At 37.3% G+C, this 72,089-nt stretch overlaps 1 protein-coding gene across 2 annotated transcripts; it reads left to right on the top strand.

Moving 5' to 3' along the window:
- The first annotated feature begins 18,701 nt into the window (after positions 1-18,701).
- LOC149808001 (low-density lipoprotein receptor-like) lies at positions 18,702-47,248 on the top strand. 2 transcript variants are annotated; one of them, XM_089972322.1, is made up of 21 exons: positions 18,702-18,908; positions 19,635-19,757; positions 22,565-22,687; positions 23,612-23,728; positions 24,998-25,117; positions 25,651-25,902; positions 26,958-27,074; positions 27,638-27,775; positions 29,885-30,016; positions 31,137-31,262; positions 31,797-31,968; positions 32,344-32,571; positions 34,682-34,815; positions 35,382-35,521; positions 35,953-36,100; positions 36,494-36,628; positions 37,408-37,446; positions 37,754-37,792; positions 38,295-38,470; positions 40,163-40,297; positions 40,881-47,248. In XM_089972322.1, exons 1-21 carry the CDS (start codon positions 18,848-18,850, stop codon positions 40,920-40,922), a joined length of 2,697 nt encoding a protein of 898 aa, XP_089828448.1. In that variant the 5' UTR covers positions 18,702-18,847; the 3' UTR covers positions 40,923-47,248. The 2 variants fall into 2 exon arrangements, with proteins under 2 accessions (XP_089828448.1, XP_089828455.1); XM_089972329.1 differs by having other exon boundaries at positions 18,703-18,908; positions 38,322-38,470.
- Positions 47,249-72,089: the final 24,841 nt, after the last annotated feature.

Genomic DNA, 72,089 nt, shown 5'->3' on the forward strand with positions numbered 1-72,089 from the left:
TGTGGCAGGCATTAGGTTTTTGTTTAGGGTCCTTTGTGGAGTTTGTTGTGACATTTTGTGTTTGCCTGTAATTTCAGTGTTGTTTCCTTTGCGTTGAACTGTAGCGGGCCCTGTTGATGTATCACAAGGTCCCTTTGTGGTTTTTGTTATTTGTTGAGAAATAGGTGGTGGGCTTGTTTTCCTAATGTCCATATTCTCTGCTTGAGTCGGTTTGCAGCTCCTAATCATGTTCTTTGCTTGGTTATTGAATAGTTGGTACTCATCCATACTTTTATATTCTGCTGTAGTATGTGAGGATTCCTGTGAGTAGGGAGTGTGACTTCCTCGGCAATTGGCGCATTTTTGGATTTTGGCTGTGCATTTATTTTTGTGTCACCCACCCACCCACCCCCATTTGTGGCATCTAGAATGATAGCGGCAACGTGAGGTAAAATGGCCCCATCGTTTGCAATTGCCGCAGTATCTAGGCTGATTGATATATTTTTCCAAATTGATGGTTTTGTCATAGGGACCGAGTTTCATTGATTGGGGTGGGGGTGCTGGGAATTCGAGGAGCACAGTGGAGGTTTCCTTTTCCTGGCCGTTTTTGAGTCTTATATCTCTTTTGTATTAAACTCCGTAAAATTCCAAGTCGTATTCGATGTATATCGTACTTTGCCAAAGATCTGAACCTTTTAGTTTTAGGATGGCTTCGAATCTATTCTTGGGGGTTCCGATAATTTGTTTTTTGTTTTTCAATAGTTGTATCTGATGTTTTGTTTGGGTCCTTGCTCGTTCTTGGTGTGTTATTACGTGTTTTGTTAACGGCTTGGTGCCTTGTGACAGTTACTGGTATTCCCGCAATGGTGCTGATCTGCATGTATTCTGCAAGTTGGCGTTTAGTATTGCACTAAATGACTATACATCCAGCTTGTGGTCGTATGATTCTGAAAGTGCTCCGTGTTCTTGTGTTAGTGCTGCTGCTAGGCTATTATTGCTGATTTGTAGGAATTTTGGGTTTTTGCTGTCGATGTACAATGTTAATTCGATTGGGTGATATTGATATTTTTGGGGTTTGTGTCTTTCACTGTTAGGGCTCCCTTGAGTTGATGTGGTTGTGCCCCTTGTTGAGTCTGGCTCAGATTGAGGATTGGTGTCTTTATTTTCTTTGTTTGTTGTGTTTGCGTTGTTTTTGTGGTTGACTTGGTTACCTGTAATAGTATTGTGTCCCTTACCTGATTTCATTTCCTCGTGTGGCTGCTTTTCTTTTGAATCATTATGTATTACGGCTGTGCCCCGAGCTGAGTCTGATTCCGATTGAGGATAGGCGTGCAGTTTTTCTTTGTGTATTATGCACGTGTTAGATTTTTTGACGCCTTGCTAGCCTTTAATTGTGTTTTCCCTTAGCTAATATTATTTCCTCGCTCGTTCCTCTTTCATTGCAGTCCTTATTTGTTGTATCCTGTTCTATTTGATCTTCTTTGAGTGACGTTTCTATTTCCGCCAGTTCCCTTAATGATATGTGTGTAGGAGGGCCTACCTGTTGACTATTATGAATTGTGTATTTGGTTGTTTGTGTTGTTTTGTTGCTTGTCTACCAACAGGCACCTGTTTGGTGCTTAAGCCGACATTGTCAGCATCCACAGGGGTTTTGTTGGTAGTTCCAGTATTGCGTTTTGTGGATGTTGTTATTGTTGGTGATGTGGGTGTTGGGTGTTATTAATGTTGTTGGTGATGTTGAGGATGCTTCTATTGCTGTTTTGTCGTTTTTTGTTTTTACACAGTTGTTGTTATCCATGTTGAGTGTTGTGTGTGTGGTGATTAAGGTTGTTGCTGTTCTGTCATCCATCTCTTGACAGGGACACACCCCTACAACAACGCTGTTATTCGCTGTGTTATTGTTACTTTCCATATCAGGTTGGTCCACTTGTGTTGTTAGGGGTGTGTTGTCATGGTTGAGCTCCTCGCGACTTATAGTTTGTTCCTGATTTGTCTCCGTTTCTAGCTGGATTTTAATGGGCTTTTTTTTCCTTTCCTTTGCTGATTTTGCTTTCATAGCATTCTCAACGGTCGTTATTTTGAGGGTTTTTTGTTGTTGATGGATGCTCTTGTAGTTCTGGTTCAATTTCCTTGTGGGTTGTTTTTATGAGTATATGGCTGAACGTCTAATTCCCGTACCATGATTTCCTGTGTTGTTGGGGAGTTGAGATTATGTTCCCAGGTTTGGACCGTTGGTGGTTTCTGTCCATGATGTACTTGGTGTCCCATTCTCTGTTCTGGTTTTTGTTTCTTTATCCTTTTCCATCTTGTTTTTAAGTCTAATTAGTTTGACGATTTCTTGCCTGTTTTTGTTGATAATAGCTACTTTGCTCCTGGTACTTTGTGAGAAACTTAATCTACTATCTTGTCTCTAATATAATCAGCATTTTTAAAATCTAAACTAATTATAAATAATGTAAATATTCATTTAATTAGTTTGCATAAACACAAATGCCTGTTGTTCTCACTTACTACATAGACCATAGCGCTAGACCTGCTAAACCAACTGATTAATGTCCATAAGGTCATGGGGTGAGTGTGCTGTAAAGATTCTGCTTGTATTGTTTTGGACTGCAGAAGCAGAACATTTCTTAAAATGTGGATTCTATTCAACATGACTATGTACAAGACTGGAAAATTGGAAAACAGTTAAATCATATCAAAAGTCCCTACTACACATGTATTGGCTTGTTATATACTGATAAGATCTTATATGCTGATACGATGTGACATACTGATACAATATTATACACCGGATGTGACATACTGATACAGTATTATACGCCGGATGTGACATACTGATACAGTATTATGCACCGATACGATGATGTATACTGTAAGTAAATTCTTCACATGAATAAAGGACGGAAAATGTAGGTGAGTTATATATAATGCCTTACCGTAAGTACTGGGCAACACTACCCACCACCGGCACCACCTCTTCAATAAAAGATTGTTACACCCTTCCAGTTTTCTGAAGAAAAAATAATTCCTCAATAAATTAAAACTTATAGCTACAAACACTGAAAACACGTGAGTTCACTTAATTTGGATCAGGTAAATGGATGTTAATTTTAGCAAAGAAGCTTGATTTACAGCAAACGACGGTAGTCACGAATTCGTGTACACATCTGCCACTTTAGCAAGTCATTGTGGATCATTTTCTGAAAGGTACTATGTGTATGACTGACAGAGGTGTTTGGTATCAGATTTCATTTTTGCAAAGGGTATCATGGCCATAGGGGTTGAACTAGTAAAAATATTATGTTGTACCAGTTTTGATGCACAGTAACTTGCAAAATGGCAGATTGGTGCAGGAAATAAGTGGTTGAACATCGATCATCTTGTCTGTATCTTTTCCTCGTCCTGAACATGGTACCTACAAATACTAACAGATCTCAGTCAAACATAGTAAATATTTAACATATCTCACATACAAAAGCAAAGCTTCAATAACATCTTTAACAGTAAAAGTGGCGTTCAGTCATCTAGGTGTGTACTCTTTAGTGTATGAAAATAGAAAAGCACCCATTATCCAGTTTTATTACCACGTACAAGTATTTTCAACGCCATCCAAATTCTTCAGGCTACTGAATGATAAAAATGGTACTAACAGCTGCCTCGCTTGGCGCTCATCATTAAGAGGTTAGTGTTAAGACCGTTTGGCCTGGTGTCAGGTTATTGTGACTGGGTGGGACATCATGCTATATGTCTGCAGTATGTTGCCCCGGTGCTAGACATCGCTATAAACTGCCCTACTACATGCATCGTTGCGACAGGGCTGAAAAATTGTTAAAGCTACGTTAAAAATCCAAATCACAATGCACACACGGTACATAATGCAGCGCTAAAAGCATGTTCGACACGTTCCCATCCAGAGAGAAAGGCCGAAAGTATTCCGAATGTTCCATACGCTAAGTACACTCTTATCATTATCTCGATCTTGATTAGTACATCAGTCAAATTTTATAGTCAGCCTCTCTGTGCAGAAAAAAAAAACATTTGGTTTGATTCAGTTTTGTTTGGATTTAACACCATATTTTTAGTATATGATAGGCTATACAAAGTGACCAGTACAGTTAGTGCAACAGTACTCTGGGATGAACCACGGGTAGCTAATGGCAATAATTTTCACATACTTTTGTTGGTCCAGTCGACACTCGAAAAAGGCGAGCGCTTTATACCACTCGGCCACCCGTGGAACCCCAGTTCAGTAAGGATGTACTCTTTAAAGAAATAAAATTAGCCCCTAAATACCCTTTAAAGAAATAAAAACAGCCCCTAAATATATAATATACCCAGTTTTAGAAGTACGAGAATGAAATTAGTACCTTAGAAAAGAGGACGCGAGTGAAATGTGGCATGAAAGACGTTTTATTGTATTCCCATGTTTGAGACCAGTCCAATATTTTCTCTCTTTTTTTGAGACTTAGAACTGAATACCATTTCGGAAGGTCAGTGCTAAGAATGAATCAAAAGGAAAATTTTAGGAAATTATCTTCAATGATTTCTGGCCTTGACAGTACATAATTCGAAGATAGACATAGCCCCTTTTGCAAGAAATATATGTCATTACAGCCTAAATCTACCTTTTATGGGTGTTAATAAATGTGAATGTTGTATTGCATCAAGGATATCAGGACATCGATCGGCTATTTCCAAAAGCAAGGAAATAACCGCAGATGTGGCTATAGGAATGCATATAAATTTGGTGGCTTTGGTGATTCGTTTCCGGTGGAGTACACCACGTATCTGATGACAAAAAGGTAGATGATGTTCCAGTTGTGACTTTGTCTCTTTGTGCCATGTGAACAAAGTAGTTCCGAATATTGTTCTTAATGACGGTGACTTATATCCGATGTTTCTTTCTCTGCTTGGTAGAAAAAGTCGAAGATGTTCCGAAATCAAGGTAGGAAACATTCGAAACCTTGATGCCAATCCTACAGGACATACCAGGACTGCATGCAGATAGTTGCCATTCGGATTTTCTCCATTTGTCGACCAATCCTGCAGAAGTAGTCGAGGTAGTCGGGGGTGGTTGGAGGGGGTCTTTCTGCAAATGTATGATTTTTTTCCGTAAATTATCTGAGACATATTTTTGTTTTGCAAAAACAGCAGAGGTGGACCGAACGGGCATGGAGGACGAAGAAAATGTTGTCGGGTATATCGTACTGCATGTACACCATTTTTCTTATTGTGAACTTTTGTTTATACCGACGAGAAAGACAATCCAACAAGGAAGTACGTTTTCACTTCAAGAAATAAAAACGAACCCAAAATACCCGTTTTGATGTACTCTAATTAGATTAAATCTTGTCATTTTTAATGAATAAATTGATCACCAGATTGAAACCCACTGATGTAATGGTCAATACTTTGTTTGTTACTTAAGACGGTTTATGGAGAATTCATAATTATACATGTTTTCTTTTTTCAATTTCGTCATGTCCTATAAAAATACTTTAATGGTAACTTACTTAAGCCAGTAACAAAATATATCAGCGTTTTAATGATTAGTTGCCAGAGAGAGAATCGAGCAAGTTCTAGAGAACGAAGCCATATAACCTAATACAAATAAGGCGGGGGGGGGGGGGGGGGGGGCGCCAAAACGTACAAGTTCTAGACTATGCTGCCGATTTTTTACATTTAAATTGAGAAAGATAAAGCAGGGAACAAGTTATAACAGACAATGATTATACATTTAAGCTGTCAAATGTCTATGTAATTCAAATTAAATTAATTAGGGCGGCTGAACATTTTAGATGTCTCAAAAAATAATATTAAAAGCGTATCAGTTCTTCTTACAATGAGTAGAGGTTACTATGGTAACGGTTTCAGATGGTATGGGTATAGCAGTGCTAGTTAATGCTTTGCACGAATAGCAACAAGAGTTAGCTTCAAGGATCTGAAGCAGTTGTAATATGTGTTGCTAAAGCTTTTAAGGAAACTGCAGTAACACGATGCAATTCGAAACTGTGGAATAACGAATTTAAACTTTATTGATGAAATGGTTAGAAATGCAAGACGCGATAATGATATAGTAATGCAATAAGCAATAACGATATAGTAATGCAATAAGCAATAACGATATAGTAATGCAATAAGCGATAATGACATAATAATGAATGCAATAAGCGATAACGATATAGTAATGCAAAAAGCGATAATGATATAGAAATGTAACAGGCAATAATGATGCAGCTCGTCAGTAGTTTCATTTCATCTTTGCAGAGTATAACATGCCCCTTGAGATGAAAAACGTCATAAAGAAAAAGTAAACAATATTGAAATCCAATCCAAACGGTTTCTGTTGAGAGTAAATAGACTAAAGACAAGAATCTATTAGAAAAGAATCTTCAGGAAATTGGAAGTTTCTTATGTTAGCGGACTTCTAAAGGGTATGCCGATGCGGCCATGTAGGCGCATTCACTCATCTTAAATTAAATATGAATTGTTTTTCTTAAATTTGATACTAATTTAGTTTAACCAATAGTCTATTCAGTACGGATTATCGAACGCTTTACACATTAACTGTCATCAAGAAACTTGCAGACTAAAAGTTTTGATCGAAATCCTTTTGTATTTAATTGTTATTAAAAGTTGGCTTTTGTTCGTGGTTATATGATATGTATTTTTAATTTGTATCCTGTATTTAATTTGTATCCTGTAATGGACTTTTGTCCATAACTGATGGTAGGAGCTGGGCCTACCTGAGAAATGTATTTTTTATAAACAACTATTACTAATACTAATATCTGATTTTCGATTATATTTCATGATTATTATTACTTGGAGGTAAACATATTTATAAATGTTGAGTACAATGTCTGATTTTTAAAAATTAAGAATGTTGTACAAGTAAGTTGTTTGCGAGTTTGATGGCAAAATGACCATCATCCTGGTTCTGTTATATTACCTTAGCTTTTTAGATAAATGTTTACTTCAGAATTACTCATTCCATATCTTAAGATCAGGCTTAGTATAATCAGTTTTTCAATTATTTTGATAGGATTTATTTATTTAAATTTTTCATGGCAATTACGAAGTGCTCATTAATACCTTCCGACTAAATCCTTATTTTGGAATTATTGTGAACTAATTCGATAACATTTTGGATTATATCATTGTGACACATCAAGACTGTTTCCTATCATAACATCTGTAGGGGAATCAGTCTTTATGTATTCAAATTATTCATTGCCATTACAAAGTGATCACTGAGTTTTAGGGTGATAGGCAGAAATGTAAATTTTTGGATGCCTAATACATGTATAACCAGTTGGAAAATTCTATACATAAAATTTGACCTTTAATCAGATATAACGGTTTTAGTTTCATATTTCTCAAAAGAACTGCCTCTTGAAATCTTTTGGACGCACATTATTAAGGTCAACAAGTACTGATTTCCTGATTTAGTCATATATAAGAGACCGACACTGTGTACCATTATTCTGCTAAATGGTTCTTCAATTGTAGGGAAACGGTCCAGAAGAGCCTAAGGTATATTTTGATAGGGTTTACATCACATGCGACAAGATTTGCAGTATTTAGGAACATCATCTTTAATTTTCGGCCAATAAAAATCCTTTAAGATCTTGTGGTAAGTCTTATTTATTCCTAAATGGTCTATCAAGGGAGTTTCTTGGGTTAGACTAAATCTCTCCTGTCGATATGGCTTTGGAAAAATTATATGATAGCTCACTGACTACATGTCACCAGCGGGTACCTATGGTGTTTCTAATAAGGACCTCGTTTTCACAAAATAACAGATTGGTACTTGTGTGGCGTCAGTTTTACCAATAGCCCTGCGAAACAAACAGGAGATCTCAGGATCTTGTTCCTGTTCGAAAAAGAGTGGTTGTCTGTTGTCACCCTGATTAGAATCAGGAGAATGAGTTGTAAAAAGAGGATCACTGCGATCAATATTTTTTTTATTGATCAATACCAGGAGGAAACTTAACCACACGAAAAGACTGACCAATAATGTTTCAGCTAAAGGAATATAAGCGGTTTAACCACAACCTTATCTCCAGCAGGGACATTACCTAGTAATAAATAAATACCCTCAATAGTCAAATAATCCATGTTCCGACTGTCAAAGGCCCTGAAACTTGGTCTGATGAAAAATGTACACAACGGAGCAGAACATTAACAAAACCATACTCTACTCCCTGAATTTCACTAGACGAAGACTTCTCAGACAAGGGATATAGAACCTTTCGACATTAATCGTTCACCATTCTCCATAAAAGAATCAGATCTGGGTTTCTTTGACCCAATAAATGTATTATGTTCAATACTATATCGTGACCTTGACCTCTTAGAAATAAGAGCGTTTGGAATCGCTGTCGCTTAATTTTTTAACCTGCATCAATCAGAAATAGTACGCCCTTTCTTCTTACAATAAATGTAGAGATAGGGAGTTGTGATCAGTCTAATCAGAAGTTTGATTCCTAAATGTTGTACCAGCTTGAGATTTGGAAGTACTCGAGGAGAATGAGATGATTTTTTTTTTTACCAAACAATGCTGAGAGGAAGACTTATTGACAAATGAAACTGCGTGAATCAAAGAATAATCATCGATTAGCAGGTTCTAAAATAACGACTTTTGGCTCATAAAGGTAGGTTTTGACGTCACTATGGACGCAATTCTTGAAATCTTCAACCAATATGAACTCCCTAAGGTTATCATAATTTTGATCGACCTTCTTGTCTGAGCACTACCTATTAAATAGTTGTCCTTTTCCCTTGGAGTTTCGACAATGGTCTGTCCTGTTTTATTTTTACAGTTCATAAACTTATGTCGATATGCCTCAGGTAAAGACTGATATCATTTCAAGATGCATTCCTAAACCACAACATAATCAGCACTTTCTTGTATTGACAGCGAAATGTAGAATCCACGAGCTCTACCAATAAGTACACCTTGAAACAGCAAAGTCCCGTGCTCTCTTGGCCTTCACAAGTTGTCATCACTGTTGAGATAAGGTGGAATATATTGATCCACTTCGTTTCCATTTAAGACCGTTCCGGTGACCTAGTGGTTAGAGCATCCAACAAAGATGAGAGAGGTCGTGGATTCGATCCCCGGCCGTGTCATATCAAAGACTTATTTAAAAAAATGGTGCTAACAGATGCCTCACTTGGCACTCAGCATTAAAAGGTTAGTGATAGGACTGGTCGGCCTGATGTCAGGATGATGTGACTGGGTGGGACATCATGCTACATGTCTGTTAGGACTGGTCAGCCTGGTGTCAGGATAATGTGACTGGATGGAACATCATGCTACAAGTCTGCGGCATGATGCCCTAGTGCTAGACATCACTATAAGCTGCCATACTGCAGACATCGTAGCGATATGACAGAAACATTGTTAAAGCTACCTTAAAAATCCAAATATCTCTCTCTCTCTTTCTCTCTCTCTCTCTCACACACACACACACACACACACACACATTTCCTTTTAAAGAGGTACTACTTGAATATTTCTGGTCGCATCAAAAACTTAACTTGTGTGTAATGGGGGTGGGTTGCTTTAGGCTAACCAGTTCTAATTCTTTTAATTTCATTTGCATTTCTCTTTCTTCTCTCTGCACCTGGATTCACCTCTTTTCTTTTCTCTTTGAATTTACAATTATATTTTTTCTCTATTTTGTCTCTCTATCCCATCCGCTTTCTGATTTTGGATTTTCATCATTTATTTCTGAAGCTAAAGTATTCTCAACTTTATTTTCATCAGTTTTGTGTGTGTTTTTTTCTTCAGTTCTTTTAATTTCATTCCATAAGCAGATAGAGGCTTACTAACAAACCCAACGGACTATGATCAAACAATTTCTTTTCCACCAATGAATAGATTAAAACGTTTTTTCTTTCTTGTTTTACCAAAGATGCCTTTTCTTCCGAAATAGAATAATATCTTGCAAACTCAAGCCACTCGTCCTTTTTCAAAGACTCTAACCTTTTCTGGGTAGGATTTGACACAAGGTTCTCCACTTTGGATGAAATTGTAAAAGCTTGATAGTTTCACTGAAGATTTCTACCGAAAAATGTGAAATTAAAATACCAAGAACTAAGAAAATTCCGTAACAAATTGAATTTCAATTTCAAATGCAAATTGAAGTTTTCTGAAATATTTTAAAGAAACTCGTATTCCGGACGATTGCCCCCAAGTTTCTGTTACGACTCTATGGTCTTAAACAAAGTAATACGAAAGAGCGAAAATCAGCAAGTTTAGTAAAATGAACAAATAATTTATTTCCATAGAATACTAAGTGGAATTTAACAACAACTTAAAGTATTTTCAACTAAATCCCAAACAGTCCTAAAAGATCTACCACAAGTCCAAGAGTGTAGTGTTCTGATTGGATTCCAGTGGTGTTCCGAAAGAGTTCCACTCTTGAAAGTACTGATGTTCCGATAGCTTGGAATGTGCCAAAGTGCTAACAAGTTTGATGTATCACAACGATAACAATTCAGTTTCAATGAATTCACAATTATCCCGCAATAGTGATGTAGCTCTAAAGTCAAGGAGCACTCTGTAATTCCAATTAATAATTTAAATAAATAAATCCTCCCTAACCATAACCGAACACCAAGAGATCAATTCCACTAAAATAGAAATAAATAAATAAATATGATGTAAGCAACTTTAATATATAAGCTTGAGACACAAGAAGACAACAAGGATGAGGGCCAAAAGTTTATTTGTAAAACATTATAATTTGTAAGCAAGGTTAGTTCTTAACTTAAATATTACAAAACGTCACAAACATCAGGTAGAACAGGAATTTCAAAGGTGAAAACCAGTGTCCTGAATTCAGGTTAAAGTAGACACGTTTACAAAAATTATCTTGAAGTTTAGCCTACACTCATGGTCAGAGCCTAGCTATGTAATATGTTGCTTACAAAATGAACGTCACAATTTACACTCACGAACAAAAGTTAAACACGCAATATGATGACATATACAACACTAGTTTTTAACTCAGATAGAAGGTAAATTTAGTCACGAACCTCCCAGGTCTTCCTTATTGTCCAATTGTAGCTCACTTGGCCAAAAGCCAGTTTAGCTTAAGGTATGACTCAATGTCCGCATCTCAAGACTTGTTTGTGACCACACTAGAGGATTTATTTATGATCAGATTTCGATCGGACTTGCCTGTAACATCGAGGTCCCATATTTATTTACATCTGTGCATACTGCTTGGGTGATCTTGCATCCGACTGGCTGAATTTCTTAACATTCTAGATGACAGATTTTTTTATTTTTAATAAGATTTGATATGTGAGATTTATAGCATCAAGATCTCACATGAGATCAATTATAAACTTCATTCACGCATGCCAATTAAATAATCTTGCATCTGATGTCATATGTCTGGCCATATTTTTTCTTAAACCTGGTACGTAAGCATGTGACGTCAATGTCTCTGACGATCTGATCTTGCATCTGACTGGCCGAGCTTGTGAACAATCCAGTTTGGTCATATGTGTGTACAAATTCTAATCATTCCTCTGATATAAGTCTTTATTATACACTGGTCAATTCTCATTCATCGAGAGACAGGATTGAAAAATCATATATCATAGAAGTAGGAAAATAATACACAAATTTTCTGTAATAGTACTACTATTCTCTCAAAAGAGGCTGGAACTACTTTTTCCTCAAGGATTCCCGGGTACAAACTGAACAAGCGTGAACAACTTTATCGTAGCCTCACCTGACATGCAGAATGAACCGAATAACGTTCTGCATAACAAATCTGCATCATTAAGTTCCAGTAATTTGTCCAATCTCGTTGCTAATAACTGTCAAAATAATGATGCAATTATCATACCAAGTCACCATGGGAGCCTCTCAAAGTATCCCACCAGAAAATGTTTAACTCTAAGTCAGCCTGGCCTTGAAGAGAAAATGTAATTGCTACTCACCTGTCACTTCGAAACTGCACAATAACTGTAAACCACAGGCGCGAAGCTGCCATCCGCAGATACTCAGCTGCGTACAAAAAAATTTACACGAAAAAAAATGTATTTTAAATTTGAATGATTTTAATATTGCAATCAACCTTGATATGATCATTAGTAATTTCTCATACTCAGAGCATACATATCTACAGAGTTCGAAATTTTCAGCAATATCACATTTCGGCCATTATAGGTCACGTGGTCAACATTAGTCGCTGGCGAGTACGAACCTAGACACATAAACTGGATAAACTCTAGAACAATACGATGGAAGATATGGTATTGAGCCCATCTAAATATAAAATCAAAAACGAAAAATTCTGTTTTCAAAATCCTGTTAATTTTTTGAAAGGAAAAATACCCAGCATATCAATAAGTCGGGAGGAAAAGGGAATAACTGACATAAAAACCTTGATAGTGTAGAATAAGGAAGAGCAGCCCTAAAGCTCGAGTAGAAGGACAGTTCCAGGGATCCATAATGTATAGTCATGTTTAGTTATCAAAGACTAGAACTGAGAGAGAAAAACTGACAATTTAGGAGTAAACATCATCGCATCTGTCTCTCTGGGCTTTAAATTTATTAGCCATTGGTTAGACCACGCGCATAGAATTTAAGATCAATATTTTTTGTATACATCATATGAGCCATTCTAAAAGTAGATATCTACTTTCACGTGTTCTTTATTTGTACAAAACTCCACAATGCCAAACACGGTAGTCTTACAGAATTTCACTATTGCTGAGAGCTGGACAAACTTGATGATACAAATCGATGAGCTGATTAGTGGCAATATGACAGGGTAGGAATCCCGACTGGTACCTGTAAAATGGATCGTTTTGAGAAAGATAATTATATAAGCATTTAAATAGAACTCTTTCCATAAACTTCCCTACATAACTCAAGAATTGTAATATTCTATACTTGATAGGATCACTCCTGTTGCTTGTTTAAAACAGGCATTACGACTGCAGTTTTCCAGATTTATGTAAACAGTGTAGTCCGAGTCATTTATTAAATAGAGAACATATCTTTCCATTGAGCTTAAGATGGCTAATTTTGTCATAGCCGTTTGCTTTATGAGTTGGAATACTTTGTATTAAGTTCAAAATATCTTGTTCTAGGAAATTAATAAATTCAAAATCTTGGTTCTTTCCGCTCTGATATACTGGCAACCAAACCTTTGTGTCATCAACATTGGCTATCGACGTAAATAAGTCGTTAAGAGAAACAATTCTCGTAATCGAAGAAAGGTTTAGTTTCATATCTAATATCGAGATGAAGACGTAGTGGAGGAGCAGGGGAGTTAGTGTATTATTTTTCGCACGTGTCTTATCACTTTCCACTGTTAACTTGGGTTAGATCCAAAAACTGAACATATTTACTTAGCAGGCTGTTTTTCATTTATTTGCATAATGTTCAAGGTTGTTGTCCTGATTGCTAAGCTGTTTATACCTAAATAGTACAAGACGACGATATACCTCCTTATTGGACTCTCATGTTAAAAGGGTAGACAGTTTATGTCCCCTTACGCGAACTTAACCTGAGAAAGTTTATGGTCGAAGTTGATAGCCTCAAAGGTCGAAAGTGTATAGCCTCTTACTGGAATTGAAAAAGGGAAAATTTAGGATCAACGTTTTAGTCTCAAAAGGGATTTTAACAGCGAATTCTTAGCGTAGTGACCAGTACCTTGTACAGTTGTCAACAACCACTGTTCTATCCAACATCCTAAATTGTACCATCAATACGCCATGTATAATGACCTCCTGCCTAGTTGTTAGCTGCATCTACATTTCCGATCCCTCAGATAATGTTGGGGGTATAAGTAAATTTACTTTCCTAAGCACATGTGATCTTTGGAAGTCTAGCCTCGACAACGTTGTCAACTTTGTAAGTACGTTCATGGGTAGGGGCCCCGAGTGGCCGAGTGGTCTAAAGCGCTCACCGTTACGGATCACTGCCGTCTCACCTCTGTCTACGTGGGTTCGAGTCCAAGGCTTGGCTAGCGTGGGTACGTGGGAAAGCCTGCCAGTAGCTTCTCGTGGGTCGGTGGTTCTTCCCTGGGTTTTCCAGAGTTCTTCCTCCACCAGTTATACTGGCCGCCATGTATAGCCTGTCTTGTGCTGAAAAATGGCGTTAAACCCTAGAACAACAACAACAACGTTCATGGGTAGCAGTTTGGAATTTGTAAACGAAGATAAACGGGTGTCACTTTTTCATTCATCTTCACTGGTTTTGTTGAAGTTTTTGCAAGTAGGCGATATTTTTTAAACGTTAAATTAGGACAAAGAGCGTTGGCTCCTTTAAAGAAATAAAGAAAAATTCTAATGGACTTGCATTATCATATTCTCTGTTGATTTTTTAATTGTTCGAAGAAGGATGTTCTCTTTCTCATTCGTGCCAATATTTATTGTTTTGTTAGTAAGTGTGGGGCATTGATCTCTAAAACTGCACGAATGTTTCAATATTTTTTAAATGTCTTTCACAATTTATAAAATAAATGTAAATATTGTAAAATTGTGATTTGTAAAAAAGTAAAATATTTATTGCAATTTCTAAATTTATCAGGACATTTTTCAGTTGTCGCTAAATTCCGTATAAAAAGTTAACATTTGTAAGTTTTTCAATTTGAATTTTGTTTTACAAGTTATATAAATTCTTCTTACAGTTTGTACATATTTGGGTTAATTTCATTTTAATCTCAGCAAAATTTTTTGTCTTTCTTTAGAAATTTTATTATTACTTTTAGTCTCGAGCATATTTAAAAAAGTAAAAATATTCCCGTACGTTTTCAGTTCTCGTTAAAGTCATTAAGAACTTCAGAATTTTGGAACTACTTTTAGTGCGTAGACCAAATTGTCTAAAACAAAATTCCGGATTATTTTCAGACTCCTCTACAGTCCGGTAGAGTTTCAGAATTTTTGTACGACTTTTAGTTATGTAACTTTTATTAGTTTTTTCTATGAGTTGGTTGCCTTCATTCTATGAGTTGGTTGTCTTGATTGAATTTATTCAGTACAATATATGCAATTTTGTTGACACGTTCAACATGTTCTGAGGTATATGATTTATACACAAATCACTACACAATGATGACGGTACAATATGAGATGTTGGTGAGTGGATGACTGGGTGTTGGTCACTATACACGGCATGTTCATATCATATGTGGGAGTTTGCTCACCATACACGACGTGTTGATGGTAAAATGTGATCTGTTTGATAGTAGTTGACGGTGTTGGTCACTACAGGCGGCGTGTTGGACGAGTATGTGTAGATTATTGGTAACTGCACTAAATTTTGCAGTGTTAAATTCCAATAAGGGGCTGTAAACTTTCGACCCTTTTCAACACGGGAGTCCTGTCGCTCTTGATAGCTTGCTATTTCAGTCGGCCCATTGAGCATGGAAGTCCTTTCGCTCTTGATAGCTTGCTATTTCAGTCGGCCCATTGAGCTTGATGGCTTTTCTAATAAGATTACACAATATGGTTTATTGTTTGGTCTTATTCTTAAATATTTGATTACTTTTTCTCTAACAAGGGAAGAAAATAACAGAGCTGCTGATTTTGTATCTCATCCTTACAAGTAATTTTATTTAGAACTTTACATATTTTGCTAAAATCGCCGTGTTTGTATATACATATTTTTCTTGTATAACAAACAGTTGATAGATGTAACATTATATTACCATCAGTCGTTTTATTTTGCTCATACCGTTAATTTAATCTCCACATGAACTATATACATGAACTATATATATGAACTATATACATGAACTATATTGCGATACATATGATTATCGTTTACATGGGAGATGTATTGACACGAAACCTTTCTAATTTGTCTTCGAGTAAAATACTATCGTAATTATCTATGAAATGCACACCGATTATTATTATTATTATTATTATTATTATTCAGTTTATAGGTTATAGAAATGCCATTAGAACTAATGTATGCCAACATATTTCAATACCGGGTTATATAAAAAAAAAAAACCCAAACCACCACCCAAAAAAAAAAACACAACCAAAAACAAAACAACAACAAAACAAAACAAAAATAATAATAATAATAAAAAATCAAACAAAAACAGCCCCAGCAATTGACTGACTGTTCTATGAATCTTCCTACGTGTGTGTACTTTTTAAAAATGAAAATGTGTTTCCCACAATTTTCTATGTTCTTCACGTAAGAGTATACTTTTTAAACTCCTCTCTTTCTCGCGCGTGCTTGTGTAGGGGGAGGAGGCGGCGGTTCGAACGAACCTACTTTGACCCCCCCCACTGGTTTATTATACACAAATTAATTATAGTTCGATCAGATACTATTTCAGATTTAAAAACTATTTTTTTTTACGGATTTAGATGTCAATAACAATTTACGAATTTAGGTGTCATAAACAATTTTCCGTCAATTTTTGGGCTGGGAGTTAATTTTGCACATTAGTACAATTGTTATTTAGCCCAAATTATAAGTATTGGATACAAGCGGAATTTTTTTTTTATATAAAAAAAATCAGTAATGAAAACAAAACAATACTTGAAAACAATGTGAGCAAGCGAAGAAGAACATGATATATAAATCTGAGATCTGAGATAAATAATTAAATAAGCATAAAAAATCTGTCCCATAGTCTTGCGCATTTATAAACCTCGTTTATTTTGATAATATATGTAATTAAAGAACAGAGCAAAGAAATCCATTTAATCCATCAGCAAAAAAAAAATTAAATTAAATCGTAGAGCGGATTTGAAACGCGCTAATTTGTTCCATAGATATGTAATGAGAAAATGTTTATTTCTTGGTTGATATATGACTTGAGGCAACCTTTACCTTTATAAAAATATGCGCAAGATAAAGGTACACGTTTAAAATCATGGTGTTTTAGAGACTGATTTTTTTCCTAATCTTTCTATTTGGAACAATTCTTGAAAGTTTCAGATGGATTCTTTAATATAGATCACAGTGTCTGTGTTTGATCATATAATTCAGTACTTTTATTTAGGACTTGTATTTACTTTAGAGGACTCATTTAATTTAGTCCTTTGATTTAGGACTTGTATTTACTTTAGAGGACTCAGTTAATTCAGTCCTTTGATTTACGGGTTTTACTTAACTCTGGTGGACTCTACAATATATTCCTTTGATTTGAGACTTTTATGTAATCAAATGAAGAAAAAGAAGAGATTTAATCAAACACGTAGTGCCTTCAAATACCAAATAAATTACGTTTAGGAGTTCATTTTCCGATGATAATGCTACTCCACTATTTTGGTAGCGTAGCTTTGGATTTTAATGCTGAAATCAAAGGGTCAAGGACACTATTTTAACTGCTATGTTGTATGCAGTCAACCGAAATAACACAGGCATACCCACTGAGTTTACAATTTAGTATTTTCCACCCATCCCATCCCACAAAGATATCTCTTTGTAATAGAGAAAGGATCAACGCTGAAATCACCAACGCTCAATATAAAACAAAGCAATGTTTCAATTAAAGGCTGAATCAGTCGTGTGGTAGCTATTTCAAACAATTTTTCATTGTCACGCTGTTTTGTACAAACACTTGCTTCTTAATGTCAAGGATGGTCGCCCAAAATGGCCATGACCGTACCAGGTTTTCGCAGAAAGAAAAAAAGAATTAAAAACAAAATCAGTCAAATATTGTCAAGGCCGTCGCTCACAGTACGGTCCTTTTACCCCTAGAAGCATATTTTGTGCAGTAAAGTTAATGTGATAACATGTGTGGCGAATAAACTTATCAAAATAAACTTTCTTCCAATAGTTTGTTATTAAAGTTTGCTCTGTTCCTCAGTCATTTCATTTCTTCTGCCCATGATCATGATGTTTTATAGTTGTTTTGTTTTTTTTTTAAATTATTTATTGTTTGTTTTCTCTCAACGTATATGCTCAACGAACCCCGTGTAGGCCTACTGATAACGTACTTGTAATAAGAAAAAGAAAGAAAAAAAGCCAGCAAGTGGGCGCATAATGAGACAATTTTTAAAAAAATAGAAATAGTAGTTCTACTATAGTCAATTTAATTTCCACTACTCATCTATTTTTCAACGGGATTCTTACCGTATGTAAATGTAGTTTACTGGTAAATGAATTCTTTACTTACATATTATATATACCTACAGGATGTGATGCTAAGTACTGTTTAGCTTGAATCACCCAGCGGATGAATAACCGAATAACAATTTAGACCAAAGGTGTGTATTCATGCGTAGGGCAAATAATGAATGAAACGTGTATTCTAGTTTCTCTGCCTTTATATTTTACTCTCTAATGCATTAAAAAAATATTGTTTATTTGTGCAACTGATATAGAATATGCGAGTACTGAGATAAGAATAAATTCAGTCTAAAAGTAATTTTCATAAATAGTTTTCGCATGTGTGTATATCGATATCGCCATAGCACAGTGGCGTGATGTTTGTGGAGAATCTTATTGTAATGTTTATGTCAGTTAGTTCTAGCGGACGCTCGGTCGTTAAGATAAAATAATTATCGACATTGTTGTGAAAATTTAATTAATTTTGTTTGCATAAAATTCCCAAATCTAAGATAAACATATTTTACAAAGGACTTTTTAAAAAGAAAGCTTCAATGGCTCTATCAAAAAGAAATATAGCAACCGTCTACCTTTCCAAAGGTATGTTCGATATATAGAACAGCCGCATATTTTGCCGTTTCCAGTCGCACCACGACATACGCGCCAGTCATACCAGTTGCTGCGTAACAACCGAAGGCGGTAGTGGGTAAAGTTGAGGCTAGACATTATATTTTAGAATTTGAGATTGAACACGCATAGAGATAATACGTTTTGGACGAGAAAGGATACCGGAATTACATATAAATGCAGCTGTTTATTCTCTTGGTTTTTTCCATTCTTATTTTGGGGTCCGTCTTAGTAAAATGTGAGTATATAGGAGATTTTGACTTTGATTCATGTTTCAACGTGGTCAGGTTAGCCACCACATCAGATATGCATAATGAACGTTAATCATTTGTCTATAGTGATTTGTTTTAAAATGCTTGTAGTTGCTTTTTTAAACAAATGTTTAGGCATAAGCTGCCTGTGTGTTGTGTATTCCATTATAAATATGACATCGGCATAGAAATTCGGTAACCTTTTATATTTTCATAGACACAGGCCTATAGGCGTTGCCCGTTCATCATATTTTACCGAACATATTGTATGATTTTAAATAATGTTGTATTTATAACATTTGTGGAGGACTTTCAGGGGCTTTTGTTTGTAAGTAACCATTTCCTGATTTTGCTTTAGTTTAAATCCGCAAACATGGACACCTCTTACGTCAAGTGAACTTGACTACTTGTCATGTATTTTGTGATGGTGAGGCCGACATGCACTCCGTGCATATTTATTTTCTAGGCTTGGATTCTGATGCAATTCATGACAGGTTCGATGAATTGATTTTTTCTACGTTATAACGTACAGAAAACCAAAGAAAAATAACTAGGCGTAGAATTTGATAATTTTGTAGGAATGATCAGGTACACACTGTTGTTTTTTTTCTTCTCCGTTTTTAATGTTAATGCCTGATATTACATGGTCTTAAAGTCATTATAATTCAACGTGAAACCGGTAGCTGGTTAATTAAGATATTTTTTTTCTTCAGGCGATATTTGTACTCAGGACCAATTTCAGTGTCAAACAAGTTTAAATTGCATTCCGTTAAGTTGGAAGTGTGACGATGATGTTGATTGTGGTGATCACGATGACTCCGATGAGAAAAAATGCCGTAAGTATTCATTGAATGTTCAAATCTTACTATCAATATAGTTGTGACCTTCTAAAAGTATACAGTTTACCTTCATTTGACATTTCGTGTGGCATTAAAAGTTAAGTTGCATCATCAAATTGGCAACGATACCGGTTGAAACGGACTATAGACAATCCTGGCGACCTTACTCGGGTCATCAAGCACTAGGGAAGTTTCTTCTGATTGGTTGAAATAGGATCAGTTGAGAAAAGACAGCCAATCACACGATGTATCGAAGCTTGGTGGTTGATAATTGGGGGGGGGGAGATGACGTTCACCATAGCGCGATGGTTGTGGTACAAAATTGAACTAATGTATATGTATGGAATTAAAGTAACTCTTGTATATATGCTCAATGACTACACATTTCTTTGTTTACTACTTGTTAGACTGCATAAAGATAGCAGTCCTTTCACTGTACTCGGGGCAAACTGCTTAAAATTTGATTATTGGTTAAAATACTTTGCAAATTGAATAAATTAAAAACAGAATAAAAATGTTAAGAATCCATGAACAGTTTATATCTTTTAATTTCTAATAACTTTTCAGCAATCAAAAACGGAAACATTGTTGTGAAAAGAAATAATTTTAGGCATTATTTTAAAAAAAAATCATTAACAAATCATGGTATTTAAGACAGCAAAAAATCCTCTCCAGAATTGTGAAATGTGGTGAAGGGATGTATTTATTAAAATACGCGTACTTCACATTAAACAATTTAATTATCAGCAGAGTTGGTGCAGTTATTAAGCTGTTTGCAATTTCTGTATTTGTTGCAGTGGGGATTAAAACCTGTGCCTGACTATATCACAGTTGTGTATATTCTTTTACCTAGATAATCAGCTTTTGTTCATTTAACAAAGGGTGTCCATTGAAACAGTTATTTCCTTTCACAAAATCCAGATAAAAAATGGAAAATTAATTGTGCAATGCACAACATCAGTAACATTTGATTCCTCACATTAAAATCTTAAATTGCTCAGGTCCTACTGGTTTTTCAATAACTGAAAGGATAGAACGATGAATTGTCCTTGGGTCTAAAGCATATGATGTATTGAAGTTCATAATGGTGGTCTTTGCAAATGAATCGAAACAACACAGTGATGACAAATTAGAAAGTTTGCCCTGATGGTCCAAGGAGACCCAACCCATTTCTATAGACTTTATCTTTTTCATCGTGTGTTGCATGATATAAGCATTAGAAACTTGAATTTTGCTGTTTTAAGTGAAATCATTAGTTAAATTTCAACCTGATTTGTTTGCAAATTTCTTGGGCAAAAAGTGAAATCAGAGGTTGTAAATCTTGCATTTGCTTTAGGACTGTTTGGCCTACAGCACGGCATTTGAATACTGGGCACTACTGTCCATATGTTATGCTTCACTGACTTGGGTTAAATTTTGTGTTTGATAGTTAACTACATTTTGTGTTTGAAATAAATTTTGTGAGCACCATTCATGGTAGAATTGGGAAACTTAGATGGCATTGATCTCTGTTAGTACCACACTTGTAGAACAAATGGTCACTTTGACATCCACTTGACATTTTACTGGCTTTGGTAAATTTTTCAGTTCACTTCATGTCTACGTGGGTTTTGGGCATGCTGTTAGCATACGATCCTGTCAAGAATAAAAAATTGGTGTGAGGACACATCATGACAAATACTTCACTCTTATCATAGAATGAGGTCTCTTTGATGTATCTCATACTTAAGTTAGTTGGTTAAAATGTTGTGTTTATTGCTTGTGTATTGTTCATAAATAATTCCTTAAAGATATATCTTCATCACAGAGAAGTTCCCTTTAATTTCATGTGAATGAATAAGCATTTTGTTGACACTGATCAAAGATTAAACTTTAAGACAGGTTAAAAAAGTTTGTCAGGCATGACTGAATATGACCACAAAGAGCTTGAGGATATCATGTATTTGAGTATTCTATATGGAAAAAAACAGGAAAATAAAACAGATGGTCACTTTGACCGCTGAGTATACAACTATGTACAATTCAGCATGATTACCATTATGAATTCTGAGCAAATTATGTAAAGATTAATAGTGTTGCTCAAACAACTAATAATAGAAATTGCTTTGTCTGGCTTATCCAGACCAAGTACCAACCAGGACAGGTTTGCATTGGCATATTGTTAGTGTGCCATTCTTGTGACCAAAAAGGTGCAGGTTCAAATCTTCCATCGGACCAACCTGGTTAAGCTGTTGTGGTATGTCCTTGGGCAAGGCTTTTTACTCCATTTGCCAATGTACTAAATAGCCTACTTGTGTTGCTGTGCTGTAAAGCAACAAAACAAACAACCAGGTAAATGTCTTGTAATGTACCGCTTCTTGTTAGAACTAATTTTATTTATTTTTTAAATGGTTGCGATCATTTAATTTCTACAGAATAAGAACCTGTAACTGTTTTATCTTAATTCCGTTTACAGCAATAATATGCAATGTTTCCGTCAATATTGCAGTACGTCATAACAAGATTTTCAATTCAATACCTAACCCTGATACTGACCTTTTCTGGACAATGGCTGTGCAGTTGAAAGTAGTAACAAATGTCTTTTTAGTGGAAAAATTTCAATAGGAAGGACTGGACATGACTGTTGGAAACTCCTAAGAACTTCTTTGAAGCATCCACATGTGTAATTGGTGATTATATTCTGTTTCAAAATGGGCAGTGGATATTTCTTAATTTCTGTTCTAGAACAAACTGTTACCTCAATCAGTGGTTTTCTTCACTGGCTAAAATTGTCTTCTTTTTAAGAAATGTAATTTTATTTTTAGCACCTAAAACGTGTTCCTCAGATGAAGTCCAATGTAATGATACAAAATGCATTCCACAAAGATGGCAGTGTGATGGAGAGTTTGATTGTGATGACCATTCTGATGAAGATGAAAAGAGATGCGGTAAGCACACATTTCATGTATTGTTGAAAATATATTATTCAGCCAGACCCAGTATCTGATAATTGAAACTGAAAATAGTTGTGAAGAGGTGGTCAAGTTTACTTCTGTGTGATGACTTGCAAAAATCTGTTAGCTAATTAAGATGTTTCAAAACAGGTATGACTTTCTTTGACGTTTTCTATAAATATTTGTAATCAGAAGAACCAGTGGCCAGTATTTACACCACAGTTGCAAATGATTTAATATTTTTCGACTACCAGTCAGTATTTACTGAACAGTAATATGATTAATATTTTTTCAGCCAGTGGCCATGGGGATTTTTCTTTTTTTTTCTTTTTTTTATTTTTTTTTAGGCCTTATCCCCATTTCCAGTGTCTCATTTTGAAACTAGTAGAAAAATTGCTATACCAGTATTTATTCAATAGTAGCAAATGATTGAATATGTTCAGACTGCAGATGACATTGCAAAGTACCACTCAGCATTTAGATATGTGAAGCATTGTGGAAAAGTTCTTTATTTGGGCCCGGTCTTATTAAATTTCTCCTCACATTGAAATTTTATACATTGTTGCTTCTGTTACTTTAGACAATATCAGGATGTAGGGATACATGAAAGAATGAAGAATTCACCCTTTGCATTTTAAAATTGAACACATGGAAACAATTTATGCTTGAAAATGAAGAGGAGTCCTTAGTTTTGAGGAAATACTTAAAACATTCTTAGAGATAAGGCAGTGTTCTAGTCGGGAGAATTTAAGATATGACTTTATTTTAATCCCCAATGCCTGAGTGTTCTGTGAAGAGGAAATTTGGAAATGTGTACTCCTGAATCTCAGGCCTTGACAGCTGAAGTAAAGTCCACATGTTAAAATGACAGTGTGTGTAGAACCCAGTTTTTAAATTTGGTTTGTATTTTCACAACAGCCTCTAAGACATGCAAACCTGATGAGTTCTCATGTGGAGGACAGACCTGTATTCCCCAGTTATGGCATTGTGATCACACGGATGATTGCCCCAATGGGCAGGATGAATTAGGCTGTGGTGAGTAAATTGTCATTTTATCACTCTTTCTTCATTACTCCAACTTCATTATATGTTGCCTTTAGTTACCTTGCACTTTGTATATGCTGTGCAAATTGTGGAGTGTACATTATAAGGACCTTTCATTGGATTTAAAGTTGGAGGGTGAGTTGCCAAAGTAAGGTGGGTGGGATTTGGGGGACTTCCCCAGTGGGAATACTTTTTTTCTTAAAGTGGCTGGGTGTAAATTAAACGTAGTCAGGTAAATTATCCGACTCTCGGCTGATAAGGAAAGCTCTGATTATGATTCTGCCCATTAGTCTGTCCATATGTTACCTGTTTTCTTTTAGCATAATATTATCAGTTTCACACCAGCAACCTATACCAAACTTGTGGATGCCTTGTGCCTAGGGTAAGGAAGGAGAACTCTTGATAAGAGAGGAGCAATTGGATATTTACTAAAACATATCAAGATTTTAAGGAATTACAATTATGCAGATTTGTCTAAATCTGCAAATGAATTGCTCCTGCCATAAGTATAAATTGGTGTATTCATTACGGTGCTTTCAATAAATATAAATTCAGTTCTTCGGGATAAGTTCTAGATGTATATGCACATTTGAAATGATAATACTTGATAATTGTAAGGATAATCACTTAGAAAATCAAATGCATCCAGAAATAATCCTGGTTACTAAAGAGTTTAACTGCATTCTGTAAAGGCGTCAATTACGTCTTGGATGATTATGAGTCAGTCTGGCATTGACAAATTTTGTTTTGTGGTATTTGCAAATAAAATGCCCATTGACTTAAAACTAAGAATGTAATTAGTTACAAGAGCCTGGAGTGAAGTATCCAGTTCATTAAATTTCAGTCTTGAGTTCTGAGGACGTAGCCTGTTGATTTAGGGGCCATCAGGTCAAAAGTCACTGACTGGAAGAAGAAATATGGTTTCCACACAGCAGCTTAAGTTCTGCATCACAGACCCTGACTAAACATTCTGGAATGCTAGAGCTTTTTGCTCATTTTAGTTCCCTGTTTAAAAAAATGAAAAATGAATAGCAAAAAATTTGGACAAATAAACCCTTTCAAAAAATGTAAACACAAAGAGCAAAATAAAATATAAATTGTAAAAATGTTAACATTCTGTAAAATGTATAAAAAATAAAAAAGTCAGTTTTAGAAATCTTAGTTTTTCTCTTTCAAAAAATGAGGGAAATTCTTTACCATGCTGAGTGCATTTTGTTTGTGATAAAACGGGAAAATACTTGAATGTTGTTTACATTTTAGGAGAAGCCACTACTTGCAGCGCCGACGAGTTCAAATGCCACAATGGTCGCTGTATTAACAACAGGTGGCACTGTGATGGAGACAATGACTGTGGAGATAATTCAGATGAGGAACATTGTCGTAAGTTTTTATCTTCATCATTAAACATTTCTCTTTTTCTTTTTTCTATACCCCAGAATATCATAACAGTCAAGATTTTAACTACCATGTGTGTACAGCAAAAAATTTGGTTGTTGTCAAGGGACTCAAGCTCATCTAAACCACATATCATTCTTTCATAAATGACCAGTTCAGCCTGGCACTTCATGCTTCTTGCGTGATTCTAAGAGGCATCCAGTAATCATGATCCCATAAAATGAGGTTTAATTTTCAAAGTAAAGGGATCAATATACAGCTGTTTTAGTTCATTATTACAATTTTACATAGACCATATTTGTATTATTGCCACTAGTGGAGATAATTGTTTATGGTTTTTAAAAAAAAATGGAAATCTTGTCATTTATCTGTAAACAGTATAACTTACTAACATGTAAAATATCATCAGATAATTTATTTCACACTAATAAACCAGTAACATTTGAAGTTGGTGAATCAGTTCTTGGTAAATTGTGAATTTTGTTTTGGTCCTTTAATGTTTACTTTCTTTGTTACAGCAAACAAACTTTGCAAGGAGGAGGAATTTGGATGTAGAAATAGTACTAAATGCATTGCTAGCACATGGAAATGTGATGGAGATTTTGATTGTCCAGACCATAGTGATGAACTGTACTGTAGCCCTAGCACTAATGTCGATACCTGTCCATCCACACACTTTAGTTGCAAAGTGACAAAAGAATGCATCCACAGGTCTTGGAAATGTGATGGCGAGAAAGACTGTGAAGATGGTTCAGATGAAGATAATGACTGTAAGTTAAAATATATTGCCTGTTCAGTCACATTTATCTCATGACTAATGTGTTACTGATACTAATATACCCAAATCATTAATTTTCAGATATTTAACAGGTAACAACACCTTGTGATATCACAAATGATTTTACAGTATTGTGTAAGAAAGATACAATGACCAAGGCATACAAATCTATTTTATAGTCAATTACAGTACACTATTCTGTGGTTTGGTCGATAAATCAATAATTTTATAGTGCTGTAAAAATAAAAGTTTAACATTTGTGCTAATTTCAATTATAATTTATGAAAGTCCTTGAATAACTTCAGTCTTATAGTTGCCAAAGCTCAAAAAATACAAATATAATTTTTTGACGAATTGTATTTGAAATTAGCACTCCTGTACCTCTATTCATATTTAAGGGTGTTTTTTTGTTTTTTTTTTTAAATAAGGGTCTATTCATTGATGTGTGATTGCAGGAGTTGCACATAATTTTCCAAAAGTTGTAGCTGAAAACCCTTGATTTTCAAATTGTGCTTTTTTTTTAAAATATTGCTTTTATCTTCTTAATTCTCTGCTGTTCGAGTCTCAGGTTCATCCAATGTAGCTATATGAGAAAGTTTGCCAGTAGCTTCTTGTGGGTCGGTGGTTCTTTCTGGGGTTTTACCGGGTTCTTCCTCCACCATTTATACTGGCCGCCATGTATAGCCTATCTTGTGCTGAAAAAATGGCATTAAACCCCCACAGCAACAACGATAATTCTGCTATATTTAGAAAATTCCTGCTATATCGATTCTTTCCTACTCATTACCATAATTTTTTTATTCAAAAAATGTTTTCCCCATTGCAGGCATGTAGATGATACTCTGTAGCCTGAGAGGAACTTTAGTTTTATATTTTTTTATTAGCTGATAATAGTTTTTTTTTATTAGATTTAATGCAGCTGGAGTTCAGATTCAAATTAAAATAATTTCTTAATTCCAGACCAGGTGTGTATTATTTTGTCCACTTGATATATTAGCCATAGTTTTAAATCCTGAACTGAGCCACAAGTATTCCTTTTTTTTCTAGGTGTCTACACATGCAGGGCAGATCATTTCAAATGTGAGAACCACCATTGCATTCACGAGGTTATGAGATGTGATGGCAACGAAGACTGCATTGATGGATCTGATGAAAAAAACTGCTGTAAGTAATCTTTATTATGTCTGTGTTTGCATATATGTGATGCATTTTTTAAACTAAAAAAATGTTTTTTGCGAATACTGCATAAAGTCTTAATGTAAATCAGGATGTTGATTGTGCCTTGAATCTCATCAAAAGGATTTGTTACAAAGAATCAGTGTGTTGATTATATGGGTCTTATTTGAGTGTGTAATTTCAAAATGATCAAGTACTTCTATTTCAAAGGTACACAGATGACAGGGATTTTTTTAAAGCAATAACGTACTTGATATTAATAAAAAATGGTTTCAGAGAACATGATTTTACTTACAGCACAAGCTTCTTGGCGACCACTTTGGTCAAATTACGTAATTTAAATGTTATGTTGAATTGTATGAATAAAATAGGCAGATATGCTTGTCTAGAGCTGTTTTCTTTGAATGTTAAATATACTCATAAAATGTCGTATGTAAAATATTTGTTTTCTTTTTTGTCTCTCCTTATTTTATCAGTGATTTAAATTTTTAATATATTTACCCAGTGCATTCATGAAAATAAAATATTTCATCATGGTTTTAATTTTATAGCTGTACCACAAAAGTGTTCCATTGATGACTTTGACTGCAGCCTTGGCCTTGGCACTCACTGTATAAGCAGGGATAGAATTTGTAATGGAGTTGTTGATTGTCATAATGCTATCGATGAAGATGCTGATTTGTGTAAAAGTAAGTTTACGGCAATTTGTAAAAAAAAAATAAAAAAATTCCTCATGTTCAACTATGCTTTTGATTTTTCGGAGAACATTTGCTGTATATTTATGGACTCCCTACTTTCATCGTGAAAGCTGTATCTGATTATCAGATTAAATTTTTTAAAGTGCAGTAGATTAAAGCTTGTTAATACCACTTAGAATAAAGTCTTTTTTTTATTTTATGCTTCTTAAATTAATAATCTTTAATATTCCATTGTTTGTTTACTTGTTCCATACAAAATTTTGATTTTCAAGCAGTCTCCACAGGATCCAAGAAAGTATAACTTTTCAAATGTGTGAAAGAGAAGGAATAAAAGAACAGTCTTGAAAAGTGCAATTTTTTTGTGAAAATTAATATTAAAGCAGTGTTGAAAAACTTTTTCTAAGAACTTTTATTTACAATAATTAGATTTTTGATTTCATTAAACATGTATTGCATTTTCCATTTTGTATTGGCAGTAATTGCTCTTTCATTACTGATGACTCATGTATTAATGGAATTGAATCTTCTGTCTGGCAAGTGCTGTGCCATTTTGCCTCACCTTTAAATGCATTTTTTTTTTGTTTTAAGCATCTGATGTGTCAGGTATAAAATTATCTCAGGATTTTTCTTTCCTGCTTGTTTTTTTTTGTGCTTAGCCAGTGCATCTCTTATTTGTTGGCTTTCTGGAAATAGCACTTAGCTCACATGAAAATATTTTATATAATTTATCATTTTACATTAGTATATTTGTATTGCACAAGTAATAACACAAGAACATGACCAAGGTTGTAGCTGTGTTTTTGGCCAAGAGAAAATGTACATTTAGAACCTAAACACAATCCATTAACTGTGTGGAGATTTTCTTTTCTTTGTGTTTGTCAGTTGTTTATGATCAAAATAGTTTTGTGCTTATGTTTAAGTTGTTTCTTGTGTAAGTGCAAGTTGAACAAACTGTGTTCCATGTTGGTTGTAGTTTATAGTTCATTGTGTGTTGTTTTGCCAAGTTAACGAGTAGAACCTAATTCATTTGCCTGTTATGAAAGACGGTGATTAATACCTTTAGAACTTGGTATGGTTAAATAATGTTATCTGTTAATTTGTTGTCTTGTAGCCATTGATGTGCATTTTAATCAGCTTACAGTGATGTTCTTGAATGTGAACCCTTGTTGTCTAAATACTGTTTGGAGCCAGAAAACAACGCATGGGGAACAACGATAATCAACTGCACCAGGTTTTCGTTGAATAGGTGTTGTTAGCCAGCATTATGGCTTTTTGAAACACATCTTGCCTCTAACATTAATGTGTTTCACAGCATTAGAAAAATATAATGCATTATGTGGGGAAAATTTATATGTTTAGCATTTTCCTGTTTTAAGAAATTTGTCTACTTATTTAGGAATTGGAAATTTTGTTTGGACCACTTGGTCATGCTAGTAAAAGTTACTTTAAATCTTTATTGACTGACCTTTCTGAAAAATTAGATTTGTCTAACCTCCAACCCAGATGCAGAAGTCGCAGAAAAATGTTACCATGCAAAATTGTTCACATACATGGTAGATGATCCCTTTAAACCTTGTGACTGTTTTCAGTGGTTCCACTCCCTGTCCAAAACCATTTCCAAAGCACATGATCTTGCATTTTTGTGGAATGTGTCTTTGGAAGCTCAAATAATTATTTTGTTGTCAGTTTGGCTCCATGTGTACATCCACATCCTAGATTAATCTCCACCCTAGACTTACTCAGTGTTGAATAGTTTTACTTTTATAAATAAAGGTTGGGCTTAACAAAAGGAGACTTGTAAACTTTAAGCCATGCTTTTTTTTAAAAAACTTTGTTGCTTTCATTATTAATTTCATTGAGTGTTTTAAATGTGGTCATTTTGATTTTATATCCAGTAAATTTGCAATTGTCCCAAGGCATTTTATCATGATGGTCACAGGGCACATGGAATATTGTTACCTAGCTGGGTTTCAGAATAACCTTGTCTGGTTTAACATTAAGGAACTGTGCTGCAGGCAAGTGAATTAAATAATTCATTTCAATTGCCCTGCATATTTTTGTCTTTTAAAAATGTTTACCCTCATCTTTCTTTATATATAGAAGGAAACCCATGTGAGAAATCCCCCAATATTTGCCTGGAGCATGGAATTTGTCGCAACCAGTTCAATGGCAGCTACAGATGTGAGTGTCGTGCAGGATTTGATAAGGCCAATGGAACGGAAATTTGCAAAGGTAGGCATGGTGTCCCCATTGCTTAACAATGGCAAGTACATCAAAGATGTTTTCGTTGTAGATTATTTGTTTCACTTCACATGACTCCAAATTTTTAAATTTGTTTCATTGATTTAACCAAAATGATTAAAAATTTACAAAAATTGGCCTTTTTTCCATGTATCCATTAGAACTGTCCATTGGGACGAGATAATCATTGCAAGAATTAGAATTGATCATACCCTCAACTGCATACTGACGAGCAAAGACCCACCTGAGTGCATTTCTAACAATTAACTCTTTACTCTGAAGGTTTTTGTGATTGTTTCAGTCACCTTCCTACATGTGGTCATTATAAATTTTTCGGCACATTGAATTGTACATTTTGTGAAGGAAGTTAACATTTTCTCTACAAAATAGCTTGTGTGCAACCTTGTTTTCTTTGATTATTTTAAACCAAAATGTGTACTGTTAATCCCCGTAATTTATCTTTTGCTATTTAGTTGCCTGTTACAAACATTTACATCCCCTGTTGATTGGTAACCTTTATATATTTTCACCATCATATTGTATTTTTGTACTTTTATTTCTTCTTGGTATGTAATTATTTATCGTATAACGTTTCATGGCATTTTATAACCTTACAGTGCTGGTGCTCTTAAAATCCACAATCAACCAACCAACCAACTCCTATCAATTTTATTTGTAGTATGTCAGCTCAACAAACTTATAAGAATAAAAACATGAGTTGTATTTATCCAGAGATAAGTACATCAGAACTTTCTCACCATAAAATGTTTGCTTCACCAGCAAAACATGAGCAAGACATGGGTATAACTTTTTTATAGCAACATCAATGTTGTTAGCAGTGTTAGACTTTTGTAGTGTCTCGGATACTGTTGCATGTACAGTCATGAAATTTGTGTCTTAATCTAGAGAAGGTGACAGTGAACTACTTTTAACATTCCAGTGATTTTGCTAGGTATACAAGGCAGCATTCTGTGCAATTCTTTTATTAGTTTTTCTCAATTTATGTTGCAAAACTTGATTTGCTTTTAAAGGACCTCCTATATTAGTTGAAATGTTTGTACTTTGGGAGATTTAGCTTGTACAAAGGTGTTTTGATTTTTAAAACTTTCAGACATTGACGAGTGCTCATTGGATCACAGAGTCTGTTCCCAAATCTGTCAGAACACAAAGGGCAGCTACAAATGTTCATGCTATGAGGGATACACATTGGAAAAACATTACCACTGTCGGGTTAATGGTAAATAACTTTAGTCTTTTTCCTTCATCACCTTAAACATTGCAGTGGTTTTTATGTTTTTGTATGTACAAGTTTTTTATTTTAAAAAAGTTAAGAGAAGAATTGAGTTAAGGAGCTGCAGTGAGTAATAGTATATTATTGTAAAGATTATAAGAGTACATAAAGTTGTTTACAATTATAGTTAATTGCTTTAGTAATATTGTTTAAGTATTTATTTACTACTTGTTTCAAATTGCTCAGCACTAAATAGCTTCAACCTTGAGATAAACTATATTATCTAACACTTGTGTTGTTTAGTGCAACTAGTTTTGTGATAGTAAAGTTGTCTGGTTCAACCAGAAGTATTTTGATCAGGTTTTTGGGATACACGCTGTTTACATGCATTAATGGAAGAACTGCATTCACAGATAAACAAAACTGCACAATCCAATATGTTCAATACAATATGCTGATAAAAGCCTCCTTTGTCATTTTCACATGTTAATGTTCAAAAATAGCCATTTTTTTTCTATAACTCTTGCATTATTTCTGCAGGTGAATTGCCCTGGCTTATATTTGCCAACAGAAGGGATATTCGGAGATTGCGAGTAGATTCTGGCATCATGGAGACATTAGTTGAAGAAACAGAGAACTGCATTGCCTTGGATTATGACTTCAAGAATAATTATTTGTTTTATACAGACAGTGCAACAGAAGTGATCATGAGGTTTGCATTACACAGAGTATTTTGCAGTACGAGATAACTTAGGTTCCTTTTCAACCAGTTCTTCGAGTTTGCACTTGTACTTACGTACTACATTGATATTAGGATAGTACTGATTTACACAAGAAATAGTATTAATGAAGTAAGTGTGCCTTACATTAGTTTACATTTAGCACATAATTAGTACAATATTCAACTTGGGCATATCGATTGCCCTGGGCACATTTAGTTTAACAAGAAAGGATGGTGGGAGCTACAGTTTATTATACTGATTGGAACTTGAAAACAATATGGTTACGAGATGTTTAATGATAATGTCAGACTGTGTATTTGTTGATATGAATGAACTGTAAATGAAAATAACATTTTGCATTGCAGGGTAGCCATTACACCTAATGGTACATTTGTCAGAAAAGACGCAATCATCCATGATGGTATTAAGGCCCCAGATGGTCTGGCTGTGGACTGGTTGTACAATCACATCTACTGGACTGATACTGGTTTGGACAAAATTAGTGTTGCAGACTATAATGGCAATAAGCAAAAAACTCTAATTTCCACTGGTTTGGATGACCCACGGGCTATTGCACTTGATCCAGTGAATGGGTAAGAATTGTCATGGTAAAATACTAGCTGTTGAATTGTTCATGCATACATAAAGCATACAGTATATTTGACTTTATACCTTTTTGAAAAACATGCTACTTTCAAATATACAAAAATGAATTTCTGAACTATATGATGGCACATATACAAGCCATCTTTATGACCCCTGTGTTTTGATGCAAGGGTTTTAAATTTGGTCATCTGCCCTTGCATATGCATACATGCCAGCCATTATGCTTTTGGCATAATCATTGCTTTTGTTCTTACCAAATTACATTTTGAGCTTGACTATATGAATTATGTTTTTTGCTACATTAAAAAATAAAAATGAAGCAATAAAAAGATTTTGTCATTTATATTATCATCTGTTTAATTCCACTCATAAATTTGAGAATATTCTTAAAAAAAGGTGACTGCTGCATAAGAATAGTGTACGAGTACTTTCCTTAAATGCTATTTATAGCAACTGTATATATGACCCATTTCCAAGAGAACACGGGGTTTCTTCAAAAGTGAACTGTGTTGAACAGATTAATTTTATTGAAAAGCTGGCAAGTTAGCAAACCAGTCTGTATTCTTAAAGAAAATGGTGTCATATGTTGAGAGGAAAGCTTTACGGTGCGAGTTGTGGATGTTATATGACAGAAAACATTAGCGCAGATGAATTGTTTCAAGCTTCAAAACATGTCTGGTCAGATAAAGCTCAAATCAACACTGCTGTACAAACTTTGAAAGAAGAATATGAGAGCAGTGTGATACAGAACTTGGAGCACTTGACTATGATAATTGCAATTCCAGTTCATGATCATTCAGTGAAAATTACACATGTTGACTAGTTGAAGTGAGTGCTGGATATAGTATATTTTGTGTTTGTATTCAGGTTCTAATCCATCTGGATTTTGCCATGTGTGATAAGATATTTGACCAGCAACAAAACCAGGCTGTAGTAAAAATGCATCTTTTTCATACAAGCTGTAATTCTGGCAAGTAATATATAGATTACACTTTTTACACCCAGATTACGCTTTTTTGCCACTTGTAATAGCAATAATTATGCTTATATCTCTTGGGGGTTTGGCATGTATATATGTCTGTCCTCATGAGCAGCTTGATTGCACAGAAAACGTGCAGTGTAGATGTGACATTTTTTTGAAGGCATTTTTGTGTGCACAGGTAGTTGAAAACCAGATTAGATACTGAGGTTATTACGACTTTTTTAAAACCATTTTTTTTGTACACATTTTTGGAACCTTGTGACAAGAAAGACTTGTTTGCATTATTAAGCTAAAACCACTTTAATTTCACTAATGATGTTTGGTAGGCATGTTTTTATGTACATGGCCAGACATTGACAGTAGCAGTTATTGTTAACTTTGACAGTTACCTTTTTGGTCTGTAGTGGGTATACACCTTTTTTTTTCTTCTTTTTTTATGCAAATGTTAAAGGCTTTCAGTGAGGTATACAGATTTTTGACATTGTCAGGTAAACAGAACTTACCTGTGTGTCAGAGCAGGTATGGGACTGTCCATTTAGTATGGAGGGGGAAGAGGGGTTAACCCAAATGCATTCACTTGCATATGGTGGGGGGGTCTACTGAAAATGTATATATGCATAGGAAATGGGGGGGAGAAACCTCGATAATAATTTTTCTTTTACGTAACCTGTTCGACTGGGTTCAGTTAGTGTTTGAATTTTAGTGGACACTAGACAGACTTTTTAAAGTTACACAGCTTATTTCTTTGATGCAGGCAGACATTGAACATTGGTGGACTATCTGCTTTATTAAACACATTAAAATTATTAATCCTTGATAATTTCTGCGTGGATTAAATATAGGCTGTTCTATAGAATTGGGGGTGGGGGGTGGTCAAGAGTACATGTGCGGGGGTGGTGTGTAAAAAAGTAAGCATGTGTACAGGGAGAGGGGAGGGCTCAAGCTTTGCCAGATTTTTGTGTACATACTAAATGGATGACCCCTACAGCTATTATAATTATGTCAAATCAATGTGTGTATTGGAGGTTGCTTACTGTACTGTGTATATATAAAAAAAATTGTGAACAGTAGCTGGAAGGCATAGAATTATGTGAAAGGGTTTTAAAATATTACAGATATATGTACTGGAGTGACTGGGGAATAAAGCCAAAAATTGAACGATGTGGCATGGATGGTCAGGGTAGACAGGAACTTGTTGTTAAGAAAGAAGGATCAGACATAATTGAATGGCCAAATGGACTTACAATTGGTAAGAGTCAATCTGTGGCCTTTCTTGCTTTTGTTGTCATACTTTACATATTACATTGATTTTGTATCATCATTTTTTAAGCATATTTGGATTTTTTGCATGTTTTTGGTTTTTAACGAAAGACTTGGAATGGACAAAGAAACATGAGAATATATGCAGCTAGAAGTCCTACACATACAGCCACCAAAAGGATTTTTTAAACAATTTTAAATATATGCAGATAGAAGTCTTACACATACAGCTACTGAAAGGATTTTTTTAATATATGCAGATAGAAGTCCTACACATGCAGCCACCAGAAGGATTTGTTAAAAATGTTGAATAAATGCAGATCAAAGTCTATACATACAGCCACCAAAAGGATTTTTAAATTTTTTTTAAAAACAGACAGAAGTCCTACACACACAGCCACCAAAAGGATTTTTTAAAAAGTTTTATATATAGACAGAAGATTATGTAAAGAAATCGTGTAATTCTTTTATTGTGAATAAGGTTCAAACATGTATGATTGCATTGGTATAATTATTCCAGTTTAATTGAAATGTCACAAATACTTGGCTTTTCAGATTATGTAGATGAGCGCCTCTATTGGATTGATGCCAAGCTTCACAGAATTGGTACAGCTAACTTGGATGGTACAGATGTAAGAACGGTGATCACAAATGGTGAAGATATTCAGATGCCTTTTTCCTTGTCAGTTTTCGAGGTACGATAGCAGTATGCATTTACAGAAAAAAAAGGAATGATAGGATGGGGTGGAGACAAGACTGATGCCTCTGCTAACTGTCTTAGATTAATTACTATCTATGTTATTATAAATTTGTTGTACTTGAATAAGCTCAATTAATTTTAAAGTCTTGTAATATTTAGTAATGTGTAAAAATTCTGCTGGAATACTTTTGCAAGGGAAAAAAGTAGATATCACTTGAAACAAAGTAGATGAATGTCATTAATTATTTTGATGTATGATGCCACGTTGAGGTACAGCTGTCCAGAAGCATTCTGTACAAAATGCTGTGTGAAGAAATTTGTTTATTTGTTCTAAATAACCAAATTGGAGATGAATGCATGCATCTATTGTTACATTTTGTCACTTGCTCTTTAAGGCCATTGAACTTTAGTTAATTTTATTTTCAGGACACTCTGTACTGGACTGATTGGACTACAGACTCCATCCGATCTGTTGACAAATTTTCAGGGACCAAACTCAAGACTCTATCCCTAGGACTTTACTCTGTGATGGATATAAAAGTTTACCATGAGCACAGACAGCAAAGCAAAACTGGTAAGCATTTGCATAATGATCAGCAACTATGACTTTTTTACCTTGCCTGTGAAAGAACACTTCTTTTTTTTAAAGCTGTACTGAATATCAGGGTTTTCATTATAAATTGTCCATTTTTTGAAAAGTTCTTCATGTATAAGCATTGATTTTTCAGAGTGTACATATTTGAATGTTTTATGCGGAATATGGCATTGGGATTTAAAGATTTTATGAAAATGACCATCCACATTCATGGGATACATCAGAAATCCTAGGAAATAGATTACAAAGCATGTTTTATTGCATTGATTGATACTGGAGTTGACACACCCTTGGAGTTTCTGTTTAGGAAATCAGACTTGCAAAGTATTCTGTACAGCTAAGTAATCATGATGCAAATAATTCATGTTGCAGTTGCAGTCAACCAGTGTACATTGAATCAAGCGCTTTGTTCTTTCCTGTGTCTCCCATCTCCTGGTTCAGAAAAGAAGTATACATGTGTCTGTCAAGATGGTGCAATTCTGCAACCTAATGGGAGCTGCAGCACAGGTAAGCAAACCAAGTAGATGCTGAAAACAGACCATTACATCTATATTTTGTCTATTCTGTGTTTTGTACATTTGAAAACCTGCCATGGATCATTCCCAGCTGCTACCAGGGATTGAAGGATGTGTAACGTCTTTAGCCTTATGAACATGGTCTCAACTAAAGTAACAGAAATGAGTGAAAACCAACAGTTGTGTCTCGAATGTGGTAATGTGCCAGTGGGCTGAAGCGTGATGATATACTTCGTCTTTTTTTGTATGACAATAATATAGTAAAAGAAATGTCCTTATCTGAATTCACTACAATTCCAAATAAATGTTTCTGTCCATAAAGTTGTTCTTTTTGAATACACTGAGGTTTTTTGGCACCATGCTGGAAGCCTTCCCTTATGGCTACATTGCCCCCCCCCCCCATTTTTCTTCTTCAGATTAAGTGGGGGCAAGTACCCATATGTATCAAATTCTAGATGCAACCCTGCAGACCTAAATAAATGTGTTTACCTACATTTATAATGATCTGAATATGTAATCTACATTGAAAGAAAAGTATTAACATTGATAGAAAAGTATTAGCTATGTATTACATTGTTTACAAAAGAAATGTCCCTCATCAGGTACACAGTGAACCTGATTTTGGATAAGGTCAAGTACAAAATATAAATTCAGATCACATACTCATTAAGAAAAGTCAGCAAATAATACAAATTAAATACACATAACATTATCGTCAAGAACGGATTATCTGTTGGCAATTGTGGCATAAATTTTCTTTTCTTTTTGCAGCAGTGGTAACTACTTCACATCCCACAACACCCAAACCAGGTAAAATTACTTTAGTTTTGTCATTAAATGATCTAGATGGCATTTCCATAACTTAACATTGTTACCTACTTGTCCCTTTTTTTATAGGGACGACATAATACGTAATATCAGAGCTGGAATAGTCGAACAATCTGTATATTACAGAACTGCATAGGGATTTTGGTTCTAATTCTTGTAGAAATGGTGATAATTTTTACGTTCACATATCTTGCTATCTTGGATTTTTTTTTAGAATCAAAGACTTCATTAAGAAAGCAATTATTTTGGTTGGACTTTGTGTGACAAATTTTTTATTTCATTTTTGCAGCAGTTACAAGTACTACAGGTTCCACAACACATAAACTAGGTAAGAACATTTTTATTTTGTCATACGTTATAAAATATGTTCGTTTTATATATATATATATATATATATATATATATATATATATATATATATATATATATATATATATATATTGCTGTATTAGAATTCATTTCTAATTTTTATATCAGTAGTGGTGTTGTGTATATTTACTGATTCATGACAGTCAGAGCTTGGTATCTAATCAATACTGTTGATAATATGTACAGTGGTTGGAATTGTCTTTTTTGGGGTTTTGTAAGTATTTTTTTTTATAACTTCAGGTTTCATTGTTTTCCATATGAATGGAAAATATTTATTGCCTGTGTCATCGTCATTAACAGTATTGAGGTTATGTGTTAGCCGTTTAAAAAGTCACCCATCTTTTAAACCTTTGCTTGTATTCAACTGCTACATGAACATTTAATTTATACAAGTGCCATAATTTACAAATGCTGAATAGCTTTAAAATTTCTTAAATAAAGTTTAAAATTCTTCCTTACAGTTACCCATGTTCCAACTCCCATTGTAGGTCCATCTTATACAGATGCTAACCAGCATCATGATTTAGTTAACAGTACTGATAGAGCAGAGCTTTCAGTTCAACCAGAGCGCAGTGTTGGTCTTGTTGCAGCCATTACAGCAGGTATTGTGGTAGCAGCTCTCATCGTCATCATTGTGGTAAGTATTTTTCAGGAAAATAATTGGCAATTAGCACTCCACGATTTTATTATCTCATTTATGAACCTAATAACCAATGAATACTGCACATTTGTGAAATTATTTCCAGAATAAAGAAGTCTTTTATCACTAGAAGCTTACCTGAACAATTTGTTTTTTGTTTTTTTTTAAGCTCTGCTGATCATAGACCAGGAGAGCTTATAGGATGGTCTGTTGTCCATTGTTGATGTTTTATGCCTTGTTGATCTATTAGCACAAGTTTGTTGTGACTACTCCTAACAAACTACTTGAAGGATTACTTTAAACTTGACACACATTCATCCTTTGGTATGGTTGGTCTTGGATGAAAATGTAGCTTTTGGACATCCACTATGGTCACCATCTTGATATCGCTATTCCTCAATGGATGGTCAGTCAGCATGTGATTTAACTAAAATGCTTGTGATGTCTAGATGGTCCTAAATGAAAATGGTGCCAATCTAATGTTTAGTATGGACACCAGAGCATGTCCATCTAGAAAACCTTGTTATTGCTTCTGATGATCAGTAAATCATGATGTCATTGGGATCTCACAAAATGTTTTCTTGTAATGTTTTGTTGGTCCTATAAGGTTTCCACAGTGGTCAGCTTGAAATCTTGTTATTGCTACTTCTAGACTGTTCTGGTGGCCTAGTGGTTACAGCATTCACCTCGGATGCGGGAGGTCATGGGTTTGATCCCAGGTCAAGTCATGCCAAAGACTTGTAAAAATGGTACTAACAGCTGCCTTGCTTGACGCTCAGCATATTGCTAGACATCACCATAAACTGCCACACTGCAGACATTGTAGCGATATGACTGAAAAATTGTTAAAGCTATGTTAAAAATCCAAATCACAAGCACACAAACACACATTGCTACTTCTTCCAAATGGAATGTCACATCAAATGTGACTGCTCTGGTGGCCTAGTGGTTAGAGCGTTTGCCTCGGAAGCAGGATGTTATGGGTTCAGACCATGGCCAAGTCGTACCAAAGACTTACAAAGATGGTACTAACATCTGCCTCGCTAGGCGCTCAGCCTTAAGAGGTAAGTGTTAGGACTGGTCAGCCTGGTGTCATGATAATATGACTGGGTGGGACATCATGCTACATGTCTGTGGCATGATGCCCCAGTCCTAGACATCACTATAAACTGCCACACTGCAGACATTGTGGCGATATGACTGAAAAATTGTTAAAGCTACATTAAAAATCCAAATCACACACACAGACACCTAAATGGAAATGGTGCCAATCTGATATCCAGTATTGCCACCATGGCAGCCATCTTGATAATCTTAGTGTTAGTCCTGCAAAAGGGAAAGCCCTATCAACATGGATTTCCACCAGAAAACTACTACTGATAATCTTGTTAGGTTAAAGTAGTGCCAGTCTGATGTCCAGTGTGTCCACCACAACAGCTAATTTGAAAATCAATGATGAAGAATAACAGAGATGGCTAAATCATGGAAATTCTTTTTGGTAACTAGAGCATTGATCCTTTCAGTGACTCATGTTTATAAAAACATTTCTTTGACTTTGTCATAAATATTGGTAAACTGTCAGTATAGAATTATGATTCCACTATGATATATATATATATATATATATATATATATATATATATATATATATATATATATATATATACACACATACATACACTCTTACAGGTTGGGCTCTTCATATATAGAAGGTACAATGCAAGGAACCAGAAAAGTATGAATTTTGACAACCCTGTGTATAGAAAGACAACGACTTCTGCAGATGAGCAGTGTATGATTTCCCCAGATGAAGAAATACAATCAGTAAGTAATCAGAAAATCTAGTACAAACTAAAGATTTGAAAAGAAAAAATATTCTGTTTCATAGTTAGATTCAGTGATCGTTCTATAATATTTTTTACAGCTGTCAAACTGTTTGGAATTTGCAGTACAAAACCAATTTTCAGATGTTGAATGAAGGATTATTAAATAAAATAGCAGTAGAAGAAAATGTTAAGTGAAGTTTCCTGCCAGAAGGCTGTTGGGCTTGACTTGGCATTTCAGCAGCATTTTCGTTAAGATTTAATACTGTTTGAATTGAATACATATTACAGATTAATAACCATGTACATATACCTTATGAATGGAAATTTCTCGAAACAATTCAAAATAAAACCTATCTTTGTATGTAAGGGCTGTTGCATTTAAACATACCCTGCAAGGCAGATTTCTTAAAATATAAGCCAGGGCATTCCAGTTAAACAAAACTTAATATGAAAATGATAACAAAAATATCTAAATTGCATCCCTAGCTCCCAAGGATGTTTTACTGGAACATCTTAACTTGGATGCCATTTTATGTTAGGTAGTCCTGTAGAGTCACTAATTTTCTGTTTACTTTTTTCAGTCCCATCAGCCGTTGACAGCAGATATTTCAGAAAATGTGTGACAGTATAGGAACTTGGAACAAAAGGAAGATTAGTCATTTTTTTATCATAGTAATTAAAAAATTAAAGAATGCAGATTGCCCAAAACTTAGTGCTTTTCCATGGATTTTCATCAGCGTACTAGAAAACATCATGCTTCATATGTACAAGATCAACAACTGAAGGAACTTGAAGCATTTTTACAAATAAATCTTCTCATTATTGTCATGGTTATCAATGGCAGCTATGGAAATGTTAGAACAAGTATAAACTCGACAAGGATGAACAAATTTCCGTCTTTCTTGCATCAGTGTTGTGATGTTATCTTTATTCAATCATGACAGCAATTGAAATGCATGATGTGATGGTACATGGAATGTGGTTATACACGATGCACAAAATATGCTGGTCATTCTGAATAACAGTCCATGTAAGGGGCACAGTCGCACTTGTAAACAAGTTTGAAGAGTATAACCTCAAGGACAAGCTAGGTGCATGATGTCCACATGAGCATGTTGCCATTTGATCCAATCCACACATTATTCAGAGGGAAAGAAGAGTAAATTATTTAGTAATAATGGATCCACATGAGGATACTAAACTGTAGTTATTTCTCATAGTAATGACATTGTTTCCATCATGCCCAAGTGCCAAGACTGCTCAAAAGCATGCTTCTCTGTCCGAGAGGTGCTACATAGAGAACATTCTTATGGACTTGTAATTGACAAAGTGCAATGTATGTATTGTAATGTTTTTCTATATCGATTGTGCCGAGATGTCCTTGCATGCATCCTGATCAGTATGTTTGCAGTTGGAGGTGTATGTGTCACAGATCTACGCAAAAATGATGTATTATGATCTGAAAACATTTCTGTGTTGGCAGTTCTCTTGCCAAGATGCCAGATATGTTCATTAATATAGATGTTAGTCTGATATATACTGATAGGGTGAGCATTCTGTTGCCATACATTGATCTTCATATTCACAAGAACCTGTGCCCATTGTGTTACATTTAGTGTTGCTCATAGTAGGATACCTCCTTGTATATCAGTGAAAGTGGATCCAACAGTGATAATAATGTACATAGGAAGTCCTAGTTAGTGAAATTGGGGCATCAAGTTCCATCTTGGATAAAGTGGGGCATCACTATAAAGCATCTCAGTATACCACTGCCTCTCTTATAATGCAGGTTGGTCATGGACCCCATTAGAGTGTTTCAATTTTGTTTTATTAATGGTAATTATTCGAGTTAATTTTAGTCTCATGGCTAATCAAAACCAGTTGTAATATTTTCTGACAATTAAAAATACAGCTTTTGTGTTTTTTTCATTTTGTTTTAACATCAGCTTATTGGAACATCTCTCAGTGTAAGGCTGCCTCTCATAACACTTTTATGGTTCCTATGAACATTGTTATAGAGAGGGAACACTTAATTTGTCCTCATTGAATAGATTTCCTTGGAAATAGCATTTATTGTAACAAAACCCAGCATCTACAGCATCATCAGTTTTATATATTTTTTCTTCTGTTTAATAGCTTTATATTTGTCATTATACATTTGAACTTTTTGCCAGTTATTTTTAAAATCTGAAATTTTCATTTATGATTTATACAGCTGAAACTACAAAAATAGTCTGCATTTGTATTATTTAGTTTATATCCAATTGCAAAGCTGCTGCTTTTTGTTTTCAGAACATTCCAGCGAATCTCCAAGGTTTAGTTGCATGCATCATTTGTTCCAGCTTGAGCAGCTAACTTATCTCTTACCAGCATTTTCTACTTGTTAAAAAATAACTATAATTTTATTTTAATTTTTTTTCCTGTTACTTTTTCAGATCCTTTTTAAGCTTGGATTTATCATTTATATAAAATTGACAAAATGTTAACTGTAAGAAAAAATAATCCTGGATACATACTCAATCTTGCATATTTAGTGTATTGATCCGGTGACATGTTGGAAGTAAATCTGCTTAATTAAAATAATATATATGTATATGTACATATAAAGTTTAAATCAATATTGGGCATAGCTGCTTATTGGTGTGAAGTGTTTCTTGTTACCATACTTAAGAAGTAAATAACGTATAAAACTTTTTAATGTAAAAGTATTGCTGGAAACATTTGTCCACTGGATGAAGTTATTGCTCCAGATATGCTTTAAAGGTGCTTTGTAAATGCAAAATTATTTTGCATTTTGTCAGATGTAAATAAATGCTCTATTGTCATTTTTCGGTCTTGGGTCACAGATTGCACACCAAGAACTTCAGCCTATACAGGTCAATTAATTGTTCTTATTAATGTGTTTTTGCTGTCCCTTTTCCTATCCCCAAATGATTACATTTAAAATGCTCTTTAACTGCACAAGTGGTTGAATTTAGTTTAATTGAAATAGTATACCTGAATGAATGATCGCTTATTTTCTGAACGTAATTCAGAAAATTGAGTTCACATAATGTATGTAAGCTGATGTCATTGGTGTAGTATAAAGCAAATTGTGATAATTTCCTTCTCTTATTTAAATTGCTTGAAGTTCCTGATTGGGACATAATGCATATAGTATCTGTTGTATGAATGCTTATGTTTCAAATGTATTGTACAGACATGATTTTTCTCCATTTTAAAGTGGAATTTCACTATTTCTTTGACTTCAGACTTTTATTGATACAGTCCTCTTTTTTTATATCTCCGATCTGGGTTTTTAAAAAAAAAAAGGTCTGTCCAGTCCCATTCCACATTGACCCATGTAAATTATTCATTCCATATATTAGTTAGCACACAACTCCCATAGAGAATATTCGGATTGGTCAAAGGTTTAAATTCATCCAATGAATCTTTGTGTAATGGAAACTGATGGCAATGGAAGAAAGAAGCATGCTTGCAGAACATGGCATCCCAAGTTGTAGAGAGAAACCATGATGCAAAATGTTTAAAGGGTAAAAACCATATGGGAATGGCTGGAACAAAATGTTGACAGAAATTTAGTTGGTCAGTTTATAAGAAAACTGAACCCCAGAGGACTGGCATTTTGTGACCTATGCAATAAAGATCTGATTTAAGTAATCGTGGTTGGAAGAGTTTGGAACAGCACCTACAAAAGAAGCTACATGTGTACAAATTGAAGCACGGAAGGCATCTGGAACAAGTGCAGTTAATTACTATGCGAAGAATAATCTCTTGCATGAGAGAACAGATGTAGCCTTCTGTCAGAATATGTGCAATGCATGTTGCCAATACAAGCACCAGCTTGAAAGGAAAAATGCTCTCATTAAGAAGGAAAATAAACAATTTGACATTGAGCCAAAAAAGTCTGTGGTGGCTAAGCCGCAAAAAGAGCTCGACTGACATATCAACAGGTTGTGTCCAGCGGAGAAAATTCAAGTGAATGAATGGGATTATTTGTGTATAGTTGATGTGCTTGGGTGTTTATTTTACAGATTTGTTATGATAAGAGAGAAGTATAATATATTTGCTGCAAAAATTGAAAAATTAATGTGACTTACAATGTGAGCATTGACATGCACGTGAAATAACTTTAGCATCAATAGCATTGGAGAACAAATTCATGTGACCAAATATTGTGAAATTATTGAAGTCAAGTTGAACATTTTTGGTAAGTTTAATAGTTTTTCAAATGATTATTTTGGTTTATTTTCTGATCATATGTGTTACACCAAGAGGAGTAGTTTATGAGTGTAAAATGCGTTTTTGGTCAGGGGCCTTTGGCCCCACGGACCCCTAAACCCCCCTTAAAAAATTTCAGCTTTTTTATGGAAGACGAAAATCATGTCTGATTTGTTGTATCTGCCACCAAGATTTCACAAATAAGTGCCATGTTTTTAAAAATTTCAATCATTTCCATTATTTCCTTGGTTCTTTTTTCTTACAATTACCATTAGCACTTGATTCGTGAATGGAAGCTGTTGGTTGAAAGTCAACTTGAATGGAAAATTGCAGTGAAATCTACATATAAGAATATCATAAATCTTTTATGGTATCAATTATGGGAATCTTTATATAATTTTCATTTATGTAATGAATGCCTTGTGTAGGGAGAAGACTCTTCCATTCAGAACTTTGAATTGAACATTATGGTTTGTGCTTAAATAGATTTGTTATGAATCTCTCCCTACTGATATATTATCATCAAGAACTTTGGGCATTATTGTTTGGGAAAGATTGATTTGGTTTTGTGGGATGTAACTATTTTTCAGCACGTGATAGGGTATACATGGCAGCCAGTATATTTGTTGGGGAAGAACCACCAACCCACAGAAGGCTTTTCAAATGTCCATATTTGTTGAGGCTTGAGGGTCAGACTTGCGTGGACAGTTGAGATGTGTGAGTAATCCATAAGGTGAGTGCCATAGACCAGTTGGTCACTCTGGACCTGGGAAAGAAACCTAATGTTTGCACAAAAGGTCAGATTTGGAAACATCTCTTTTATCAAGAAGCCAGTTTATGGAAAAAGAAAAAATGCTAGTTTTTCTTTGGCAGGTTTGACTGGCTAGGAAAAATAAACCAAGGAATTATTATTAAACATATCTTTAATATATCACGAGTTTGATGATGTATTCATAACTTATTTTGTATTGACAGTCATTTTTATTTCAAAAGTTTTCCATGTGCTTAGTCTAATCAGTTGTTTATGTACTCATAAATTTGTACAGTTGTTAACCATGAGTATCATGTTACATGCCAAATGTGGTAAAGCAAGCCTGTATATAAATGTTCAGTGTTGCCAGTGTGGTGAAACCAATGAATATTGGAGCTTCTCAAAATCTGTAAATAGGCATGGTCCAGCAAATCCTGACAGACATATGCAAGGTCTGTAGAGCAGCTAGTCAGCATTTTGGACTATGGTGTGTAGTTGGCTTACCAATCAAATAGCATGAACCCAGATCCAGTGGTTTCTACCAGAATGTGGGAGATTTTCACCCCTTTGGTTTTGGATTACTTTTGTTACTAGTGAGATTGCAAAAACTAACATGCGAAATTATATAAATTGTGGTATATATTATCATCATTGATATTGTTTCCAAATAGTTTAGAACTTAAAGAAAGTGAACACAAGATCTTCTTAGAAAATGAAAATTGAGACAATATGAGAAAACTTGGAAATTTTCCCCTTGAGTTGAAATTTTAGCTGATCTGGCTCTGATTTTCATAGCTGTATACACTGTAGCTCTTGAAGGACTTGTTAGACCAGTTTTGAAAGCTGTAATAGGCAATGTATAATGTGCATGGCGAGAATGAGAGAGTAGACTCCTAAATGAAGCCGTTTTTCTTGTTGCCCAATAACATCACTTGATGTATTTAAAATTGTACCAGTTTCAGTAGCTGCAAAATTGAGGGGCCAGTATATTTAGTCACAGAGGGTTTATATTTAGAGCAACATTTGTATAAGTCTTATATTTGTATTGTGAGATGAAAATTTTTTTTAAGAGAGAATATTACTGGTTTATGCAAGAACCCTTTTATCATTTGTTTTCAAAATAATGTTTTTTTTTCTGTACTCGAAATCAAAAAGAGCTTTTGAAAAAAATGGGTGTTTTCAGTGTAGAAAACCATGTAGACAAAGTACACGAGTATGGAATGAAATCATCTGGAAAATGAGTTGGTCAAAAGACTTCTTTATGATACAAGTTTGACTTGTATGATCTGTTTTTGTCTTTCTTTTGATTGAAATATTATTCAGTCCTTCTTGCCTAATATAGTCCTGGGTAAGATGAACTGTATAAAATTTCTATTTAAGAAATGTTTATTGGTGTGTGTGTGTGTTGCTCTTAATTAGGAGTTTATTCTTGTTTGTAATGTTTCGGGTTGCAAGTGAGTAATATTGGAAACAAATGTTTAGCTGCAATATCATTAAGACATGCTTCTGAAAATTTGTTTTCAGCATTTGCTTATATTTATTATTGTATAAATGTCCAAAATGTGCTTTATGAAACTTAGTGCTAATGTAGTTTGCATTTTACATGAGAAATGCTAAGAAACAGACAAGAGAAATCCTTTTAAACTGGAATATTATATTTATTGAATTATCCATTATAAAGCAATGGACCCAGAGAAAAATTGCCAAATTGTTATATTTGTTTTGCTTGATAATGAAATTGTGGAGTCAACAGCCTAATTTAACAAGTCTTTAGGAAATGAGAAACAAAGGTCTCGAAATTTCTCCTGTACTAATATCTGAATATTTTCATGGTTTCAAATTTGGTTCATGGATAAATTTGGAAATATTCCATATATGATAAATGAATGTGTTATGGGCTAATTGGATGTGTACCTATTGACATTACAATTGATGCCATGAAAAAAGTTTTGAAATAAAAACTACAAATATATACTACACTGTATTTTCTCTTGTTTACGTTGTATCTCTATATCTCTCTCTGTCTCTCTGGTCTTACAATAAAGCAAGTAAGAAAACAGCATTGTTTAATTAAAAAAACAATGACCAGTACATAATAGTGTACATTTTAATACTAATTCCTGAAAATGAAAGAAGTAAATGGACACAGAACCTTTTGGAATTTGGCTCTGGTGATGTTTTGTGCAGGCAGGCAAAGCATGGCATCCAGTGGCTCTTTGTTGTCCACCATGAAACCTTGGCGAATCTCGAGAATATTGCCAGGCACCATACACCTGTTTTTGATTAGCATTTCATTGTTTTATTATGAAGATGGACATTCATTTGATAGAAAATTGACGTATCTCGTTTTAAGTGTCTTGTGCTTTGCAACCAAGAGTGTCTGATGTGCAACACATCAGCGACATACAATGTCAAAACAATAACAGTCTATGCCCTTTTTCTTCACCTGACACTAGCATTGTGGGTACTTCTGCAGGCAGTGTTTCACTCCAGTATGCAGTGCATGTCAACCCATTTTCAAGACCACGTTCCGAACAATGAAGGCTGCCATTCTGCTGATGACCGCTTCGGTGGCCTAGTGGTTAGAGCGTCCACTTCAGATGCGGGAGGTCGTGAGTTCGATCCCTGGCTGAGTCATACCAAAGACTTATAAAAAATGGTACTAACAGCTGCCTTGCTTGGCGCATTAAGAGGTTAGTGTTGGGACTGGTCGGCAAGGTGTCAGGATAATGTGACTGGGTGGGACATCATGCTATATGTCTGCGGCATGATGTCCCAGTGCTAGACATTGCAATAAACTGTCACACTGCAGACATCGTAGCAATATGACTAAAGAGTTGTTAAAGTTATGTTAAAATTCCAAATCACACACACCATTCTGCTGGTTATAACTATAGCCATGCCTGTCCAAGCATCTGACATTTTTCTGCTTTCGCTCATGCTTCAACATTTTGTACTGAGAAACAATGAGTGTAGGGGCTGCTGTTGAGACAACTGCCATATATGGCAACTTCCAGATCTTGCAGAGGCAAGTGCCACTACTGCCATACTTTGCTTCGAACACCCATCTTGCTGTGTTGCATCTGGATTAGTATGATTTATTAAGGGATAGATCTCGTTGTGAGGGCATGTTGTGCACTGCATAAGTGCTGGTATGGAGGTTAGCTTCCACTTTTCCAAAACATATCTACGATTTTGTTGCATCAATCGAAAAGGTTATTTGGCAAACAAGTAGATTTTGTAGTTCCAACATCATAACATCTACACACCCAGTACTATAAATGGCACTCATAGGACAGCAAGATCCCCGTTTGTGGTAGCACTATGGTCTTCCTCGCCGGTCTGTTTGGGTCCAAAATGAAATCCTCTACACCAGTGGTGCACAACTCAAACGTTTACCATGGACCAGGATAGACTACACAGCGAAGGTTTTGTCTATAATAAAAACATGAATACACATATGCAAAATAAGGACATGGGTCGTATATTGTGCACCCATACTATACACAATCAGGCGCGTTAACATTTTGCAAGGCACACCCATCTGTTGACGTGAGGACAGCCGAATGCGATTGTGAACGCTTTCCTTCTCTCTGCTATAGCCTTCATGTGGCTCAGCACCTTGGCTCGCGCTTGCTCCACTTCTTTAAGTAGTCCCTTCCATGCCAGGGCATCTGCTTTGCCGTCCTGCCACCCTCAAGCGCCATTCTCTTGCAAAAGCTGTAGCTCTTCGACAAAAGGCGTTCGCAGTAAGCACTCTGGTTCTTTTTTCTCCTCTCTTGGTAAGTGCAGCAATGTGAAGTTTGTATTGCAAATCTTCCAGTTACACACCCAGCCAGCAAATAAAGACTGCGAGTAGTGAATGGGGGATACTTTAGCAACAATGGGACCTAAGTGTGTTTGTACTTTGGCGACAAGGGGAATTTAACATACGGATGTATACTGACGATGTATTGGGACTGTCTAACGACAAGGGAAATTGGAGAGGGGTGATATTAAGGTAATGGACATTGGGGAAACAATGGCAACAATGTTCAAGTAGCTAACCTCAATCGGGCGGAACAGTGTTGCAAGGGGATGACCTGAATACGCATTACTCAAAGGACAAATACAGACATAGACGTAGAGACGTGGTTAGAGAGATAAACACACACATATACCTACATTGATTTATCGACATAAATCTATCCAACAAACAAAATTACAATGGACTAAAAAAATGTAGGCAAGAGAGAATCTGTATCTTTTCCAGACAATTGAGGGGCCATGAAAAGGGCCTTTGGGTTTCTTCTTCTTCTTCTTTATCTTCTACTGTCTCTCTTCTCTTCTCCTATTTCACCAGTTCCTTATCTTCTTCACTACATTTGTCTTCTCATCCTGACCGCTCAGGTGGCCTAGTGGTTAGAGCGTCCGCCTCGATTGCAGGAGGTCGTGGGTTCGATCCCCGGCAGAGTATATCAAAGACTTATAAAAATGTTACTAACAGCTGCCTCGCTTCGCGCTCAGCATCAGGAAGTTAGTGTTAGGACTGGTTGGTCTGGTGTCAAGATGATGTGAATGGGTGGGCCATCATGCTACATGTCTGTGGCATTATGCTCTGGTGCTAGACATCACTATAAACTGCCACACTGCAGACATCGTAGCGATATCACTAAAAATTGCTAAAGCTACGTTACAAATCCAAATCACACACACTCTTCTCCTTTTCCTCCTCTTCCTCATTCTCCTTATCTTTTTTCTCTTTTCATTTTCTTCGTCTTTCATTGTTTTTTCGTTATATCTTTTCATCTGTTCATTTTCTTCCATATCCTCCTTTTCTGTTACCTGTTTTATAAGGTCCCTTAATATTTCCTTCCCTCTCCTTAAATTATTAATTTCCATTATCAATCTGTGTGGGATAGATGAACCATACTGCAACCTAACAATCATTTTTTCAGCTATCCCTAAGGTATCCACAACCTCTTGTAACTTCTGCGTTTTGTCGACGTAGTTCGTTGCCGTCGTTTGAAAATTCAAAGATGAAGTGCGCGATTGACGAATGCTACACTTTATATACCTCTAACACGGACGTGAAGGACAACATACTCTCACACTACATATATCACATACCAAACAATCCACATAGATTGGAGTGCTGACCTAAAATAAATTTTTATACAAACCAATACACTAATAACAAGATAATCAACAATACTTCATTCATAGTGGAGAAAGGAATTTTTGATTTACAAAACACACTATCACATATAATCACACCAGCAAAGAAGTCAGTGTTTATAATTACACTACTTTACTTTCACATAAAACACTCATCAGAATAGGGACAAGGGTTTTGTTAAGGGAGACACGCATACACATACACTATTACATCAACAAAGGAGTTAGTGTTTATAGTCACACTACTCCACTTCCACACAAAACAAATACTCATGAGTGTAGAGACATGCGTTTTGTTAAGGAAAACACACACAAACATTGGAAAATTGATCAGTCTCTCTTTTCTAGATATCTAGGTTAGCCCTGAGAAGGGCTGTCTTTTATAACTCCAGATGCAACTGTTTAATGATGACAACTCCCAGGTCTGGCCCCACACATGCAACACCGACTCAAATCCTGCTAACAATAGACTGTTGTTGTTGGGAGCGCAGATGGGCTTTGAGTTGTTTCACTATCCCATTCCTCAGTTTGAGGGATAGTGAAGACTTGTTCCCTCCTTCTATTCCAAACCCTCGGATGATTCTGTACCAGTGGTTGCTCTCGTTGTCTCTGTGGCTCCCACTATTGTCGCTGCCTTTCCAATTACTCGTCCCAATTTTCTATCTGATGGACAGTGGTTCTCGGTGGTATTGGTAATGGTAGTGGTTGTGGTGCTTGACGCTATGGAGGTGTCCTTACCATTGGCTTGACTTCACCCTTTTGCATCAGGATGAGGTGAGTCAAAATTGTTTTATTCTCCTCTTCTCTTTTTATTTCTCATCCTCTTTAATTTTTATTTTGTTCCTCCTGGATTGTGTCCGTAGCCAGTTCATCCAGCATTCGCCGGGAATAATTTAAGTGCATTTGGAGTTTCAACAGTTTGGAAATTCTACTCCCGAGTCAACGACTGACGAACGCTCCTCTTTACATTCCTGAAGCACGGACGTGAAGTAAAACACCCCTTACACAAAAACTAATAATACCCACACCACATTCAAAACATTAAACGGGAAGACCTTTAAGAAACACTCGCGTCCACTTTTTTCTACAAACACACTTTATTCCCATCGATACATACAACCCTAAAACACACACATACACATACACACATTATCCTAAAAGCCAGGGAAACGAAGTGTTTATAGACACACTTTTATTTTTTGACATAAAAATCTCACAGACAAACACAAATACAGACATATATATTGGCAATAGAGTAGTTTATCTCTTCTAGATTTTTGGAGTAGCCCTGAAGAGGGCTGTTTTGTTTTTTAAGAGTTTGGCAATTTCTCTTAACGTCTGGAATTTCGCCCCCGTCTGGCTGCAGGCTTTCCCACGGGATACGGCCTGCTTCTTTGGAAAGAGAAGAACTCCTTGATTATCACTCTACAGTCGACAAAGCCTCTTTCTGGCTCCTGCTGCTGTTGCTCTTGCTGCTGCTGACGTTGTTGCTGCTTCTTAAGTCTGTAGTTCTCTGTCCACGTTTCTTGCTCCTTTTTTATTTTTTTTGAAGACCCCTCCTATAAGGTGTTGTGCTACTTTCAAAATCCGGACATTTTCTATCTCTTTAGGCTTTGGCATTAGGTTTTTTCTGACACTATGCAAATACACGTGGGCTTCATTCATTTTAGCTAAAACTTAAAAAAATCTACTTTATGATCATTTCTAGAAGAGTCACGTCCAGAACAACTTACTAAATATTCTAAGAGATATCCAAGACTGCGTTGATGAAGAAAATATACATAATAATTTTTACACTATGAAATCTGTGTCTTGTTATTTCCCATTATTGAATCGTGTCGTCTTGGCATTTCTTCTCATAAAGTCGATGATATCGTCTATACGAATGAAACTACTCCACACTATATCGTGGGGAAAGTAGAAGGCTACCCAGTGGGTTCTTGGGACATGACTGTCGTCCGTGTTGATGACATAAGCTTGATGGTCTTTAGGTTTGCGATGAGGAAGTTCAACTTTAGAGCACACGATAGGATTCAAAGAAGCAGTATACGAACTGTTTTTCTAAGGCAAAAATGTTTCCAGGTATCCATTTTGTTTATTTTTTCTTCTTCTTTCACACGTAATGATAAGTCCTCATTTCAATCTGGACTTTTTGCTTGAAAATCTCTGTCAAGTAAACCTCTCTTCACTTCTTCTCCGTACTCTGTGCCAAGACAGCTTCGATGCGATTGATCTCCAGAGCAGTCAATGGAGGGGAGGAATGATCACGTAAGTCTTTATTATACTGATGCAACACTGCTTCTTCCGAGATGAGACCCCAAACGTCATCCAGATACTCGTCCAATTTTTCTTCTTGATTCACCATTAGGCATTTATCGTGTTGAATTTGACTGAGATGATTCTTTTGACATCCATAGCAATATTTCTTGATCAACCCTGTAATTGTTTCTGCCAGTTGTTTGGAAAAGCAGGGACTAAATGTTGTTCCTGTTCTGGCCATATGGACATCACCACGTTCTCTTCCTCTTTATCTTTTGGTTCTACTTTCAAGATATTCTCCAATTCCATTTCCAAAGAGACTCAACCATTCAAAGAGGAATAAGAGTCTTCGATAGCCTCTTATAGTCTAGAATAATTTCTCTAAAACCGTTGATTCTAGAGTGTCGTCGAATTCGGCATGCAAGATCACTTTCACCGTCTCGGTTAGAGGTTCCGCAAACTAAAGTTCCACACGCAGTTGACCAGATTTTATAGGGTGGAAATGTCCTTCGTCGCTGCCTTGGTCAGGAGTGAAATGAAAAGCCCTAAAAACCATAGTCTCCTGCATAATCGTGGTACGAAATACCGTGACTGGTGTTGGTCCCTAACTATCCCGTGGCTTTGTACAGAGACAAGTACAATCTCAAGTATTTCTTTTCGGCAAACTTAGGTTCGAAGGGTCTAGTATACAAGGTTTTGCCATAGCGACTGACTTAGATCTTGGACACCTGTTTGTGCTTAAACTCGACAGGATTGTCAGTGAAAGCTCCGTTTAGGGCTTTGTTGCTGACGATACCAATGATTAAACGTTTGGGTAACTGTCCTTGGAACAGATGATCTTCGATCTTGGATATGAGTCTAGCGGCAATGGTGAAGGTTTTCACTTCCACGAATCGTATCGGATACTTGGCGGTCGCTCTGCTTAAAGTGTGGTTGGTGTCGTTTCCCACTTTAGGTAACACTTCCACGCGTAGCACTTAGAGTCTCGCTTCTTGGATGATGGTTTTATCCTTGTTGGCATGGGTCATCAAATGGAAAACGGTACTACTGCGATTCAGTCTCATGCGGATGTCCACCCCGTTCATCAAATACCTTTCTTGTAACCACATGTCTAAATGCAAACGATCCATCAGTTCTAAACTACGTCCTTCCAAGATATTTTTGCGACGGTCGTTAAAGCCCATATTGTGAGGATCATCAGTTGCTGGTAGTACTGTGTCGTTAAACTTGTCCTCAACTGCTGTGTCAAGTTTCCGTCTAAACACGCATCCAGATGAGTGTTCTTGGGATCGGTAAGGGTAAGTATCCATGCTGTTTCTGACTAGTTTGTTATTCAAATACAAATCCACTTTGCTGAAGAAGATATATATTAAATTGTTGACGTGATCTACTCTGGCGTCGTCTTCCGGAGCAGTGTTGTCCGTTTTGACTACATTGACTTTGAAGTACAAGTAACTGCTTTTCTGATCGATGTAATCTTCTGGCTGTCCTTTGATTTCAAATTTGATAGAGGCTGAGGTCATCAAAGAGGATATGGGATCAAATTCTACCCATTGCGATTCTCGCATCGTCATCATAGTGGGTGGCATGGAAACAGATCCAGTTCCAACTTGGACCATTCGCAAGACTCTCTGCATCAATTGTCTGTTTAATCATCAAAAACGTCTGATTCTCTGACGGGTTTTCTTTTCCTTGTCTTTCTATCTCTGTGTATGTAAAGTTCTCTGAAAGGGTGTCTTCATCGTCTCTTTCTGCCTTGTCCTTACTGTGGCGTCAGGGAAGAAGGAATGCCTGATTGGGTAGCGTCCAGGGCCATTTATAGGAGTCTCTCGTCGACCCAAAATGTATTTGCCTGTTTGAAGCAAGACATTTTTGCCTGGTCTCAAGAAGGTATCTTTGGGGTTCGATTTGTTAACGATAACACGATGAAATCACAAACCCTACCTTCATGTTTCAAAACGATTTGCTTTTTGGTTTGAGTGTCAATACGGGGATCTGCAAGTTGCGTCAAAGCTACATTTGTTTCTCTCAAAAAAGCGTTTCGTTTGATGAGAGCTGTGGATGATACCTGGAAGTAATTGACGTGCTGTCACTGTAAACCATCCTAAGACTTTTCTGGGACTGACTTCTAAGACACGAGCACGTATGTGTGGATACTGTTCGCGACTGATGCCGCACAAGGCACGAATCAATTTGACGGGAAGACGATACTGAAGGGACGTCATGCTGTCAATGTGTGAGACAGACCAAAGTGTCCCAGGTTTTTATATATTTGTTTAAGTCCACGGGGACGTGAACACGACAGGCCATCGGTTTTGGCACCAGTGGTGAAACAGATGAGTACGAAATCGCAAAAAATCGGGGGTAGTGGGTTTTAAATCCACGAGTAAATAGGCGTGTGGGGCTTGAGTTTCATCGTCGTACACATGAGTCAACCAAGGAGTTCCTAACTGTTTGGCTAGTTCTTGCACTTGCAATTTATCTCTAGGGCGTTTAAACAAGATCACGTAATGAGCATTGAGACTGCTGGTGAGATGGGCTTTACTTTGTTGAAACAAATTTTGGTTGATGTAAATGACACTTGCATTACGATGATGCCCTTGGCGCGTAAACCACAGTTTAATTTCTTCTTCGTCTTCTCCTAACATGTCGTCAAAGATGACCAGATGGGTTTGACTGGGTCAGACACAACCCCGTCGTCTTTGCCAGGAATGCCTTCCACAAACACGATGGAATCGCCTTGACTTTCTCGCAAGAGACTGTACTCCTATTGCCACATTTTGTAACACTACACTATACGTTGAGGTTTGACGAATACGGTTTTACCTCAACCGCTCAGTTCAGCAATTAACATGTTAAAAGGATGGCGAAGATACAAAGCCTTCCCGAATAGCACGATCTAAGTTTTCGTCGATGACTTTGAAAGTGGAGGAAGAGGGATCAGAGACAGTAGAGGTAGCCATAGTAGTGTAGGAATGTCACTTTTGACATGAAGATAGACAAGACAAGAGTGTTTATACTTTTTCAGGACACGTTTATTTCACAATTTTAAAAATTGAACACGAAAAACAAAAAATACATAAAAGTCAAATGGTTAAGTACATCGATAAAATACACATCAAGACGATCAAAGTGGAATATAAACAAGTGACTGCACAACATTTTTTGTTATGAAGGTGTGGTGTCCAAGGGATACCGTGTAATGTGTAGAGTCTCTACAACACGTGGTACAGTCACACAGGTGTCCTCCCAGAATGACCGTTCTGCGGTGTCAGTGTCAATGATTGTCCTGTCCTGAATGGAATGGTTTTCCTCGGTGTCGGCTTCTACTTCTTATACTGCGGTTAACAAAGGTTTAAAAGTTACTTTCTTCATTGAAAATTTGTAGTCATGATCACATATCTTTGATATAGTTTGCCACATCTTTTGTTCAAGCTTTAAAACCAAGACATTTTAGCGACGTACATCTTGCCAGTGAGGGTGCATTTAAAGGTACAACCCTCATGTTTTTGGTGGTATGTGCTGTTCGTAAAAAGTCCACAAGGAATCGGCTGGAAAACAAAATACCAGAAAGGAAGTCACTAAGACAACGTCCACACGAAGACCCCAATTCAACGGACACAGTTCTCGTAATAAGTGTTGGTAATCCTCCACAGTCTGAATACTGTCATTGACTTCCTTACACGGTATTTGTTGTATCACGACTGATGAATGTAGTGGCATGGTAGCAAGTATTTGTGTCCGCTTTTGTTGAATGTAATAGATGTACTTTTTGAACCGAAGCGGTTTTATTTCAGCACCGTACCAAAATTATTTAGTCACTAACTCACACACAACACGTCGCACATAAGTTTCCTCTTGAACCAAGATTTGTTCGCTTAAAACATTTTAGTAATCTCTAACTCTTCCGTTGTAATTCGGTGTATTATAGTCACCTTGTAAGTAGAATGAGTGGCATCCAAAATTCTATGAATCTCACGTGATTAATCAATGTCAGGCCATTGGAACACTTTAAAATGAAACAATCCTCTTATACTATTCAGGTACCAGTGGTTCCATCATTGAAGACGTAACGGATGAAATTGTTCTTTGCGTTTCACTTGTATCTTGACGAATTCTCTCAAATCCACAGGCAAACCACGAATATTTTCTTGTAAAGTATCCATGAACAGATTACTGGGGTCCCACTAAATGTTAGTAGTGAAAGTGCGGAGACCATCAAACATGTTCCAGGTAAGCAGAGTCTTTCTTCTCCCAGTGGTGAAGTGACAGACCGCAACTGCAGCACTTGACTTTATCACCTTCGCCCAAGTAGGTCAATCCGGCTCTGGATAATTCTTCGTGGTTAGGTCATCCCAGATATTTAAGCCGCTTTCCTTGAAACGTTTGGAAACGACTTTCAAAGTCGCAGTATTCAGACAAATGCCCAGTGAACGAATATTCTTCTTTCACTGGTTCGTTTCGATGAAGGTACGGCCAAACCTGAAATAGTTTGCTCAGGCATGGATGACATCCATAGGATGTTAGCTGCATGGTTTCACGTTGAGGGTGAAAACCAGTAAAGGGTCCACGATTTCGAGTGGCATCGCTTTCGCATCCGTTGGGTTTGATACGCACATCATCCCTTTCCATGGTATGTGTAGTAGTATTAGTAGTCGTCGTCGTCGTCGTAGCGATGTTCCCATGATGTTGTGCTGAATCGCTGTGGTCATAGCGTATGGCATCTCTGCAATCGCGATGCATAGCATCGCACTCCACTTGAGAATGATTGAACTTGAATTGTGTCTGTTTGAAAGGACTCATCTTTCTCGCTTGACGTTTGTAGTCACAATGAGCTGTTGGTCTTGGAAGTATTACCCTTTTTATACTAGTGGCAATCAAGTCTTTAGCTTGTAAGTATTTGCTTTCTTATGCAAATGTTTGGAAGTCTTCCTTTCGTCTTACTTTACAACGGTACTACATTCTCTAAGGTACAGTCAGAAATGTACCGCAGTGTGATGGATGGAAAGACCATAGAATGGTAAGGACATTGCAGAGGCCATCGAGTATGATCCAGAATAGCTGAATCTTTATTGATACACTGATCTATACACAACGTCAGACCACAACTGAAACATTACATTGTATCCCAATCCAGTCTCAGGTCCCAATTAGACAAATCCTGTTCTATCTAAAATATTCGGAGTAGGTAATCTTTCCCTATCATTTGGCCATTTTTTTAAACGTTTCCATTCGACTGGCAACAATCACAATATTCACTCAAGAAGACAGGAAAATTGTATGTTTGTACTTGGAGTTCGCAGTGGGTCTCTCACTCGATTCTTGCTGTGTCGAAGTCATCATTCTTGTTGGTGGCTATCGTCATGGAACCATTTTTTTATACCAGTGTGTCCGTAAGGTACAGTGAAGTGGTTGGGAAGCCGAACTCACTTCTGGTACACAATTTGATACAAATCTTCCAAAGATCGTCTGACGATTTTTTGTGTGTCTGAACGTACAATCTTGTGAGATTCATAGTTCGTCACTTTAAAATGTAGATCCTCTTCAGATTTCAAGGCTTCTGTCAATACCCCAAAATTCACCACTTGACTTGTGCGATAATTTAGAGTTAATCCTTCCACTTTACACTCCATGCGCACTTCTCCTCGTTAGTCCCAGTATTCGTAACCATACTGTTTGGGACCGCCACTAGCAATCTTGTCGTCGAGTTGCTCGTCCGTCCAGGCTCCTAAACGGACTCCTTCAATCTCAGGGTGACGGTGACCAAGGCAATCGATATAGATGCATCTGTCCATGCGTCAAGGCGCGTTCTTCCTGGGTGTTCTGATAAGGTCGGTCTTGGTTGCACGTTTCGGCACAAGTTCGGCACAAGGGAAACATCAGTTTTCCCTGGCAATGGTGAGGTAAAACGGAATGGTACAAGTCGGTGGGAGGCAAGACTTTGCATTTAATCAATTTTTCGTACTGTCGAATGTTTTCCACGTCGATGTATTATGTCAGCAATTGTGGGTGCCCTGCAGGAAAGTGACAATATTTTCGCACATAAGGATACAGCGAACACACGTCCAAGTATTTGATTTCTTCTCCTTTCACCTCGATGGCGTGGTACAGCAAACAGGTGGCATTCGTCCGTCCTCCATACAAACTGTCCCGTGGGTTCAGAGGTTCACCCAAATTGTAACTTTCTGCGATGCGCTTAAATTTGGGATCGGTTTTCAAACTTTGATCGTACTCGTGTTCCAACATTTCTACCACTTGGTATTCTTGCTGTTCTAACTTTTGGTGTCCCTGACAAGTGTCCTTACAAGTCTTCCGTGGTATGTTGTAAAACTGAGCTTGGGTATACCGTTGAGGGTAGCAGATGGGACATCTGTGAAATAAGCAACTGTTTAACTCGTGCACGATCTTAGAGTTTTCTAAGTCCCAACCATCCACCTAATAAGTTCCTATGGTCTTTTCACTTCCTCCGTGTCTGGTGTGTTGGATCCATTTGTATTCCTTGTCGCGCAAGTAATATAGCCAGCGTAGAGCTTTGACAGAATATTAACGTTTGGCAAAATTGGTAGTTTGAGGGCGAATGACAGCCAGGGTCTTCTCCGGCATGAATCTTTTGAGGTACATTAAGGAACACGCCTTGGCAATGGTACAGGCTTTCTTCGAAGGATCGATCCCTCCGTGCTGCGTGAACAATTCTCGAAATTTTCCACATCATCGCCGTAAAATGTAAACGGCGGAAGGACAATACTTTAGCATTGCTTCCTGAAAGTCGCAGGGACGTGAGTTTGGTGCCAAGCATAGAAAGCTTCTCGTTGTTCGATACACATGTTGTCGGGGTCGGTAGTAATAGTGGTCATCAGGCAGATGGGGTTGAACGGTATTTTGACTGGCTTCGGTATTTAAAAAGCGCGGAAATAGCCTTTGACCATTTCTGTCATTCCAAATATTTTAGGCATTTTTCTCAAAGGCATGACTAAGTCCCTCATCGAATCTTTAAACTGCACTTGTCCCACTTGTATGGAAATGAACTTGGCTTCGTTCAAAGTGACTCTAGGACATTCGGTGCTTTGTTCCGTATAGTATTTAAGAAGGAACTGTCTATCGTATCCCGAAAAATTGTGAGCCATCCCTGTGGCATAGCGATTGCAATCTCCGTAACGTTCGATGTCCTTTTGACACACAGAGAATATACCAGAAATAAAAATATAAGTGTTTCTTGCCTTTTGATTTTTATAACCATAAGGATCTACACTATGCTCTCACACGCGTACATCATGGGAAAAAAAGGGGTTTGAGTTTTATTTGACTTTGACAAACGTTGAGTAGTCTTTTTTCGAGAGAGGGGAGTGGCCCTAAAAAGGACCGTTGAGTATTTGTTTGCTTTTTGTTTTAAAAAAAAAGAAAAACTCAGGAACTATAAGTAATGCGCTTTAACTGCCTTATTCCTTTGCCTCGGCGGAGACCTACTTCTGAATCTGCTACTGTCGATGATTTGGTAGAAATCACTAGTGATGGTATCTCAGGCGTAGTGGTATTGTTGATGGGGTTGAACTGTTTGGTCCGGGAAGGTCTTTTTCTCTTGGGACTATTAAAGAAGTCTGATACATTTGTTTCAGACTCCTTAACTCTGGAAAAATGTCTAAGAGTGCCGTGACCGTTTGACTTTCACTGTCCTCCTTCTCTCCTAGACCTTGTTTCTTCTCTGCTTATTCTTATTCCTATCGTTTTCTTCTTGCCTCTTCTTCCTCACGCTGTTGCTGTTGAATGATAAAAGCTTGTTCTTCTTCCTTCTGCTGGTACGAAAATTTCTCCAATTTTTCATTCTGCCTCTGTTTAAAGTCCTCGACGTACGGCAAGGAAGGAGAAAGCGAAGAAATTTTTTTGAAGATACAAAATCCGCTATATCCCAAATAAAATCGTTCTCTTCTGGAAGTATGACTGTGGTTCTTTTAGTAGCCGCTGATATGTCATCACTCGTCGTCTCCACTGCCGGTGCACCCCAATTCATTGTCTTCGTAGTTGCCGTCATGTTCTAACTCTGTCACCTTGATTCACTGCGCACAGACGTTAACGCACCTAAACAGAGAATGTGACGTCGCAGGTAGCTCTCTTCGGATTTGAAGACAAACTCCGCACTGTGACATAATTTTGTAACGCGTGTTAGAATTGGTGAGAAAAAAACTCGATCCGCGATCAGCTCTTTCACTATAAATAACAACGGATCAACTCATTGCATTCACCTGTTCTCGTCACAAGATGTGGACTAACGTAGAATCCCCTACCTTCCTATCGTCGATGCTCTTCAACCCGGACCATCCCATATATGTCAAATCATCATAGACTATCAAGATTACAGACACGGTTCTTTGGAAAGGAAAGATATATGCGGAGAGGCAAGGCTGCCTGAAGAAAGTCTTAATCTACGTCTATATGTCGGACGAAGGCTGTGGAATAGAAGAAGACCTGTGCGATGCACTCTACGTTAACTGAGTGGTGTTAAAATAGAAACAAAGGCCATTTTCAGTACTCCTAAACTGTTTGGAAAAGATGCCCATTCTCTCTTGCCTAAAACTTTTTTAGCCAATTGTATGGTTGTTTGTTTGATTGATTTATCTCGATCTATTTATGTATGTCTATGCTTCTATAACCACGTCTCTATGTCTATGTCTCTATTTGTCCTTAGAGTAACGCGTATTCAGGTCAGCGCTTGCAACACTGTTCCGCTCGAATGAGGTCATCCCCTTGCGACATTGTTGCCATTGTTTCCCCAGTATCCAGTACCGTGATGTCACCCCTCCCTTATTTCTTTTGTCGCTAGACAGTCCCAATACATTGTCGCTTTACATCCTTATGTTAAATTCCTCCTGTCGCCATAGCATCCCACCCATATTAAATTCTCCTTCTCATTTCTTTCTGGCCGTAAGTCAAATCCCTTGTTTTCCCCTGTTTCTAAGGACCCGATGATAACAGTCGTAAATTTTTCTCTAATCAATCAAGGACCACAAACACACACCATTAAATTCACAACTGACTTAGCTAAGCGAAATACTTTTGCATGCAAGATGTCTCTTTAGTGAACGAATGAAACATACTATAATAATTTTCCTCTAATTAATGCATGACCACTAATATCACAACTACACATTTACATCACAACTTCACAATTGCCTGCCTACCTCACAAATGCATTGTTTCTGCTTAATACATTTCCGTAATATAGCGCCGGTACTTAACTACCATAAAATACAAATCAGAACTCAAACACCAAATACCGGGAATTATTTTTCCTGTGCTAATTTAAGTCAGTCAAATCGCGATTTTAAGCCTTATTTCGCCTGTAACTCTACACGATATTTACCATCATAGTAAGAATAAAAGGCGTCTCCAGATAAAAGGACAGTCCCTTCTCGATCATTCAATTTTACGATTTACCAGTCTCTATCATGAATACTGCACATGGCATCACACAGTCAATCCACACAATTAGATTTTAATAGGGACTATTTGGCTTTAGGGACATTTATGGGGCTCTGGCCTGAGTTCACTAAAACTAAACCATGCCATCATACAAAATAAACTTTTGGTGTTTCATATTGAAGAGATCTTATCATGCATAGGCTTATTAATTAAAGGGATTGCAATAAAGTGGCAAATTTTTGTACACAAAGTTATTTTAAAAAAATGTGTTATTTTGCGGGACATTTTAAATTCTAAACCGTAATCTTGTCAATAAAATTATTGTAACCTAAGATTGGCATACAGATCTTTGTCGCACCGCTCCGGTGGTCTAGTGGTTAGAGCGTCAGTAGTAAATGGGGATACATTACGTACAATGGGAATTAGCATTACAGGGACCCCTGGGTCAGATTACGTACAATGGAAATTTAACATGGCGAAAAATCGTGGGTCAGATTACGTACAATGGGAATTAACATGGGAATAAATCGTGGGTCACTTTACGTACAAGGGAAATTTAACATGGCGAAAAATCGTGGGTCACTCTACGTACAAGGGGAATTTAACATGGGGAATAGAGTTTGGGCTTGTTTAGGGCCAAGGGGAATTGAATATGGGATTTTTTTTTTTTTTTTTAAATTTTTTTTAAAAAGGGGTAGGCAATGGAAAGGCTATCTCTTTTCGAGAAATATGGCTGGCCCTGAAAAGGGCCTTTGGGTTTTCTTCTTCTTCTGCTTCTAATTTCTTCTTTTTCTCCACCAAGTTCTTATTTTATCTCCAACACTCTTTCTCTTCTTCTCTTTCTTTTTCTCCTGCTCTTCTTTCTTCTTCTCTTCCTCCTCTTCTTTCTTCCTCTTCTCATTTTCTTCTTCTTTTTCAATCTTTTCGTTCCATTTGCTTATTCTTATTCTTTCCTCTTCATCCTCCTTCTCCTCCTTTATCTCTTTCATGACACCACTAATCTTGTCCTTTACCTTTTTTAAGTTATTAATTTCCATCTTTACACGATGGGGACTATAGGAATAATGGTCTTCAACCAGTCTTATTAACATCTGCTCCATCATTCCTAAGTTGTCTAAAACGTCTTGTAATGTTTGTATTTTGTCCATTTGGTTAGAAGCCATCTTCTTTTTTTATTCTTTGCAGAATGGTTCGAACGACGAATACTGTGGGTTCTTATACTTAAAGCGCGTACGTGAAGGAAAACATCCCCCTAAAACGTAAAATTGATCTTACCTAGATCATGACCAAACAACGCGCGGACATGAAGGAAAACATCCCCTACTTTTTCATTTCATATAATAAAACCCAAACTATACTTTCCCATTTCATATAATAAAAACCCAAACTATACTCTCCACATACGCTAAGAAACAATAAACAAAATCCATAATCTACTATCCTCACAATCGTACGTGAGCGCTTACAAAACCCAAACTATACTCTCCACATACGCTAAGAAACAATAAACAAAATCCATAATCTACTATCCACGCAATCGTACGTGAGCGCTTACATAACCCTAACTATACTCTTCACCTACGCTAAGAAACAATAAAGAAACCCATAATCTACTATTCCCACAAACATACCTTAGCTCTTACAAGCACCAACACACAAACACATACCCTCACACTATCTTAAAAAAGAGTTAGTGTTTATAATCACACTACTCTACCTACACACATTGGCAAATCGATCGTTATTTCTTTTCTAGAGTATTGGGTAGCCCTGAAAAGGGCTGGTTTTTTTTGAACTTCATGGACACCTGGTTAATGGTGGCACCTTCCAGGCCTGGCGCCACATAAACATCTTGTCCCCCAGTTACATTTTACCTTTTTGGGGGAGAGAGCAGAGGCAGGATATGTCGCTTCAGAATCCCAATTTTCGCTCTCTGGGATTCTGAAATTTCTTCTTCTTCTCTCCTTTTCCTCCTCCTCCTCCTCCTCTTCTTTGTATCTTCTCTCCTCCTCTTTGTATCTTCTTTCCTCTTCTTCTTTATATCTTCTCTCCTCCTCTTCTTTGTTTCTTCTTTCCTCCTCCTCTCTTATCCTTCCCTCCTCCACAATGGCTGCCGCGGCCAGTTCATTTAATATGCGCCTGGCATATTCCAGATGCACATGAAGTTCCAACAGTTTCTCCAGTCTCGTGTTCATTTTTGGTGTTGATCAATCAACAAGGGTAGCTGGACTGCTGAACGAGTTTCAATTTATAGTGAAAGCGCGGACGTGAAGGAAAACATCCCCTAAAAACATAAAATTGATCTTACCTACATCATGACCAAAAAACAACAACGCGCGGACCTAAAAGAAACACTCACTCACTTTTTATGCTACCCATCACTATTTTAAAATTTTTTATAAATCACTTCAATAGACTATCCACATACGCAAAGCAATCCAATCTAACCCCAAATTTACACCTCAAACACCAAAAAAAGACATCATTTTAATCTACTATCCATACCAACTTACTTAACCACTTACAAACACAAATACACACATACCCTCACATTTTTTTAAAAAAAGAGTTAGTGTTTATTTTCACACTACTCTACCTACACACATTGGCAAATCGATTGTTATTTCTTTTCTAGAGTATTGGGTAGCCCTGAAAAGGGCTGTTTTTTTTGTTTTGCTATGGCATTCTTTTTGAGTTTCTAAGAATGCGATGTCCTCTGAGGATAGACTTTCTGGCGATAGGTCTGCTTCTTCGGAAAGAGAAGAAGAACTCTTTGGTGTCGATACGACAATCGACAAAGCCTCTGTCAGCTTCAGGTTGCTGCTGCTCTTGTTGTTGTTGTTGCTGCTGTCTCTGAAGTCTGTACTTCTCTGTCCATTCTTCTTTTTCCCTGTTCATTTCTTCTCTGAAGAGCTCTTCTATCAGGTCTTCAGTGATTTTTAACATTCTCACATTCTCTATTTCTTCTGGCTTCGGTATCAGACTGTGTCTGACCCTATGCAAATTCACGTAGGCTTCGTTGAGTTTAGCTAGTTTGGAGCACATCTTCTTAGGAGGATGAGTCGACAATGGATGGTTAGACTGGAAACAACCCGGTTCTTAAAGTCAAAGCGCGGACGTGAAGGAAAACATCCCCCACACGGTTTTTGAGTCGCAACGTTTAGTGAGTGTCATGAGAGGGATAGTAAGAAATGAAAGAGCATCAATCCAACATTCTTATAGCTAAACAAAAGACAAAGGCATTTTTTTCAAAACACAACATTTTTTATTCAAAAATCACTTAACACTAAACAACAACTCTAACATTTTTTAACAACAATGCAACACTAAAAGTTTCTCCACTAGGTAAAGAGGGATAACAGTCTTCCATGGTTTCTAGTAATCTAGGATGACTTCTCTCAAACTGTTGATTTCTATGGTATTATCGAATTCTGCATACAGGATGACGTTCGCCGTTTCATCAGGGTCTCGGTCTTTAAACTGAATTTCCACACGAATCTGACCGGATTTTATAGGGTGGAAATGTCCCTCGTCGCTGCCTTGGTCTGGAGTGAAATCGAAAGCCCACAAAGCGTAGCCTCCTGCATAATCCTCGTACGTAATACCGTGACTGGTGTTGGTTCCTAACTGTCCGGTGGCTTCGTACAGGGACAAGTACGATCTCAAGTAATTCTTCTTGGTAAAGTCAGGTTCGAAAAGTCGGGTACACAAGGTCTTGCCATCGCGACTGACTTCGATTTTGGACACGCCAAAGTGTTGAAAGTAGAAAGGATTTTTTTCGGCAGCTCCGTTGAAGGCTGTATTCTCGACGATACCAACGATCAAACGTTTGGGTAACTGTCCTTGGAACAGATGATCTTCGATCATGGATCCCTGTCCCTTGGGAATGGTGAAGGTTTTCACTTCCACGCGTCGTATGGGATACTTGGCGGTCGTTCTGCTCAACGTCTGACTGATGTCGTTTCCCACTTTAGGTAACACTTCCACACGGCGTACGTAGAGTCTGGCTTCTAGGATTTTGGTTTTGTAACCGTCACTATCAGCCATCAAATGGAAAGCGGCACTGCTACGATTCAGTCTCAGGCGGACATCCACCCCGTTCAGCAAATACTTTTCTTGCAACCACATGTCCAAATGCAAACGATCCATCAGTTCTAAACTTGTGTCGGCTCCCGTGATTCTCTTTCTTCGTTCTACAAATCCATCATTGTTGTCTTTCTTTTCATCAGTTTCCAATATTTCAAACTTGGTAGGTTCGTCAGCTTCCCATACCACACAGGCATTGAGATGAGTGTTCTTGGCATCTATTCCGTACGTCAAGAGATTTTCCAGGTAGGCACGATAAGGGTAAGTATCCATGCTGCTACTGACCAGTTTGTTATTCAAATACAAGTCCACTCCACTGAACAAGGAATGCATGAAATTGTTGACGGGAGCTACTGCTTCATCGTCTATAGCACCTCCAGTCTTATCTAGAATTTTGACTTTCAGGTACAAGTAACTGCTATTCAGATCGATGTAATCTTCGGGCTGTCCTTTGATTTCAAACTCGATGGGAGCGGAATCGGTCAGTGAGGAGACGGGGTGAAATTCCACCCACTGGGATTCTTGCATCGTCATCATCGTGGGGGGCATGGCAAACAGATCCAGTTCCGTCTTGGAACAAGCGCAAGATTCTCGGTGCATCATTTTTTTGTCTCTTTTCTCAATAATCGAAAACGTCTAAGTCTCGAACGGTTCTTCTTTTCTTGGCCTTTCTCGCTTGAAGTCTGGTGAAAGGATGTTTTCTTCGTCGTCTCTTTCTGCCTTGTCCTTGCTGAATGCCTGACTCGGTAGCGTGCAGGGCATTTATAGGTGTTTCTCGTCGGCCTAAAATGTCTTTGCCCGTTTGCAGCAAGACATTTTTGCCTGCCCTCATGAAGGCTTCTCTAAGGTTTTGTTTGTCGATGATGACATTTTGGAGAAATTCTTTGCCTTGCGTCAGTGCCGCATCTTTCAAGGCGTGCAATCCGCGTGTCACCATCTGTTTCAACACTGGGGCCACCAAACGAAAGGCCGATTTTAACATGTCTCCTAAACCGTGTCCTCGCTGTCGAGCAACCCCTCGGTACACTGGATACATGACTTACTTACGAGTCGTGAGAGAACCGTTTTCGAAAATGGAGTTTCACCGTGACTTTTCCTTTGGTGAATGAAATATTTTGTCCCAGATCTCCTTTTATAGCAATGTTGACCGTGTCCAAATACGACTTGCTGACCGGCAAATAGTGAGGATGGACAAATTCGCGGTGGACGTGGTAAGTGTTTCCACCTTCCTCGTCAGCATCTGTGGCAGAATCCACTTTGAAAGGAATGACACGCAGTAACGGTACGGAGGTGTGTCCCACCACGTTGTACTCCACCACATCGGAATACACGAACATCAAATTCAGTCCTTGGTTCAGTTCTACCGGGGCACGAAATAACTTGCTAAAAGACTCGTTGTCGTAAACGATGGGTAATTCGTTTTTCTTGAGCATGGACTTTCTCATGTCCATGTCTCCGCCCAGCATGTCAAACAATTCAGGACAAAATAAAATGGACATGATTTTACTTCGTTCAAATTTCATCAAGAAGCGACGAGCTGCTTTGTGGTACTCCATGGTGACACTTTTGTTGACATGCTCCAAAGCTTTCAGAAACACGACATTAAACCTGGAGGCTATGGTGCTGACCAAATGTTGACCACTAAAATAATAGCCTGGGGGAATGAAGAAGTGATAGGTGGTGTACTTTTGTGTACGGATTTTCTTGTCATATTTGACATTGCTATCCATTCACTGTTGCATTTGCTCTTCATGAACTTCCACATCAAAAAAATTTTGATTGGGAAGGACATTGAGGACTTGGGTCGGGTGAATGATTTCTACTAAAGCCACTTCCCAATGGGCTTCGTAATCTAACTGGATGGCTTGAGGTAATTTGGCCGTGTAACAGCACAACGTGTTCTTCGGAAACACCTCCATGGAACTGTCACTGGGTAAAGTTAAGTAAAATTGGTTTTGGTGACTCATAATTCCAGAGTTCTGTGGCTGTCGGAGGGGTTAGTGGACGTCAGAGGCGTGTCTCCGCCCAAAATGGGGTTCTGGTTGTGATTGAAGTGGTGACTGGCACTGGCACTGGACACAAGGTACCCGGGGTTCCCGTTCGAGGTGAATTTCAGGGAGGGATTAGGAAGCAGGTAACCGATGCAACTGCTCAATAAAATGGTCCACAATTGTTTGTCTCCTTGTTGCAAACTCAAATTGGCAATGGCTGCCCCGATGACACAATACACCACGAAGATTTGGCAGAAAAAGACGATTTGCGTTTTAGGCACACGTTCTCCACACCACACCCACAAGGGTTGTTTTTGTAAATCTTGCACAGAAGAACTAGGTGAAGGAGGAGTGGTCGACGTAGCTGCGTCTGCTGTGTGAAAGGGCATGATGGTCACTTCTTTTTATAGTCGATGACTTGCGAAGCGTCGATCCAAGAATCGAAACTGGGTGGATATCCTTTCCAACGTACTTTGACTTCTTTGACACGTCGTTTGCCCACTTTACGGGTTCTGCGTTCGAGAATGCTTTCGATGTCGTACACGTCGTCTTCTTTTTTGGTGACACGTTGTAACTCGGGCAAACAGAACATTCCTTTGAGCACTTCTCCGTTCATGTCTTCCAATTTATAGACGGCAGGATGACGGCCATGCACTCGTCCAGTGACGCGAAACAATTCGGTCGTCCAGTTAGGTAAGTAACCTTTGTCGAAAATGCGTTTGGTTTTGCCAATGCGCACCCAATCTCCTACGGCCAACTCTCCACTTTTCTTGTGGACAGCCCTCGTCGGGGACGTACCAAACAGACGCTCAAACACCAGCACTTCGTTGTCGGGAGTCACGTCTTGCGGGGCACGTCCGATGCTTCGATGGTAAGATTGGTTGTACGCTTGCACCAGGTGCGGTAAGATGTCGATGTACTTCAGAGTGTGGTGATAGGTAAAATATTTCCACATGCGTTCTTTCAAAGTGCGTTGAAAACGTTCCACGATGCTGGCTTTGGTTTCAGGATTCTCGGTGGTAAAAAAATGAATGTCACGTTTCTTTAATTCTTTTTGGAAAGCTTGGTTCAGAAATTCGGTGCCTTTGTCCGTTTGCCATCGAAGAGGGTGACGACCGCTTTGTTTCAACACCCGTTGGAGGGCTCGCACTAACTCGCTGCTCGATTTGGAAGTCAAGGGCACGACCCAGGCAAATTTGGAAAAGACGTCGATGACACAAAACAAATATTTGTAGCCACGATTGTAGCTGGCCAAATGAGAGACATCGGCTAAATCGGCTTGCCATTGATGATCGATACCTTCCACTCGGGTGCGCCTTCTGGCAAACTTGCGTCGAATGGGTTTGTGCAAAGTGTAGGTAGCTTGTTCTTGTAACCATCGTTGCACTTGAGGTAAACGGAGACTTTTCAGTCGAGTTTTGGCAGCACGATAAAATTTTTGAACTCCTGCGTAACCTGCAGGATGCGAGGGATCGTAGTAAATGCTGGCTAAGACTTTTTCCATTTTTTGTGTTTGTGTGTTAATAAGGTACCCACTCTTGGAAGAGGCTACTCTTTTTCTCTTGGGGTATTTTCTTGGATTGCAATGCTTTGCGTGTGCGACCGGCAATAGGTGTTGAAGAGGAGGAGGAGGATGTCTGAGCGGGGGATATCGGTTCTTGTTTCACTTCTGTCTTCACTTCTGTCTTCACTTTCTTTTTCTCTTGTGAGGAAGAAGGGGTGGCCATCATCTTTTTAATCCATCCAATTCTGGAGGTAGGTGGTGTTGTTAACTTGCGTACTTTTTCGGGTGGAGTTTGAAACCCTTCTTCTTCTTCTCCTTCTTTTCCTTTTTCTGTCTTGGTCACTGGTACTGACGGTACTGGTACTGGTACTGGTGATGGTGCTGGACTTTTCATCAAGGTCTTAAAATCTTTCAGAGTGGGTAGAGCTGTTTCGTCTAAAGCTTTCTGGTGAAAGAGTTGCAATCGTTGCAAGAGTTGACTGTACTTTTGCGATTTTTCTGTTTCGGACAAATCTTGGCGGTCCATCAAGGACTGCAATTCGTGTTGTAACTGGGACATCTCGCTCAAATGGGGATTGGGAGGTAAATGCGGGGTGCGTTGTTCTTACCACCGATGGTATTCCATCCATCGTTTGTAAGGCACTAAAGTTAGTTTTCGTCCTTCCATGGGGTTGTCAGGGGTTAATTCTGAGATCTTGGGACTTCCGAAGGCCTTTTTATCTTGCTCCCACCAGTCCTCCCAACATGGTTCCCAAGACTCCTTTCAGTATGAGGCCTAACAAGAGGGGATGTTTGCTTAAGCATTGTTTCTGGTGTTTGGACAAAGGGATCGTGCCTTTCAAAACGTTCAAACAACATTCGCACACGGTATCGATGACCTCTTTGGAGGCCGTTTGAATGAGTTTTCTTCGTAGGGGTGGAGAAGCTTTGGACAGGACAGATAACATGTCCCCATGTTTGGCTAAACGTGGTGGCAGTCCTTTCCTTTTCTTTCCTTGGGGTTTTCTGGAGGGTGACATCTTTGCTTGTGGGTTCCGGGACATTCACCAAGCAGACACTAACGTCAATGACTTAACGCACACCCTTTTATCTTTTTTTTGGGACTATCGCTTTGTCATAAAGGTGACAATGTTTTTCCCAAAATCGCCAAGGAATCATCCCCTTTGTTGACGCCTCTTTTTCTTGGAACGACTGTGTCTTTTCTTAGGGTAATGTCGATGCTTGGCTAAGCGCTTTGTCGGATGACGCGTCTGCCTTTGTCTCTTTCTTTTGTGGCTTCTTGGAGGTGACATCTTTTACAAGTTCACTGATACCCCTACTTGGTCACAGGCCTTTTTATACTGGAACGCGTCGCCACTGATTGTCTTTACGTCGTATCATTTTGAGGACAGGCATGACACGTCGTGCAGGGGTACGTAACGGACTAAATCGAGCCAGTTCTTGCTTGGACAAATCCAGTAAACTTTGTAACATGCCCGATCTTTCTTGGACTTTGATTTTGGGAGAAGGTACTTTGTGAGCAGCAGCCACTGCCACTAAATTGGAGGGTCCTGCCACTGGGGAAGTTCTTTTGGGGGTCATCAACGGAGAAGTTCTTGGTGTGATCAACGTCTCCAAGTACTCTTCAGTTCCTGGTGTCATCAACGGAGAAGTGGACAAACGTGAGGATGCCGGAGACACAGTCACTGCCGTGGCAGGTCGTGGTTTACGAGTGTAAGGTTGCGTCCTAGCCGAAGTGCCTCTCTTGCGACTAGTTTTCTTCTGTGGACTTTTCTTTTTCTGGGGACTTTTTTTCTGTTTCTTTTTCTGGGGGCTTCTTTTCTTTTTCCGGGGTGGTGTCTGGTCAGAGGAGGGTCCTGCCACTGGAGAAGTTCTCCTTGGGGACCTGGTCTTTTTCTTCTTGGGGCTTCGTTGGACTTTTGTCTTGGGGATAACTTTGGGGGCATTAGGATTCCATCTTAAGAGTGAGCGAATGATGACCCCTCCTAGAGTACCGCTCCCTCCAGGTTTCAAAATGATTTGTTTTTTGGTTTGAGTGTCGATGCGGGGATCGGCCAGTTGGACCAAAGCGACTTTGTTTCGATCGAAAAAGCGTTTGGTTTGATGAGGAATCTGAATGATTCCTTGGAGTAATTGACGTGCCGTCACCGTGAACCATCGTAAGACTTCTTTGAAACTAGCTTCTAAGACACGAGCTCGTGTTTGTGGATCTTTTTCTCGACTGATGCCATACAAGGCACGAATCAATTTGACGGGAAGATGCGACTGAAGGGACGTCATGTTCGCACTGTGTGAGACAGACGAAAAAGGGTCTGAGGTTTTAATAGATTTTTTGATGGGGAGTGAAATGAAGTCGAGGACGGAGACGTGTACAGGACAGGCCCTCCGTCTTGGCACCAGTGGTGAA

This window comes from Sinohyriopsis cumingii, chromosome 1 (genome assembly GCF_028554795.1).
Source record: "Sinohyriopsis cumingii isolate HCF-2022 chromosome 1, ASM2855479v2, whole genome shotgun sequence".
Lineage (NCBI taxonomy): Eukaryota > Metazoa > Mollusca > Bivalvia > Unionida > Unionidae > Sinohyriopsis > Sinohyriopsis cumingii.

Excerpts from the sequence above, each read along its gene's own strand:
- LOC149808001 (XM_089972322.1), top strand. The coding sequence starts at position 18,848 with ATGCAGCTGTTTATTCTCTTGGTTTTTTCCATTCTTATTTTGGGGTCC. Across the intron at positions 25,118-25,650 it reads TTCAGATGAGGAACATTGTC|CAAACAAACTTTGCAAGGAG; the intron begins GTAAGTTTTTAT and ends TCTTTGTTACAG. Across the intron at positions 36,629-37,407 it reads TAATGGGAGCTGCAGCACAG|CAGTGGTAACTACTTCACAT; the intron begins GTAAGCAAACCA and ends TTCTTTTTGCAG.